We start from the raw sequence: 72089 nt of genomic DNA, 5'->3' as shown, positions 1-72089 counted from the left end.
CAAATTACTGCTGTGCTGAGAGATACTTGTTTGTTTTTTTATCCTGTTATATATTTTTTTCCCAAGATGGCAGTCATCAGAAGCCAAAATGGTCGACCCTCAAATGGAAAAGAGGAACAGGAAGTCTCTCTTTTTTTTTTTTTTCTTTTTTTTTTTCTTTTTTTTTTTTTCTTTTTTTTTTTTTTTTTTCACACAAGCAGCAAACCAGGAAGTTAACCACGTGGCACAGAGGATAGAACTAACTACCACGTGGGTAAAACAACATGTGGACGAACCACGTGGGCGAACTAGCTAGCACAGGAAAGCTAATCAGTGAACCAATAGCACAAAAACCAAAGCTAACAGAAATACAAGATACGTAGCTTGGAGCAGAATTAAAAGAACAAAGGATGAGCACAAGAGTGCCGTAGAAATACCAAAATAACCCCAACACTGAACACAAAATAAACCAGCACAACACCAAACACTGAAATGCACAACCAAACCGTAGCTAACATGTACAGAAGGACAACACCAAATAAAGACCCAGAAAAACAGGATCAGAAACCCAAGACAAGACAAACACAATGAAACAAAACAAGGCCTACTCGACTCACTTAGCAAAAGTAAATCACCCGGGGTTTAAAAGTTCTCGAAGTGTAACAGCCACCTCCGTGTAAGGCTTTTCGAGAGTAATAACGCTGTGTAGTACTCCACTATTCAGTACTGGGAACGCTGTAAAATGCGTCGCAAACAAAAACCTAACCCTGGTTAGATATATAGGGCAGGGAGGGCTTTTTAAGCGGGCACGCGGTCAACAACCGGCTTTAAGAACAAATGCATGTACAGAAATGCATGTACAACAACCGGTGCGAATAAAACTATTGTCTAAGTTTATCACACAGCTGAACAAACAAAGGGACCACTCTTAACTAGGTTCAAAACAACGTTACCAGACTCCAGCAAATTCCAGGCTGACTCGGGTCTCGGGGGAAAACCGCACCAACTAGATGCGTCCCCGAGATTGAATTCCCCCCGTCCTTTGAGAAAAGGACGACACGCGTCCGTGAATGCAGCTCAAAACACACCGAAGTCCAGCAGTCGTTCCCTTTTAGAGCATTACCGTCGCCATATTGTAAAGGATTTTTATCCTTATTTTAGTTAGATTGTCAAAGAACACGCTGAGTGGTCGATCAAGCTGGTTTTTAACAAAGTACAATAGTTTATTCTATGTTACGATTCTGCAGAAGCGGACCCTCGCACCGGAAGTGATTCCAGGCAAGAGTGAGAGTGAGGAGGAGGGGTCGGGGGTTTATACAGGAGAAGAGGAAGTGACAGTTTCAGGGGGAAGGCAGGGAAGTGATGTCACACAGGGAGGGATTTGTAGTTCTAACAGACTGATCAATGAGAACGAACTACAAGGTTTAGAATTACAGTCCAGCGGGGAAAACGGAACACAATGTTGAGACTTGAAATTCATTCACACAGGCCATGGTCAAACCCTACACCCCCTCCCGACCGCTACGCTCTGCTACCTCAGGGTGACTGGTTGCCCCGTCACTCCGAGGCTCCTGCGGTCGATCGACACGGTCACGGCTCTTCTCTGTCCTGGCCCCGCAGTGGAGGAATGAACTGCCCACTGATGTCAGGACAGCAGAGTCGCTGCCCATCTTTCGTCGCAGGCTCAAAACTCATCTCTTCAAGAAGTACTACAACAATCCTCCCGCCTAAGCACTTATTGTATTTTATTGTATTATATTGCACTGTTGCACTTTAGATTGATATTCTTGCACTTTTCCTTCAGCACTAGATTATGCTCTTAGTCACTTGTTTTAGAGAGAAGATGCACTTGTGAGTTCTGGCAAGTACATTGGCTCTTCCTACGTTAAAGGGGACATGAAACACTAGAAGAAGTTAGCCTAATTTACAACTTTGACTCCCACTCTTCTTATCCTTATAGGTTTCACCCTGACAGAGAGACTGGTTTTAAAATAACAAGTTATCCAAAATATATTTATATTTTTGACAATAGTGTAGCGCCATCTTGTCCCGTCTTTGAACGTGACGTCACGGGGTTGGTTGCTAGAAATCATAACTACTGTAACTACTGTAGCTAGCCTACACTTCTGTGTTAAAATGGAGAACAAAAAAAGTGAAACGCGAAGTAAGGGAGGCCACTTTTGTATAGCACCTGGATGCAGCAATGAATTTTACAGAGTGAAAAACAAGACCAAGATTGTCCACTTCCATACTTTGCCTCTTAAGCAGCAAGCGGTTCTGCGACGTTGGCTAGCTGCTCTGAAGCTAATGAATCCTCCAGTTAGCCGTAATGCTAGGGTTTGTAGCGAGCACTTCGTCAACGAAGACTATGTGGAGGAGCGGGTTTTCGAGGGAGACGAACTAGTTGTTCGTCTGACCAACAAGTTGAAGCCCGAGGCCGCTCCCTCAGTATTTGACTTTACGTCTTACAAGATTGGGTGTACAGACCGTCCAACCCAGTCTACAAGCCAAGTAGCTGTGCGCCGTAAGGAGCGGGCTCACCGGCGAGCCAGTGTAGCAGAGCAGAGAGAGGCAAGTCGGATCCGATAGCAAAATAGGCTCTTTTCACAAGCTCCACTACTTCCTGAAATTCTACAGGCATATTTATTTCATGTCCTATGCCATTGGATGGAAGTGATCAGGTGTGCCGCACACCTGATTACTCCATCCAATAGTATGGGACATGAAATAAGGATGCCTGTAGAATTTCATGAAGTAGCCTAGTGGAGCTTGTGCAAAGAGCCTATAGGCCTAACTTTACATAATTTACAAAAGTTTCGATATCTCTGGATTGATATAGGCTATGATAGAAGGCTAGCCTACTCACTGTTTGTTTGCCTTGAAGCTTAACACTTCAGTGTCTTCTCAGTCTTCGTATGAATCCATAACGATATTATACGTCTTTTGTGGTCATTTATCCTTTTTTTATGTTGAAAATCCTTGTCATTAGCCGTCACTCTGGCTTTGGCTATCCGCAAAATTGATTTGATCATATCATAAGCACATTTGTATAGCATGGAGACGTGCGCCCAGGGCGCATGAAATATTCTGTCGCTATCCGTCAACTATCTGCTTCCCACACTCCTACAACAGACCCAACCAATCATGTCAAGAACCATTAGGCAGAACATGACGATTGCAGCACAAATTATAATGAATAACGTAGGCTATATATCTGATAAATAATCTGTAGATTTTCATCTGCATGGCACTAACTTCTCACTTGTAAAAAGTGGGTTGACATTCATGATGTGACCTAAGCGCAGCTTTCATATTCTGATAGCCCAGGTTGTCCTGGAAAAAAAAAAAAGTTTATTTATTGGCCATGCATTATATGATTGAGATTTTTCAAGCATTTCTGCACAAGGAGACCAGACAAGCTAAGAATTATGGAGAAAAACAAACAAACTGGGTTTTAATACACAAGGTGAACTTGACCATAATGTATTAGCACAGGCTAATACCTGAATCTCTAGGTGTAGAGCACCAACTACTGGTTAGGAATAGGCTCCCAACAGAGCAATATACAGTAGTCCACAAACATGCTACTTCTTTCTTGTTAAAGCACAGTCATTTGGTTTATAGCATAATGAATAGATAATATCATAGGCTTATACTCACTGCAACCATAAGAAGCAAGTTCAACCCAGCTTTCTTACCATGGCAGGTTAGTGACAATCAGATCTTGTATCAAGCTCCGATTCGCCAGGATGCTTTGGTCTTCACCCATTTAGAATAAGGTGCACTACACCTCAACTATCTTTCATTACTGTAAACATTTTGTCATCAATAACATGGGCTGGTGAATTCAGTTCAGATTACTTTATTTGTAGATTTGGTTTGTAGTAGAGTCACCATCCATACAGACAGTTTTTCTTTGACAGAACAGTTGAGAAGACAGTCAAGATCCCTTTGTATGAGACATTCTTTGTTTTCACAGATTTCGTTAGGATTCAGGAGTAGTATGCCAGAGAGCGACATCAGTGTTGAGCTGCAGGAAAGTATAGGGGTCAGTGTCAGTGTGAGCACCCAGACAGAGCATTGTCAGCAGGAAGTGGCAACAACATCCAAGCACTACAACGATAAATGCACTCTGACTGATGACATTCAATTCACCCATGACCTTACCCATGACCACTCCTATGGCAGACCATTGAGGAATTCAGACCTTCATCACCATCATCTGTTGCATGTTCCGCTGCTGAAGAATGGGAAGGGTCTGAGGGGGCTAGCTCAATGGAGGAGGGCTCAAATACTGAGTGTGATGAGTTTGAAATGAGTGACCAGGAAAGCACTACTGATGATAATGAGAGTGTAAGTGAAGTGGCAGATGAGGAACTAAATATCTCTCAGGACAGAAAGAGCATCGTGTCCACCCATGAATTGTTAAAGCTGTTCCGTGTGTGCCACTGGGAGGGTTGTGGAAAATGCCTAGTCCAGCCACCAACCTTAAGGAAATGTGGCTTTGGACTACAGATTCATACCGAATGTATTGATGGGCATGACTACACCTGGAACTCACAGCCTTTAATCAGAGGTATGATGGAGTGCAACGTTGCAATACCAGCTGCTAGTTTTGCCACTGGCAATGAGTGCAGTCCATTTCTGGAGATATGTGACACCATTGGTCTGGAAACCCTGTCAAAGAGAGAATGGTTAAACATTCAGAAAGCTTATGTTATCCCTGAGGTAAATGAGGTGTGGACAACACACAATGAAGCTGTGCTGGCAGCAGTGCATGATGAACCACTGGCTGTGTCTGGAGACTGTAGATATGATAGCCCAGGCCACAATGCAACATTTGGAAGTTACTCACTTCTGGATACCAATTCAGACATGGTGGTAGCACAGGAGACTGTCAAAGTCACAGAGGTGAAGAACAGCTACTGGCTGGAGGTTGAAGGTATGGAGAGATGTCTGTCGAAGGTTGCAGAGTATGGTACACACATATCGGTGAATGCCACTGACTGCCACCCCTCTGTGCAGAAGGTCCTAAGAAAAGCACCCAGACATAAAGCATGAATATGACCTGTGGCACATTGTCAAGTCTGTCAGGAAGAGATTACTGAAGACCCACAATGAGGAGCTATATGAGTGGATGAAGATGATAACAAACCATCTCTGGTATTGTGTCAGCACCTGTGGCGGAAGCGCAGCCAAGCTTAAGGAGAAGTGGACCTCCATCCTTCACCACATCACTAATGTGCACCACTGGGCATGTGGTGAGATGATGACAAGGTGTGAGCATGCTCCATACACCCCTGAAGAAGAGAGCATGCGGCCCTGGCTCCAGCCAAACTCTGCTGCCTTTGAACACCTGCAAAAGAAAGTCCTCGACAAGGTGCTCCTGAAAAAACTGGAAAAAACAACAGAAAACATTCATACAGGACAACTGGAGAGTCTTCACTCACTTTACACAAAATATGCCACAAAAAGGAAGAAGTTCCAGAGGGAGAGCTTTGAGGCCCGCTTGCGTGTCGCTGCACTGGACCATAACAGCAATGTTAAAAGAGAAACAGCTAAAACAAAGGAGGGTCAGAAACAGCACAAACACCAGTATTCAAAGGGTGCTCACCAGTTTGTGGTCACACCAAGGAAAGTAGAGAAGGACTACACTTTCCGAAAGGACATTGTGTCTGGTGTGATCCGCAGGTGCAAGTCTGTATCCATCCGTGGGGCACTGGAAGATCAAAAAGCAGAGACAAGAGTCACCCTGGCTCAGCACAAAGGTGTTGAAAAAAAACGACAAGGCTCACTCAGTGGCAAGACATCTGGGCAGATTTGTGTAAAGGGGTAAAGGGTAAATGGTAAAGGTAAAGGTAACAACTAACATGGGGCAAACTAACACTATAAGAAAATACTGAAAAGAAAGGATTAAAGAACCACCAATAAACTGGGGGTCCAAGGAGGTGCAGGGACACGGAACAACGGCAAGGGACGAGGGTCCGAGGAAGACCAGCCAGGGGTGAGGGTCCAGGGAGGTCATCAGCCAGGGTCCTCCTTTGGGGTATGCGCCCACACACTGGACTGAGAGAGAGACCACAGATAAAAACATCAACATACTGTAGTGCATGAGATGAAATATTTGTCTTGAATACTCAACTTGCAAATATCTTCAAAGCTATCAGAGGATAACTTAATAATTCATTCATAAATCACAATATGCATATACTCTTGTTATCTAAATCTACATGTATCAGAAAATTATATAGTTTCTTGGTGTGTTACTGGGCTGTACATTAAATGAATGGTACTTACATTAAATGTCCTCGTAGTATTCAAAGCCATGGTATTCTGGTGATGGGAAGGCAGCTCTGATGGAGGTTACTACACAAGATGGTATAGGGATCCTGTTTCTCCTGTCCAGGTGTCCTCTGGCCCAAAGGGTAAATTGTCTGTAGGCTGTTAACCTAAACAGACTGGAGAAAAAAAGCCATGTTGTCTAGTCTATCCTTTGTTTTCATGCGATTCACATTTTACTAACGTTAGCAAGACTAGCAAAGTGGCGACATAGCTTGCTAACTGTACCGGGTCGAGACGACGCTGCTTATACATTTCACCATATAGAGTACAGACAATGGCGTATTGATATAATTTTTACCAGCTAGCTAAGCTAGTTAGACTAGCAAACTGCCGATATCACTTGCTAGCTGTAATGATAGCTAACGTTTGTATAAGTAGCTAGCTAACGAACACGCATAGTTGCATTCAAACAGTTGAACTAGGTAGCTAACGTTAGCTACTTTTATCAGCCAGAAAGCGACTACTAACATTACTGACTTGGCTAAAGAAAAGTGCTTTATTCATACCAACGTTTAGCTATATAACGTTATATGTATACATGTATATTTAACTAGCTATAGCTACATATAGCTACAGCTAGCTAGTTATTGTTAGCCATTAGCGGCTGTCGATGGGTCGCTCCAGGGTCTCCGCACGGACATCACGTAGGGAGAGCATGGACACTTCCAAGACTTCCCTTTCTAGGCAGAGCATTTTAAAAGTGCGGTCCAGGGTTATGCACTGAAAATGCTCAAGTAGGTGGTCCACATTCGCTTCCTGACAGCAGATCGATTCACTTGCTGTCGGCTTTTCGGTGCAGTGACCACGGGTACACCAGCTGGTGTTGCCTACCCTCTCCACACATCTAGGAACAACAGATGCCTCCGCGTCCTCGACTTCGTGGAAAGTTTCCCTCCTCCTCACTGGCTCGAAGGCGTAAGCCATTGGATTTCTCTGAACCCCAAAACACCTCTCTACTTCGTCGTCTGACATACCGGTTACGTTACTGAAGCTCTTTGCAACCCTACAAGCGTATGGATGACTTCGCACAACCAACCTCATGACGTAGTCAGTGTGACGTAAACAATATGGTGGCAAGCAGCGCAAAAAAATAGCCTAGTACCAAACATAAATCTATTATAATTTAATGTGTAACCATTTTATATACTTTTTTTTTCTCAAAATAAATCCAAATACACTTAGTATCTATAAAACTGGTCAAAGTTATGCCTGTTTCATGTCCCCTTTAAATGCAATTATTGTTAGTCGCTTTGGATAAAAGTGTCTGCTAAATGACTGTAATGTAATGTAATGTAAATTATTTGCTTCCATTGTTAATATAAATGGTCAATGTTATTGGTGGTCTCTATGTTTGATTGTTAAAATGTGAACTAGCTAGCTACCAGTGGAGAACTGGGCAAGTGTCTTGGCGAGTTCCTACATCACTTTCCTACACATTGAATCACTGGGGTCTCTAACCTGCAATATACCCTTTAAGTGGGGTATTCCAGGAGGTAGCCTAATGTAGTAAGTTGTCGGTCTTCATGACGCACTGTTATGCTTGTTTGCTGTGTCGATCCAGTCATAGAAGCGGGCATCTCATCCGGCGATTTGAAACAGCTGGTCAGTTCACCCCAACAAGAATAGCCAAGCGAAGGACAAAAATCCAACCACTAACGTTACTGCTGGTCTTGAAACAACTGTGTTAGCCTAGTTCCATATGAGAACACTCCTCGGTCCAATTCCGTACAGTAGATCAGCCTGTGTCCACGTAGTTGCTAGCTAACTGGTGTGTACATTCCATGAATATCCGAAGCAATTATTCCCTATGTAGTTCACTATATGGGTAACACTACATAGGCAATAGGGAGTGAGTGAACCATTTCAAACACATCTCTGGTCAGCTCCGTTAGCCATCTTACTCGTCCTGATGCCATGTTCCATATGAGAAAACTCAGTTAGCCTACTGTATTAAACCTCTACTTGTCCCGACACATGAGTTAACAGATATAGACCCGGCGACAGTTACAGAGATAGATAATATAGATAGATAGGCTTTGTTCGTAATAATTAAATTAAAGTTCTCTTTAGTTGATTTGTTTCCTCATTTCGCCATGGAGCTTTATGATTGGCTGTGATCATTTCAGTTTAATAGGTGCTACAGTATCCAAGGCTGCCCTTACTCTGGTGTTAAAGGTGGTTGCTAAGTCTTCAGTAGTGCCTGACGGCCCCACTTCTGGAGTTGATCAATTGTTTGTGATCATTATTTCTCTAAAACTATCGGCTACTGCGGAGGTAAGATAACGTTTCTTGATAAGGCGCTCAGTACTACTTTTAACTTTAGGAACCAATGCAGTGAAGAAGATACAGAAATGGTCAGAGAGAGCGAGGCCACTAATAGAGGAAACAGTGATAGTCAGGCCCTTAGTAATCACTAGATCAAGGGTGTGGCCACGGTTGTGGGTTGGCTCAGTGATATGTTGGGTAAAATCCATGGAGTTTAGGAGGTTGATAAAGTCCCTGGCTTTCGAGTCCGCCTCAGTATCCACGTGTATGTTGAAATCTCCAATGATAATAATCTTATCATAATTTGTATGGATGATGGACAGGAGTTCTGAAAATTCTGTAGAGAAGGCCCATTGTTTGGGAGGCCTATATACGGTTACTGCCAGAACTGGGGGCTGGCATTTTAAGACAATAGCGTGGTATTCAAAAGAGGTAAAATCATCAAAGGAGATGGTCCTGCAGCTGAGGGCATCTGTAGCTATGGTGGCTGTTCCTCAACCTTTTTTCCCGCTTCTGATAGATTGAAAAAAACTGTAGTTGGGAGGACAGGCTTCGATGAGGGCTGCTGGTCCATTTATATTTAGCCAGGTTTCAGTTACGAACATACAGTCTAATTTACGTTCACATATAAGATCATTAATGAGAAAGGTTTTGCTTGGTAGGGACCTGACATTCAGGATCGCCATTGAAATAGCTTCCGGAGAAAAGGGCTGGCTCGCCTGTCTAGTAGGCCTGGATAGTATATTCACTGGAAAGGATATCAGGTTTATCATATTAGATCCACCTGACTGTTTCCTTATGGTAATAGGGGTGCGGTGGGAGATAATTCGCTGAATGGCATATTCAGGTGGGCAAAATTTGTTTATAGAAATATAAACGTCGGTGTGCCAGGTCTCAGTGAGGGGCAGGGAGTCCAGGTCTATGGTGATGGAGCGCCGGTGAGATGGAGCTGTTCCAGCGGGAGCGCAGGCACGCTGCCCCCTTCATCAAACCGAGCGACCATCAGTCACGTGCCTCCTCCATGCTTCGAGCCCGACAACACCGCCCGGACAACGCATCAGTGTAAGGTTGACATCCATGCATTCTCTTTGATGTGGGGTGATGCCAAGTGTTGTTTAAGCTTAGAAGATTTAGGATAGGCTGTGCTATTCTCTGACATCATTCTTTTTATTTCTGCTGTGTTTTCATATTGCCACATGTGTTATCTATTATTGAATTGTGTTATAATATTATTTTGATAATTGATTAGTATAATTTCAGTAAATGTTATTAACTTTTGACCACGTCCGAGCGTCATCACATTATCTTAGGTCACTTGATTGAGTCAAGAACTCCACCTGCAGACTGAGATTGATGAATAAATTAGACTATTGATAAAGGTTATCTTGTTTCCCTGTACAAAACAGGGTGGTGCCCCATACTAGTTGATTTAATGCATTAAATCCATTTTCCTTCATATTTGTGATAACCGCGGTATAATCATAAATTATACCGGTCATAGTCACAGCTCTAACCCTAGAACACGCTACATCATCTTGAATGTGTTTTTTTCACATTTAGGTTCCAGCCACACTTGCCAGTCTGAGGAGATTCCAGGAGGCGGAGCTCCACTGCCCGGGACTTGCCTTGCTCGCCTTCCCACTGACCTGGATGACCCAGAGGTGCTTGGGGCCATGAATATCATTCATGAGGAGGACCGCAGCAGAAGGGGACCGGCACATCCAGGAGGGGCGCCCCCGGGAAGAGATGTGGGCCAGATTTGTCCAAGATGTAAATGGATTCCCCTCAGCTCTTACTTAAAGGTACTCAGCTCAATTTTTTTCAGCCACTAGATGGGGCAGTGGTGCAGTGTATCAGATGTAAACAAGTGGGCGTTTTCACTCCATACGTTCAGGGGGTGGGGCTCAGCGCCGGGCCGGCTTCGCTCATAATAAAAATAAATTCTGCATTTTCTCCACAGGCACGACACCGTTGGCTATATTTTCTATACAGATAGTTATGACTCCCTGTACCTATTTATTGCATATATTGGATTTTTTTTTTTTTTTACAAAAAGTGCAGTAAATCAAACAGAGCACCTTCAAGAATTGTAAGTATTTTTTTCTTTTTTTTTGTAAGTATTGAACCGATCATTCCAGGTCCTCAAACCGTACCTCAGCAGCCTGGAGAGGAACCTCAATGCCAGGTTCATACCTCAGCAGCCTGGAGAGGAACCTCAATGCCAGGTTCCAGGACATAGAGGTGTTGAGGGCCTTCAGTGTGCTGAGTCCAAGGGCAGTGACGACAAATGAAGAGACCAACATCTCCAACCTGGAGATTCTCACCCAAAAACTGATCCCAGGGGAGGAAGAGACCATCAAACAAGAGTGGTGCTCTTATCAACCACACCTATCGGGGGCATTTCAGGTTAGTAACTTACCTGATTTTTAGGGCTGGGCGGAGCCTGGCCCTCTACATCTGCGTTTTCGATTTAAGGCGTCCGGTTTGCCATTCAAGTGGTTTACTGCTTATTTAAACATAATTGATTTTTCATCTGTCTTGTATAGTAAATGTTTAAATTACATTGTTTGCTCTTTTGCCAAATCTCTAAAGGATAAGAGTCAAGCTAAGATTATGCAGCTGCTGGCCAGTGAGCAGGACGAGTGGGCCGGAATATACCCAAACCTAAGCCAACTTGCTGCAGCTGGGCTGGTCATCCCTGTCTCCAGTGTTAACTGTCAGAGGGACTTTTTGACCAATAGGGTAAGGAGAATGCACATGCATCCAAATTATTCCACAGGTGCAGCCAGGATATGAAAAGTAAATCAGTTTGAGAGCATGGAAGCAGTGTACAGATTACATGTATTAATATCTTTATTTTAAGGCTTGGTACCTGTTTCTGATGTTTTTCAGGTCAAAACTGACCTGCAAAATCGTCTGCAAGGGGAGCACCTCGCTGCATGCCTGCGGATTTCCATAAACGGACCAGCACCAGAAGAGTTTCCATACCAAGAGGCATTGGAGCTCTTCTTCCAGAAGCCTCGCAAGATTCACTGCCCCAACAGACTGTGCAGTCTGTGCACACACTGACAAGTTCTCTCTTCTTCCCCCTCGCTCTGTCAGTCAGTTAACCAACCAGTGAGTTGTCAGTCACACACACACCCTCCCCAGCCCATCTCCACCTCCCTCCCTCCCCAGCCCACCTCCACCTCCAGCTCCCTCCCCAGCCCACCTCCCTCCCTCCCCAGCCCACCTCCACCTCCCTCCCTCCCTCCCCAGCCCACCTCCCTCCCTCCCTAGCCCACCTCCACCTCCCTCCCTAGCCCACCTCCACCTCCCTCCCTCCCCAGCCCACCTCCAGCTCAGACTGACTGGTTAACTGACTGACTAGTTGTCTGACTGGGCTGGCTGGCTGACTGACTGACTGACTGACTGACTGACTGACTGACTGGTTGGCTGACTGACTGACGGACTGGCTGGCTGGCTGACCGGTTAATTGACTGACAGATTAAACTGGTCTGCAGATTTATACAAATTGTTTTTATACAAATGATTGGCCATATTTTTAAGTTGTAAAAGTTTAACGTGACGAAAATATAAACACATATGCTCTTAATCCTGAGTATGTCTTGTGAATTTTGTGTAGTCCACTAGTAGTGTTCATATTAGTTAACATCAAGTACATGAAGACCAGTTTCAAAGTATACTTTGATAAACTACAAAGTGGACTAGTAGTACCAACAAGTTTACTTATAGTATACTTATCAGTATACTGGTAACCTAAAAAAGTGTACTACTGTTACACTTGAGGTATACTTTAAAGTATACTACAAGTGTACTGCAAGTACATTGGTATTATACATTGACAAAGTATACTTGAAAATATATACTTGAAGTTAACTTAACTCCGTCCTTGAGTGTGATGAGAAACCGTCTAGTGGCTGTTTTGTAATTGTTGTCAACAAGAGCTTAGCTTGATGACGCTGATCTGATGCTCCCAAACCAGCAAAGTTGAACAACTGGATCAAGCCTCGACATGAGGGCCGTAAGCTACTCCCATGGATGTATTAATAGAACTGGATACAGCCACTCCATTCACTGACCGCTATCAACAATGAAGCCCTATTGAACCGCGCCATCTTGGCAAATTTATAGTCATTTGACCATTTCCGGTGACTTTTGTACTTGCGCAGTTGTGCTTTTCTGGCCTTCCGGTGACTTTTGTACTTGTGCTTTTCTGTCCTACGCGCGTCCACGTCCACGGTCAACGTTGGCGTTGACCGCTTCTAGCTATCGAATGGCCGACTGGTGTAAGATGGATAGCCTAACGTTAGAGAGATAAATGTAGTCTATGGTTATGTTAATAAAGCTAACAATGATGTTGTAACATGCATGCAGCACTGCCGATCTGAACGATTGATTCATTATTACCATGGATCGGTCTTGGGATTGATCAAGGGCGAATGTGAAATAGCAGCCACGAACTCAGCGGGTTATCCGAGATGCGGTAGCAGCGGCCAAAGCTCCTGCTGGCGGGGAGTGAAGCTTTTCAACTCGCTTGTCACTGGCTCCCTGGAGGAATTTAGCCTGGCTGCAATAACGTTATCGCGAACGGAATGAATACCATCTACTAGCAAACAAAACATGTTCAGTTATATTTAACCTGTTAAAACTAAGATGCCTGGATGAAAAAATAATTTCTCCAATGGATATATTTTACAAAAACAGGTGTAAGCCGGTTTTCATTGCTAAATCAAAGCGGGGAGAGCCGGGAACGTGCGTGGACACGCGTCGGACAGAAAAGCACAACTGCGCAAGTACAAAAGTCACCGGAAATAGCAAAATGACTACAAATCTAGCCAAGATGGCGCGGTTCAATAGGCCTTCACTTTAGATTTCGAATCCTGGGGGCTTGGGTACTCCGGACATGAACCCGGGCAGCAGGCTGTGTCCTCTCCCGTAATGACGCTAATGTTTGCGCAAAGGGGAATTGGTTGTGGCCCGCATGACTTGTATTTCCGAATTGAAGGCTGGCTTTACCGCAGTCCGGTCCCGGTGTAGCGGCTCGGCTGAGCAGCACTTACAGACACGGCATGAGAGAGTTTGGAGTGCAGAGCGCAGCCTGTACCCGGAGGCTACAGCAGCGGCGCCATCACTCCAAAACACCCCACCTCCTCCACGATGCCATTACCGTCTTCCCATGCAGGCACGATCGGCCAACCTCCTCTGTCAGGGCTGCAATCAGACAGAGTCCTGAGGCAGTCCTGTCTCTCTTCCCTCTAGTCTAAAGTAGCCTATGTCCTTGATCGAGTTTGATTTGGAACCCGCATTTTTCGCCGTTAATGTTCCTCTTCCTCCCCCGGCCGCCTTCTCCTTGACAGTCAGATTAATTGAGCATTCCGTCACGCCAACTGCTGTCCTCTTTACAAGTTGAAAATAGGGAGAAATCTCTCACCCGCAATTGGCTTTGCTGGAGGCATGATGCGAGAGCCTTCGCCAGAGATGGAGTCTGGTCCTCGATGAGGATCTGGCTTTTGCACAGCGGGTCAGAAGACCTGGCAGTCAGTTCAATTCAATTCGGTTTTATTGGCATGACCATACAGAATACAATAGGCATATTGCCAAAGCACACAGCACAATGTAGGGCAATTGTGTAATACAATTAATTAAAATATACTAAAAATACATAATACAATAACAAAAGATAGTAGAACAGGAATCTTAAGGTAACCGATGAATTAAACAATAGCAATAGCCTACAACAACAATCACAATAGGGTGGGGTGTCATTCTCAGGACTGTGTGTACAGTGTATAGGCCTACACACAATTGTGTGTGTGTGTGGGGGGGGGGCACTTTCTCAACATACAAACAATAGATAGCATAACCAATACAACAGTAATAATGAGGAAAATGTTTTTTTTTTTTTTTTTTCTCCTCAAAGTGCAGCAGGTGAAGACAAGCTCTCCATGTGCTCCCCCAACAGAATCAGTATTTTATTAGTGTTGGTTATGTTGTCAAAATCAGGATGTTTGTATTTGAATTTGGCTGAAATATTTTGTCTGGGCTGGCTGGAGTTCAGTGCATTCAGGTGTGAAGTGCAGCTCTGTCTCTCTGCAGTACTGCTGTCTGGCCCGGCTGATTTATACCTCAGATGCACCAGCACCCTCAAGCTCTCACAGACATTCAGGAACTTCACTAAAAGAATATGGTGCAGTGAACTAAAAAATAATGAGAATAAATGTAACTGAAATCTGACCATCTAGACTGGCCATGTAAAATGCCAATGGACCAATAATCAGTAGAAGACAGACAAAGAATCCTATTCCATCTTTATTTTCTCAGACAAAGAATCCTGTTTGATATTTAATTATCCCGTCTGTCGCGTTCATCTATGCATCTCTTTTCCACACATCAATACAGGGAACAAAGAAATCCGTCACTCATAATCTCCACAAACACAAAATAAGTGCTACAGAAAATATTGCGAAAAAAGACAAAGGACAGATTCTGATATACAGTACACAGACCGTAAGAGAGTGGGAGAGGGACTGGAGAAGCAGAGGGCCTGGAGGTGCCAGAAAGGGTAGGAGACAACAAGATGGGTAACCCTGAACAGAATCGTGTTGGAACAGACCGGAGTGGAAATACATATTTGAAATGATTTCAGCTACGTTATCTGTGCTCGATTATTCTTGCCTGGCGTAACGGAACCCACAGGCTTCTAACCCCCCACCCACACCCACACACAGCCTCCAAACCCCACCTATCACTCCAGACAGACTCAAGCAAACACGATTGGAAAGGATTTCATTTCACCCGACCAGTTCAGGTGTAGGACACAGAGACAAAGGGGACACTGGGCAGTATAAGCAGACAGGGATGGACAGAGCAACACGGACAGGGCTGTGTAGCGTTGGACAGAGTGGACCAGGGTCAGAGCAGGACCAGAGTGGACTAGGGTCAGAGCAGGACCAGAGTGGACCAGGGTCAGAGCAGGAGTCAATCACACAGGGCTCCTCCAGCACCAGCACTAAGACTGCAGGCTCACCCTAATATGCTTCATTCTCAAAACGCCAACATTATCAGTACTATGAGCAGAAACACACCGTCCCCAATGCTGCACCCTGTACCTCACTACTCACCGCCACCCGGCCCACTGTGTATCTGCACAGAAGTATCGACATCAACATACTAGTACACATGGTGATATTTGTCATAAGTTAAATGAGGTATCGTCAAAGACGATGGCGTACAAACACATAGGGGGCATAAGCACAGAGTTGGTTTGGGAGCATTAAGTCCAAAAGAAAAACGACCCCGGTCACAGCCAACTCGTCAGAACATGATAAACTTGAGGCGTCAGTGAGTCTCTTCAGAGCACCTCAGAGCTGGTGAGAGTCTCTTCAGAGCACCTCAGAGCTGGTGAGTCTCTTCAGAGCACCTCAGAGCTGGTGAGAGTCTCTTCAGAGCACCTCAGAGCTGGTGAGAGTCTCTTCAGAGCACCTCAGAGCTGGTGAGAGTAGCCGAGAGGACGGCAGGAGGTCAGAGACCACAGATCAGGTGACGGACTGAATTAAAGTGATTTCCTTCTTTCCAACGCTGACATGTTTGCAGCGTGACAGAACCTAGCCTCTCTGCTAGAGAGAGAGAGGGAGAGAGGGAGAGAGAGAGAGAGAGGGCACATTCACACTGGTACACTGCAGTCATTAGTTAAGACCGGTAGAAAAAAAACACAAAAAAAACAAAGTGCGCTGAGCTGGGCGGCGCCTAGCGAGCCGCCCCCCAGCCCAGAGAAGCGTCCTCCACGTGGGGGAGAAAAAACACACGTCAAATAAAGCTTTTGAAATTGCACACGCACTTTCCGCAGCACGTTCCTCGGTTCCCCATTCCCCCCGGTTCTCCGTCGTTCCTCTCTTAGTTTACATTCAGTAGTTACTCTGGGACGGGATGGGGGGGGGGGTGGAGACTTGTCTTGAATGAGGTTCTTGTAAAAAGAGAGCTGAGCATCACTACGGCGACGCCCAAGCAGACGATCGCTGTGACCGATCTTATAGAAAAAAAAACCAGTCCAGGTGTCTGTTCGCAGGTAGCAGTTAGCGACCGAGTCTGTCATGGCTCTCTGCTGCCCCCTGCTGGACAGTCGTGAGTCCTGGACACCTGTTTCCTCAGGTTGTAGTGTGTGTGTGTGTGTGTGTGTGTGTGTGTGTGTGTGTGTGTGTGTGTGAGTGAATGTAAGTTTGTGTGGGTGTGTGTGCTGTTATGCACACGGTCCGGACGCCCTGGACTGGCCCCCCCTCTGTGCGCCTGGGGGGTAGGGGAGGAGGGGAGGGGGAGGGATGCAGTCTGATCACAACCAGGAGGGCGTGGCCTAGGTGGTCCGGGTCTGGGCCGGGGGCCTGGTGGGCGGTGGGAGCCTGGTGGGCGGTGATGGCCTCCGCGGGCTGGGCCTGGCAGGGCGGGGCCTAGCGCAGTTTGAGCCTGAAGGCGGAGATCTCCATGGGGTCCAGGCTGATGGAGGAGTGGTTGGCCAGCGGCACGCCGGGGTACAGCAGAGACAGAGACATGGGCTGGACGAGTTGCAGGTCCAGGTTACGGAACAGAGACCACACAGACAGCTACAGGGGAGAGAGACACAGAGAGATGGAGAGGGGGAGAGAGAGAGAGAGAGAGAGAGAGAGAAGGGGAGGGAGAGAGAGAGGGAGGGAGAAAGAAGGAGGGGGAGAGAGAGAGGGAGGGAGAGAGACAGAGGGGGAGAGAGACGGAGGGGGGAGAGAGAGGGGGAGAGAGAGAGAGAGAGAGAGGAACAGAATGTTTTCCCCAGTGAGTCCACAAGGCAGATAAGGCATGGGCCTAACTCTTTCCAGACTCTTGTAAGTGCAGACGTGTGTGGTGAGACTGACCTGTCCCTGCGTTGTGCTGCAGTTGAAGCCCATGTTCTGGGCCTCCAGGTCACAGTCCAGGCCTTTCCGGTGCAGGATGAGGGCCGTGTACGGAGATGGAGAGTGGGAGTCCTGCTACTCTCACACGCACGCACACACAGACACACGCACGCACACACTCCCGTGAGCACCAATGGAAACCCCATCCCAGCCAGTGCAGTAGTGGCGTGTTTGCGTTCCTACCTCATGTGGTAAACATCTCTGATCCAGTCACAGCGTCTCCTGTCACAGTCTAGCTGTAGTAGGTTTGTTTATTGTGTGAAGTGTAACATTATGTATTTTGTATGTCCAGTGGGTTTATGCAGTGTGTATTGTGATGTGTACTATGATTGTAGTATGTAGTGTGATTGTGTTGCGTCTTTGTACTGTGATGTGTAGTTTGATTGGATATATTGTTTTGTCAGAAGGAAATGTAAATAATGTAGATCCCAGCCAGCCAGCTCACCCACCCAGCCAGCCAGCTCAGCCAGCCAGCTCACCCACCCACCCAGCCAGCCAGCCAGCCCACCCACCCAGCCAGCCAGCCCACCCAGCCCACCTGGCTCTGAATGCTGCGCAGGTTGAGCAGGTGGATGTCGCAGGGCAGCGGGCTCCGCAGGGGGGCGAAGGTCTGCAGGGGTGGCACGCCGCGCTTCTTGGGCAGGACGGGCAGCGCCAGGACCTCGTGGTTCAACACAGCGGAGGTCATGTGACTCAGCAAGGACGGGAAGCTGGTGGTCCCGCTGTCTGCCACCTGCGGGTCAGGAGGGGAGGGGTCAGGAGGTCAGGGGTCAGGACGATAGTCGTGGGCCACGGTCATCTGTGTTGGGATTAGAGCTCACAGTGGGGAGGGGGGTGGAATACACTTCATGCATTCTATCATTTACAGTCCCAGAGGTTAAAACCTCTTGTTAGTTATTCAGTTGAGGTCTTACAGGAGAGCCCACCCTACCCTGTCCCAGCCCCCGCCCTGTCCCAGCCCCGCCACAGCTCCCGTCGTGTCCCAGCCCCCGCCCTGTCCCAGCCCTGCCCCCCGTCCCTCCGTGTGGCTAAGGTTAGGGTTAGCAGAGAGCAGCCAGGGCATCAGGGTAGCCAGGGCATGTTCCAAATCGCATACTTCTACTTTTTACTTCCAGTACATACTTCATCTGCCCCTAGAAAGTACATACTTTTCACGCAGTATGCATACAATCGGGACATAACGCTTTGTCATAACATTGCACCCCGAAATTTGACCACATCTGTTGCAGTCCATGACGCGACTCGCACGTGTGATGTAATTTCCGCTGCGCACAGGATTGATTGTGGGTCAGATTAGGCAGAAAAGTCTGCTGGTTTGCATACTGCAAAATACGACCTGTATTTTTGCCATACCGCATTGGGACATTCTACATTCTTTTTTGGCGTCCTATATAGTATGGAAGTATGCAATTTGGAACGCAGCTCTCGGCTTTGTATCCTTCTCAACCATCACATCCACTTCATGCAGTAGACGGCCATGTGCAGGGCTACCACTGCAGAGACTGGCTTTTAAACGAGGGCTTTGGTCCAGGGAGATCACCTACACAAGGGCGACTCTCTAGAGAGCAGACTAGTACAGACTAGCTACAGCACAGAGCACACGGCCAACTACAGATGTGGGAACATAAGAATGTAACTTGCTGCAGCATTTCACGTCGCGGTATTTGGCAGGGAAATCCCGTTGGAAATCTCGTGGGATTTCAGATGGGTGTTATTTCGTTTTAGTGATGCACTACCGCCAGGTGGCGTCTTTGAGTAGATTTAGCAGGCTGGGCTCTGTTTTTCTCCTATAGTCTACGAATGAAGCATCATTAAATTTCACATTCTTTAATTTAAATGCTCTGTTGTAAAGCACTTTGAGCTGAAGGTATCTGTATGAAAGGGGCTATACAAATAACGTTTAATTGTTATTATTACCTTGTTCTCAAACACATGTTTTATCCACCTCGATGTAATTTAATTATTACGAACACCTATAATATATCTAGGCCTACAGTAGCCTATCTATCTCGGCAACTGACGTCGGGTCAAGACGTGGTGGCTGTTTGGTCAAATGCGCAAAATAACAGTATTGTAAATATATTTGTTAGTAAAGATGTGGTGAACGTGAGGGTTTTGCGTTTTGTTTCTGGAACGCATTCAACTGTTAGGCTACTCGTAAACCCCGGAAGTAAATTTGAAGACGGGGCATAATGTAGCCAAGTCTGAGCGCAGTAGGCTATATGGCTTCAGCACGATACAAAGAAAAAATAAGCTTGATCGACTTGTGGATCCATACAAAATTGAAATAGTCGCCATGAGTAAAGATCACTCATTGCCAATCATATCCGGACATTAACTATCTTGTGCATAGCGGCAGGTTTGACAGTGAGACATCAACCGATAATTGTAATAATGCGATTATTGAAATGGTCTTGTGAACGCCTTTATCTGATTTCCAAAATCGGGGTAAGGTCCATAGGACGATTGTGGGTTTTCATTTGCACATAACTATATTTTAATAAAACATTGAAGTCCGCCTGTCAATGACTTTCCCTAAAATTGTGTTCTGTTGCACCCCCTATTGTTAAATTATAAATGAAAAAACATACACAATATGTTGTTATTTGAATGATCTTGAATATATATATTCAAGATCATTCAAATAACATAATATCGTGTATGTTTTTATTTATTTATAGCCTACCGGCCGCCAGCTGTTCAATGAACGGCTATAGGGAATGCGCAGTTTCGCGCTGGCTACAGCCTATTATATGAACAGTTTTGCGCTATGTAGGCTATTATAAATAGGCCTAAGTATTATTCATTGGGAATAGCTTGGACTCGCTGGGGACTGGTGGAGAGACGCAGAGCCTCCCCAGACGCGACATCTCCAGTTGGCTGTGTATTTGAGCTGCCGCCTCAACCGTGCGTAAGAGCAGAGCGCATCATATAGCTACAACTAGTAGCCCATAGCCATTAAAACGGCTTATTGTTTTATTCATATATCAACTAGATAATTCGATAATAATGAGTAGCCTATAAAATGAATTCAATAGGGCAAGCCTTAAGTTGTAGCCTAGGCTACAGTACAATCACAAGACGTATAGGCCTAGCCTATCGTAAAAAGCGTTGCGTTCTCATAGGCCTATATTAACTTAGATAATTATTAATTATGCTCAGGTCATAATGTCCGTTGAAAATAATTCCCTCTAAGCAGAATTTGAATTGTATTAAAATAGGAAATGATTCCTTCTAGGTCTATATAAAAAAAAACATTTTTCTAATGTGTAGCCTATAGGCGATGAACAAAACCACAATGTAGCCTGCTTAGCGAGCGAGAGGGCAGTCTACCATAAAGTGTATAACCATAATGTAATATATCTAGACTACATGCATTGTGGTATTTCTTTATATAGCCAATTGTTTCTCAATAAACAGTTATGTCATCCTCTGAGTCCGAATGTAGGCTAATAGACCGGCAGCTCTAAATGCCTTCCCAATCAATGAGACATGGTTGTAAAAATGATGTTTTATTGATGAAAAGGGTAAAACTGAAGAGTCATTGCATTGATCGATGCAGTCCGCTACCAGCAAACACTGAAAATACAGGTCCTCCAGCGAACCTGGACTAGACTATTGTAACCCCCCACCCCCCCAAATTCTTTTATATTCAAATAAACTGGAGGAACCGGTTTCCTAGCCCTGGATCGTGGGAGTAGCCTGCGTTAGCGGGTGCTTTGCCATGACCGGCCATTGAATTTATGTGTTGCCATTCATTTAAACCACCATCTCATCTAGACTACTTCTGTTGCTGCATTTTTACATTTATGCTTTCATGATTTTAGAGCGCAATAAACATTTTTGCAGGATTCCAAAAAGTCCATCCATTCATCCAACTTTGTTCTGAGCGCAGCGCAGGCTGGTAGCCTACTGTCAAGGCTCACGACTGATGCACCCCCTTAACACGTCTCTTCCCAGGCCATCAAGATAATTTCAATATGAAAGACCTTGGGATTCCAGGAGTCAAGGCCGTTTCAGACGGGGAGCGACATTCCGCCTGCGTTCTGCTCGGAGCGGGGGACGCACGCGTCCTGCGCGCAGCGGGGCAAGCTGACTACAATTCAGCTCTTGTCGCGGGCGGGCGTGTGCAGCATAGTTCCATATGAGAACACTCCTCGGTCCAATTCCGTATAGTAGATCAGCCTGTGTAGCCTACTTTCAACGAATGTATTATTAGACATAATATCATAATAATATATAAAGCCTTCAACGACCTCCTGCTGCCTGCCTGATGGTCTCAGGGCTAAAGAGACCGCGCGATCATTCCTCTAGCTGCTTTGCTGCTAATGCGAGTTCGTCTCCGTTCCTGCCCGAGAAACAGAAGTTGAACTTATAGCATCAAAATAGCTACAGGAATCAACGTTGTAAAGTTATCTATCTGCTTTTTAGCCACCGACAGCTACCGTTAATATTATGGAAGCTGCTGTCGTGAGCTAACGTGCTATCACGGTCTCATCGTGCAGCTTCACAGCCTGCTATTAGCAGACAGCATTAAGTTGACAAAATCACACTTGCACATCATTAGAATTCCAACCATTTATATGGGATTTATCATTCAACTAAACATGGAACCTGAATAGCCTAGGCTACTACCTGATATTTCAACCTGCTGCCATCAGTGATCGGCGCGTCTGCTTGTTTGAGTCATGAATATCTTACGCAGTTACATTCCATGTGTCCCAAAACTGTTAAATCATTCCCCATGTAGTTCACTATGAGTCGCACTCAATACATCCATGGTAATAGGGAGGGAGTGAGTGAACCATTTCAAACACATCTCTGGTCATCTCCGTTAGCCATCTTACTCGTCCTGATGCCATGTTCCATATGAGAACACTCAGCCTAATGTATTAAACTTCTACTTGTCCCGACAGTTAACAGATATAGACCCGGCGACAGTTACAGAGATAGAAACTATAAATAGATAGGCTTTGTTCGTAATAATTAAATTACAACCAGACAGACAACAAGGAGTTTGAGAACGGTAGGCTAATCTAATGTGCGAGCCAGCAATGGGTCAATGAGTGGTATTACTGCGCCCCTATGGGCAGGCGAGCGGTGGTGCGGAATGACGTAAAGCGCCTGTTAGAATACCGCGGGTCAAGTTACATTCTTATGTTCCCACATCTGTAGCTAGCGTCCTCAATGTTGCCTGGGCAGCGTTACCTCTTCACCTCCGCCTCTCAAGATGAACGACATGAAAGAGTGAAACTTGGAGAAGAGTTTGGCAAAGAAACCAGCATGCTGAGGGTCAGTGAGAAGCCAACAGAGAGGAGGGAAGAGTTGAAGACGAGGATTAACAAAAACAGAAATAAGGGAGGGGAAATGACAAAGAATGGAGAGACAGTGGTTATTGATGAGACAGTTTCCTCTCTACATGCATCAACCAGCCTATATCTCTCCCTTTGGTTCACAACCTAACATGGCGTTTTATCTGCTTCGAGGATCCTACTCCATGAACCACTGGGTCCATGTAGCTCCACGACTCCCGTCTGCTCTGACTGACCTTGTTGCCAAAGGTCCTCCTCTCCAGCAGGAGGCGGAAGCGGTTGGCGGTCCTCTTGTTGTCCTTCAGGCCCTGACCCAGCCCACGGTTATCATCCTGCATCAGCCGGCGGTCCAGGATCACCTCCAACTGGCCTGGAGACACACGAGAGAGAGAGGTTAAGTTGGTAAACATCTATCACATCCATCCTCAGAGTCCGGACTCCGGTCCGGATCCGGACCGAACCACAACTGTCTCCAGACTCTGAGCAAATTATACTTTTCATAGTATTATTTCAGAGACATCGCAGAGTCAAAATTCTCTGCTTTCTCCGCTGCTAGCAGCACTTGGAATGTCCTCTGCTTGGAGGGGTTGGTGTTGGCAGTGTTGCCAGACTCCGATCTGAGGTCATGAGAGTTGACAGCGCAGTTAACATTAGTTTAATCTGCAGTTAGCTGGCTAGTGGCTTGCCTGACAGTTTTATCCTCAGTTATTCCTAGTGTAGCTAAAATGTCATGCTCAGAGGTGAAAGTCGACAGTGAAAATCATCCTCCCTCCAACGAGCACCAAACTGAATACGCCAAGAAAAGCTCTTGTGAAGTGTGAAACTATGAAATAACTATGAAATAATTGAGTCATTTTAAAGAGACGTTTCCTCAGAATTCAGAGCTTAAAAACAAAAAAATAAAAATCAACGGGATGAAATGGGAGAGGCAGAGAGGATATAGGAGGTAAGGAGATAAGATGGGAATCTCTGCCTCCAAACCTCTAGTTTTATTTTTGTATTTTTTTTTATTAGGGGCCAAGCACGCAGTGCGAAGCCCCTATTGTAATTGATGGTATTATTATTATTCTTCTGCCATTGAAGTCAATGGCAGCCTATAGAACGGAGTGGTAACTTTTTACCAAAATTTGCATGATGGTAGAGGATGATGTGCTGAGTCCATGGAGCACGACCCAGATCGATTAGCCAATAGGGGGCGCTATAGCAGCCGACTGAAGTTGCGAACTTTGAACAGGCATATCTCAGGCCCCGTTTGACCTACAGACATGACTCTTTGCAGACATATGTCTCTCCTCATGATGAACAAATTTGCCTCAAGGACCCATAACTTCCGGTTATATAGATTTTCCGCCATCTTGAATTTTTTGAAAAACACTTCAAATGTATCTCCTCCTAGAAATTTTGACCAATCTGCACGAAACTCGGTAGGCACATTCTCTAGACCAATGTCCACATAGGATGTTCAGGGATTTTCAATTTTCGAAAGGGTTCGCCCGCTACAGCCAATCAAATTTGGTGTCCAAGCCGCCAAACAGGAAGTGTGGTCATATCTCAGAAAATTGTTAATGTATTAAAGCCACATTTGGCACACTCATCGGGGACAGTCCCATGACCTCTGGCAGCAAGTGGCATTGCGACAGCTCAAACCCTCTAGCGCCACCACCATGTCAAAGTTGGAAGTGCGTTAATGCACACAACTTTTGACCTGTGTAACCGATTTTGAAAAATGAGGTACCGTTGGAATCCCTCGCTCATGCCGAGTTCATCGCATCCTATGATGTCATTTTCCACCAATTGGATTTCCCGCCATTTTGTATTTTGTGTAAAACACTTAAAATGTATCTTCTCCTAAGGATTTTCACCAATCTGCATGAAACTGGCTGTACACATTCTTTAGACTAATGTCCACAAAACTCCTAGAGGGATTTTCGATTGTCGAAGGTGTTCGCTCGCTACAGCCAATCGAATTTGGCGTCCAAGCCGCCAAACAGGAAGTGTGGTCAAATCTCAGTAAGGTTTTGATGTATCATAACCACATTAGGCACACTCATCGTGGACGGTCCCGAGACCCCTGTCACCAAGTCTATGTCGACACCTCAAAGTCTCTAGCGCCACCAACCTGTCAAAGTTGGAAGTGCGTATATTCTGAACCGTACGCCCGATTTTCAAAACTGCGGTAGCGATTTGAATAGACTCCTATGACGTGTTTCGCTTGTTGTCTTTTATGCGCTGGTCGCATGTCCTGCTTGGCCCCCACATTGCTGCTTGCAGCTATATTATTATCTTTTTATTTGGAAAAAATGAAGAAAGTCAACGGCATATTACAGAATAATTTGGCATCATTATACATCACAGTCATTCCTGATTTACAATCCTCAAGTAACAATAACTTAGTAGATAATATCCTAATACTGCAATATCCTCTTCAGAGATGAGATGGTCCCATTGGACCAATTTAGAATTCCTTCACACTCTAGCAAACAACTCCTCATAACATTGAGGACTGATAATAGAAGAAAAAGAAATAACAATAGTAATAAAAAATAAGAAATCACCCGGTAACCAGGTAAAATAAAATAAAGAGGGAGCCTGTGCTTCGTCATTAATCACATACATTTTCTTACACTAGACAAAGTCTGATCTTATAGGGGAAACATACTCAATCCATTTTTCCCAGATTCTAACAAATTTGTTTGACTCTAGTCTTATATTATAGGTAAGTCTCTCCATTACAAAGATGTCATGTATTACATCCATCCAATCCTCCAAAGTGGGTGTGATGGGTTGCAGCCATTTCCTGGTTAATGTTTTTTTTTACTGGCAGCTGTTAGGATTCTAAATTACTTATTTGGCATGTCCCGCTCAATATGCCCCAGATAAATCACCTCAAATCTGGGTGGGATCTGGACCTTAAGAACAGCCTCCAGACACCTATGAACCTCAAACCAGTATGTTATAAGGGAGGGGCAACTCCAAAATACATGGTGATGGTCTGCTTTACCCTCACCACATTGTCTCCAACACCTTGAGTCCAAATCCTGTCTCTTATTCTGTACAGGAGACACAAAGAAACGGGTCGTGTTTTTCCAACAAAACTCCCTCCATGTATGGGAGCTCGTTGTCTTCCACTGAATTTGACAGATATTGTCCCACTCCTCTATCGAGAGAGTGATGTTACCCTCATTCTCCCATTTCCGCTTTATGTTTAATGTATCTTCCGATTTAGCCTGTTGGAGTCCACTATATAATTTTGAAATAATACTTCTGAGGGCTTTGGAATTATAAGAATCAAAAAATACTTTCAGGACACTTCTCTCCCCGGTCTTCAAGAGGTCCCTTATGTTGTGTTCAAAATAGTGTCGTATTTGGAGATACCTGTAAAAATCTTTACTTTCCAAATTGTGGTTCTCTTTAAGCGCCTGGAAGCTCTTTAGTATCCCATTATGCATCAATGTCACGTATGAAGACATGCCCTGAGGAACCCAACTCTTGAGCCTATTATCTGTTTTTAACTTTTAATCTTTTTAAAATATTCTGCTTTTTCAAAAAAAAAAATGAATGGAAGTCTATGGGGGAGTTTTGAAACCTTCAGCCTTCAACTCCTTCATACTTGTAGAAGCTAGCCCAACTTGTGATATTCCCACTATTTCTTTCTTTCTTTCTTTATTAGGTGGGCTAGCTTGCAGAAGCTAGCCCAACTTGTGATATTCCCACTATTTTTCTCTTTCTTTCTTTTTCTTTCTTTCTTTCTTTCCTTCTTTCTTTCTTTCTTTGGTGGGCTAGCTTGCAGAAGCTAGCCCAACTTGTGATATTCCCACTATTTCTTTCTTTCTTTCTTTCTTTCTTTCTTTCTTATTATTATTCTCCCCGCTTTTTTGGACCTTAACTAGTTCTTCATACTTTGTGCTAGAATTTTCATTCAAACTTGAACTTTAAAATGTTCATGACGTTAAGCTCTTGAACGGATCCATTCATATTTTTTATATTTGTTATAGTTTTTAAGAAATGTAACTTTTAAAACAATTTTTTGTCCCATTGAAACTGCTTGAAACTGCTTTTGGAATGTTCAGAAACTTTATGTTTTTAGAGTGGTGGCAGCAGTTGCTTTGAAAATATTCACACATTTTGTAAACTGCTGGCACTCCTACAGTTTTGAAAGCTCACACACATATTATACATCAAAACGTTCACACAACTGTGCTGATTTGTACAATGTAAGTATCTAAGCCGTGTGACTTATAGTTTTCGCTGTATGACGATTTGTTCGGCAACTGCACTCTCCATTGAAACGTATGGGCCCACACTCTACCTTTTGAGCTGCTAATTTTGCATTTTTACCCTTTTTCTAACTCGTCGCCATGCCATATTATAGCCTAAAATGTTCAGCATTTTCTCAGGATTCCTACGGTGTCAATATCTAGGCTGTGACCTTTATACTTCTTGAGAGAGAGCTGTCTGAAGCCGGCATGCCTTTCCATTGAAGTGAATGAGAGGATGCTCACAGTGTCAGTTGGGATTTGAATTTGAGGACACGCGCAGGCTCTCTGTACAGGCACCCTTTTATGACTACTGTGGTAGCATCCATCCATCCATCCATCTTTCCTTCCTTCCTTCCTTATATTCAAAGAAATATTTAAATATTGACACACAGTCTTCACTGGTGAAGGCAGGTAGGTAGCCTGGCACGGCCTACACTGTTCACTACCGGCTCAGACCCAAGGGGGTGGTCTCGCCACCAGCCAGTACCACGCCACGGACCTCACAACACAGCCTCTGGGGCAGCTAGAGACACACGGTCTTCACTGGTGAACGCAGGTGGGTAGCCCGGCGCGGCCTACACTGTTCACTACCGGCTCTGACCAGACACCACAACTCAGCCCTTGAGTGGGCTAGAGACACACGGTCTTCACCAGTGGGTGCAAAGAGACTGCCCAAAGGTCAATGCAATGCCCCTGACCAGCTCTGACCCAAGGGGGCAGAGTCTTTCCACCACGCCACTATCCACACCATGGACCACAGAACTCAGCCCATGTGGGCTAGAGACAAACGGTCTTCACCGTCTGGTGCATAGAGATTGCCCACAGGTCACTGTACTGTCCCCGACAGGCTTCCAAGCTTTTAAGCAATACATTCCATCATGTATTCCATGTATTCCATCAGCAGTCCCACAATAATGGATTCAACATTATTTTTAACTACGTCTCATAATATGCAATGTACGTCTAATATTATCCTGAGTCTGCCTCTGTCTGATAAAGCCAGTCTGATCAATGTGAATAATCTCTGGCATGATTCCATCTATTCTTCTAGCTAGGATGGATGTGAAGAGTTTATAATCTACATTAAGAACACTAATTGGTGTATAATTCCCACATTCCGTTTTGTCCTTACCTTCCTTTGGTATAACTGAAATAATAGCTTCCCTCCATGGTCAATGGTAAATGGACTGCACTTATATAGCGCTTTTCCACCTTAGCGGCACTCAAAGCGCTTTACAATGGCCTCTCATTCACCCATTCACACACCAATGGCGGCAGCTGCCATGCAAGGCGCTAACCTGCTCATTGGGAGCAATTTGGGGTTAGGTGTCTTGCTCAAGGACACTTTGACATGTGGACAGTCGGAGCTGGGATTCGAACCACTGACCCTTCGATCATTGAACGACCCGCTCTACCAACTGAGCTACAGCCGCCTCCATGATGTAGGGACCTCCCTCTCCATCAGTATCCAATTAAAAGCTGCAAACAATATTGGGGTCAGTGGCTCTTTAAGGGTTTTGTACCATTCAGAGTTGAATCCATCAGTACCTGGAGATTTGTTAGCCTTCAACTTGGCAATTGCTATGTTTAACTCTGACAGTTATTTCTGATATTAATTTCGCATTTTGCTGCTCAGTAATTTGGATTTAAAGAATTAAGAACAAGTTCAAATTGGGAGTCATTGTCTAATTGTTTCTGAGAATACAAGTTCTTATAAAATAACACAAAGCTACTGTGAATGTCTCCTATTCCGTGTTGTATCACTTTAGTTTGGGGATTGCGGATCTTTTAAATAGAGCTATCGGCCTGCTGTTTCCGTAATTTATATGCTAATAATTTTGAAAATTTCTCATGTCTCACCTCTGGGTCTGGGCTATCCTTGTGGTCCCTTTGCAGTTGTTTTAGTTGTGCTTGCAAATTACCCAACTTCTCCTGCCTTATCTTTTTAAGTTGAGAGGTGGCAGCAATAATTTCCCCCCTCATTACAGCCTTGCATGCATCCCAGAGCACTGATGGCGACACCTGACCATTCTCATTTTGTTCTATATAAGTTTCAATCTGTCTTAAATTGTGCTTTATGGCTATCCGGAATGCTCGAGTTCAGTCTCCAAAGGGTAGATCTTGGTTTGTTATTTAAATTGAGGGTCAAATAAACTGGACTGTGATCCGAGAGGTCAATTGTTCCTATTTCACATTTCACAATCCTATGTCTATCCCTACTAAAGGTAAGAAAATAATCCAATCTTGAATAAATCCGATGTGGTGAAGAGAAGTGTGTGTAATCTCGAGTAGTGGGATTAAATTCTCTCCACACATCTTGAACCCTGATTTCCTTCATTAGTGCATTCATTTTCTCATGTATAGGCTTAGATATTGTGGGGCAACTTCCTGACGAGTCCAGCTTTGGGTTTAACCTAATATTTAAATCCCCTCCACAAATTGTAATACTTTTGTGTCTCCATGGCCATCAAATCAAACATTCGCCTATAGAAGGGCCATTCTGTTCCTGGAGGCACATATACATTAATCAGTGTCACCAATGACCCTCTATTTTACCCCTAATCATTACATATCGCCCCTCTTTATCCTAGTTTTCCGACAGATGCTCATAATTAATCTTATTGGATATCAATATGGCCACACCTCTCTGGGGTTGTCTGTAGTTATCTTAATATTGTTTTGCATTTTGACCCAACGTTAGACTACTTAAATTCAATCTCGTGAGCTGACAAAATAACGGCATTCCCTCCGCTGCAATGAACGACAGCTTAGAACCATAAACAAGATAAAATAAAATAAAACTGCATTTCAAAAACTTAGAACATATAGACTTCCAATATTGATAAGCATGTAACGGTATCAAAAACTCACGGTACGGTAATATCATGGTATCAAGGTCCACGGTACGGTATATCACGGTATTAAACACAAAATTTAAAGAGGAAGATTTGTACTTTGGAAAAAACACCATAGCATTTATTAAACACATTTCTGATGTGTACAGTTTTTTTCTTTTAATTTAAAGTGCTTCTGCTTTCCTTACAATCACGGATCAACGATGATCCGTTGCACCACTATTCAGTAGTGATAGAGGTCTGTGGGTATAGACGGCGTGTTGAGCAGTGATAGAGGTCTGTGGGTATAGACGGCGTGTTGAGCAGTGATAGAGGAGGTCTGTGGGTATAGATGGTGTTGAGCAGTGATAGAGGAGGTCTGTGGGTATAGATGGTGTGTTGAGCAGTGATAGAGGTCTGTGGGTATAGATGGTGTGTTGAGCAGTGATAGAGGTCTGTGGGTATAGATGGTGTGTTGAACAGTGAGAAGAGGGAAAGAGGCTGAGCAGAGTGCCCAGGTCTGATCTCTGATGCTGAGTTTCTACGGCAGGAGACTGGATGAAAGAAGTGACAGGTCTTAAAAAAAAAAAAAAAAAACTAGAAAATTGCCTTCAGAAATTTCCTGCAGAAAATGCGTGTGAATGCTGAGCAGCTGAACAGAATAGCAAAAGCATTGCTGAAAATGCATGAATGTGAAAAATCTGAAATGTTAAATGCATCACACCTGGACGGCTGAAAATCCTGGAAGCTGAAAAACCTTGAAGCTTAGCTGAACTGTGAAATGGGCAGAATTGGAAGCTGAACTGCATTGCCTAAAGAAGCTAAGAACTTAAATACATTGCTACAAAATCTGGAAGATACACTTCACTAATACTGTCAAAGCTGAAACATTGAATAAATGATGGAATGCATTGCTAAAAAGCTTGTAAGCTTGAAAACCTGGAAGCTTAGCTGAAATGTGAAACTGGCAGAACTGGAACTGCATTACCTAAAGAAGCCAAGAACTTGAATGCTTTTAAACCTGAGTAGTTTAAGCCTTAGCTTGAAAAATGAGCAATAGAGTAATACTGTCAAAGCTGAAAGATGGAATAAATGATGGAATGTATAGCTTAAAGCTTGGAAGCCTTTGGGGACATTACAGTGACCTCTGGGCAATCTCTATGCACCCAACGGTGAAGACCGTGCGTCTCTAGCCAACATGGGCTGAGTTCTGTGGTCCATGGCGTAGATGGTGGCGTGGTGAAAAGACTCCGCCCCCTTGGGTCAGCGCTGGTCGGTGGCAGTGCATTGACCTTCAGGCCATCTTCTTGCACCCACTGGTGAAGACCGTGTGTCTCTAGCTCACTCAGGGGCTGAGTTGTGTGGTCTGTGGTGTGGATAGTGGCGTGGTGGTGAGACTCCGCCCCCTTCGGTCAGAGCGAGTCGTGGACAGTGTAGGCCGCACCGGGCTACCCACCTGCCTTCACCAGTGAAGACCGCACGTCTCTAGCCGCCTCAGAGGCGGTGTTGTGAGGTACGTGGTGTGGTGGCGAGACTCCGCCCCCTCGGAGCAGGTCGCGGGCAGTGCAGTGAACTCCGGGTAATCTCCCTGCACCCACCAGTGAAAACCGTGTGTCTGTAGCTCAGACAGCTAATTGTCACACAGCTTAGTCTTAGTTGTGGTGTCTGTGGCGTGGATAGTGGCGTGGTGTCGAGACTCCGCCCTCTCGGGTCAGTGCCGGTCGTGGACAGTGTAGGCCGCACCGGGTTACCTACCTGCCTTCACCAGTGAAGACCGTGTCTCTAGCCACCTCAGAGGCTGTGTTGTGAGGTCTGTGGCGTGGTAGTGGCGTGATGGCGAGACTCCACCCCCTCGGGTCAGAGCAGGTCGGGGGCAGTGCAGTGACGTCCGGGCAATCTCCCTGCACCCACCAGTGAAGACCATATGTCTGTAGCTCACTCAGTCTCTTAGTTGTGGTGTCTGTGGCGTGGATAGTGGTGTGGTGGCGAGACTCCGCCCCCTCGGGTCAGAGCCGGTCGTGGACAGTGTAGGCCGCACCGGGTTACCCTCCTGCCTTCACCAGTGAAGACCGTGTGTCTCTAGCCACTTCAGAGGCTGTGTTGTGAGGTCCGTGGCATGGTAGTGGCGTGATGGCGAGACTCCGCCCACTCGGGTCAGAGCAGGTCGCGGGCAGTGCAGTGACATCTGGGCAATCTCCTTGCACCCACTGGTGAAGACCGTGTGTCTGTAGCTCACTCTGGGGCTGAGATGTGTGGACAGTGGCGTGGATAGTGGCGTGGTGACGAGACTCCTCCCCCTCGGGTCAGAGCCGGTCGAGGACAGTGTACTGCTAACCGGGCCACCCACATGCACGCAACCGTGAAAACTGTGTCTTTAGCCAACTCACGGTCAGAGATGTGGGGACCGTGGCGTGGATAGTGGCGAGACTCCACCCCCTCAGGTCAGAGGTTGTGGGGGGCAGGTCAGTGATTGCCAGGCCTTCCCCATGCACCCCTCATTGGAGACCGTGTGTCTACAGCCAACTCTGAGGACTGCTAGTACTACACTCAAAAATAGATTAGACCACTCATCATAACTCAGTTTTATTGTTCAATAGCTGAAAGAGTAGAAAAGGTATTACAGTAGGACCCCACTCATCCGAACTTCAGAGATCCGAACCTCCCGGTCTACCGGGCAGGCTTAAAAAACTTTTTTTGAGCCTGCTATCTGGTTACTGGTGGGATTTTCATTACAGTACTGTAAGCCTACTTGCATTTAAATCTGTCATAATAAACACGTACTGTATTCTACTGTGAATAAAAACAGAACTGTATGTAGACCTACATGTTGCCTGTAGGCTGTAGCCTACTGTCACATTTAATTTCTTTGTTACTTTAATGTCGAGCGCAAAACGCAGTCTGCTGTGCAAGAGCTGCATTCCTTGGTAGCCAGAAAGCGCGTCAGCAACCTGAAGCAGAGGAGTATCGAGTAATTTTTCGTTCTCAGTTAATGGACTTCAGGAACACAGACGTGTTGTAAGCATGTAGATTAGCCTACTAGGCCTACTGTATTTGTTAAATAATAGCCTACAGCCTAGGCCACGGTAGCCTATATCGGTTGTTAGGCTGCAATAGCCTAAGACACGACAACTTGTCTGTCATTTCATTTATTTATTTATTATAATTTGCTCTAATTGTTCTAATGTTGGGTTGTTTTTAGGCTATACCATTTTGTTCTGCGAATACAGTAGCCTATCGATGCAGCGTAGGCCTCATTTGAGAATAAAGTATTTGATCAAAGCATGCACTCAAGTGGAAATTTGTTTATTTTATTCTAGGCTACTGTAGGCCTATTAAAGGCTAGGCTGTATGAGTTTAGTTGTCCATTTGATTGCAATTTTGATGCATTTTCACAAGTAATTAAGGGTATATATCGGTCTATTATGAGTCTATATGAAACAAGTATACCACTTATTGAATTTGGTGCATTTTAACATATGTTTCAGTCATCCGGACATTTCAGAGATACGAACGACCTTCGGTCCTGTTGGGTTCGGATAAGTGGGGTCCTACTGTAATATGAGTTTACAGCCTGAAAAAGTGTAATTCTAAATATTTCTTTGAATATAAGGAAGGTAGGAAGGAAGCTAGGAAGGAATGAAGGTAGGAAGGAAGCTAGGAAGGATGGATGGAAGAAAGGAAGGATGGAAGGAAGGAAGGATGGAAGGAATATGAATGCTACCACAGTAGTCATAAAAGGGTGCCTGTACAGAGAGCCTGCGCGTGTCCCCAAATTAAAATCTCAACTGACACTGAGCATCCTCTCATTCACTTCAATGGAAAGGCATGCCGGCTTCAGACAGCTCTCTCTCAAAAAGTATAAAGGTCACAGCCTAGATATTGACATCGTAGGAATCCTGAGAGAATGCGGAACATTTTAGGCTATGATATGTCCATGTAGCTTAAAAACTTTAGGCATGGCGACGAGTTAGAAAAAGGGTAAAAATGCAAAATTAGAAGCTCAAAAGGTAGAGTGTGGGCCCATACGTTTCAATGGAGAGCGCAGTTGCCGAACAAATCGTCATACAGCGAAAACTATAAGTCACATGGCTTAGATACTTACATTGTCCGAATCAGCACAGTTATGGGTATGTATAATATGTGTATGAGCTGTTAAAACTGGTTGGGCTAGCTTCTGCAAGCTAGCCCACCTAATAAAGAAAGAAAGAAAGAAATAGTGGGAATATCACAAGTTGGGCTAGCTTCTGCAAGCTAGCCCTCCTAATAAGAAAGAAAGAAAGAAAGAAAGAAAGAAAGAAAGAAAGAAAGAAAGAAAGAAAGAAAGAAAGAAAGAAAGAAAGAAAGAAAGAAAGAAAGAAAGAAATAGTGGGAATATCACAAGTTGGGCTAGCTTCTGCAAGCTAGCCCTCCTAATAAGAAAGAAAGAAAGAAAGAAAGAAAGAAAGAAAAAAAGAAAAAAAGAAAGAAAGAAAGAAAGAAAGAAAGAAAGAAAGAAAGAAATAAAGAAATAGTGGGAATATCACAAGTTGGGCTAGCTTCTGCAAGCTAGCCCTCCTAATAAGAAAGAAAGAAAGAAAGAAAGAAATAGTGGGAATATCACAAGTTGGGCTAGCTTCTGCAAGCTAGCCCTCCTAATAAGAAAGAAAGAAAGAAAGAAAGAAAGAAAGAAAGAAAGAAAGAAAGAAAGAAAGAAAGAAAGAAAGAAAGAAAGAAAGAAAGAAAGAAAGAAAGAAAGAAAGAAAGAAAGAAAGAAAGAAAGAAAGAAAGAAAGAAAGAAAGAAAGAAAGAAAGAAAGAAAGAAAGAAAGAAAGAAAGAAAGAAAGAAAGAAAGAAAGAAAGAAAGAAAGAAAGAAAGAAAGAAATAGTGGGAATATCACAAGTTGGGCTAGCTTCTACAAGCTAGCCCACCTAATAAAAAAACTGGATAACAATAGTGTGAATGCTCTAAAGCATTCACACTAATAATAATAAAATAAAAAAACGACAAGAGATGAGGAAGGAGAGAATGGAAAGAAAGGAGGACAAGAGGGGGGGGGGGATGTAGGCGACGTGGTCACGTGGGGCGCATGTTCAATCCACATTAGTTAGGCGCTGCCAGTGTTAGACATGGCTAGCGGAGGAGCTGAAGAGCTTGAAAAACCTCCTGCTCAACAACCGCTCATCACCACAGCATTAGCTAATGCTTAGCTAAAGAATCCAACCGGGCTAAAGATATTACAAAAGGTATTATTGGGGTGTTTATAGCTGCAGATATTCCGTAGTGCAAAATGAGGGGTTTGAACATATGCTGGATGTGCTTGAGCCACGTTACGAGATCCCGTCGTGCACCCACTTTGCTGAGAAGATCATGCCAAATCTTTATGAGCAGGAAAAGGCAAAGGTTGTCAGTGAATTATCCCAGGCATCCTCTGTTGCGCTCACAGATGGGTGGACCTCCAGGGCAACGGAAAGCTACGTAAGGATTGAACATGCACCCTACGTGACCAGTTGCTGGTTAGCTATGAGAGGCAGGATCCTAGCCGGCCGTTGCATCCCGCCCAACCCGCAACGGAGGGTTATCAGCTGGGCTGGGACTCTCATCGCTAAGCAGCAACTGAGCCAATTGAGCTAAAGGTGGTTAGCTAGCTCGATCATAAATTACTCAAACTGAATAAATATGACACCGATAAGCACACCGATGCCAATAGTTAGCTTGATATAACTAAGACATCTGACCAGTCCAGAACAGTGAGTTTAGCCTACGGTTTTACCGAGCTAGTCCCAAGGTTACCGCGTGACCAAAAAATACTGCGGTTACCGTAATACCGCGGTTACCGTTACATGCTTAAATATTGAGGTCTTTTTAGCGACCTCGTATGAGCCCTGGTAGCAGGGCTCTGGAGGAGAGCCTCCACACCTTATGGGTAGAGGGCCCCCTATACTGACAACATTCACAAGTATACTCTCGCGCATGTGTAAGTATGGCAGCTCGGTCCCGACTTGAGTTTCATGTAGGCTAGGCAAAAGTCATTTACAATATTAAGAACCTGGTTCGACCCCTACTAATAGAATCCTTGCATATTGTAGCATATACGTGACAAGGTGACTTCAGTAGCTAAGGGATAATGTTATCAAAAAGAGCCGTTAACTGTGTAACCAACAGAACACGTAAAGGTCCATTATTTACTCTCTAATCTTGTGCAGTTAGTCATTGGGCTATGGACTCAATCCCCAGGATTGGGGTGTTTGTACGCGAGCAGCTTCTCTTCATAGCCGGGTTTCATTCTTGTGCGTTCTCGTCCTCTTGGTCTGTCGACGGTTCGCCAGTTGAGCTTGCGGACTTGTTCCATCAGCGTCTCCGGGGGCTTGATGATTGTAACTGGAATCCCAGTGATGTCTTTTTTGATATCTTTGAGTTGTTCTGTGCTATCCCTCCAAAAATCACATAGCTCTCCAAGAATCATTTTGTTAACATCCTCGTCGAGCCCCTTGCCTTGAACACTCATCATGGCGGATACCACTAGCTAAGGAGTTAGCCCGCTTTCGCCCCTCTTCTCCCTCTGATTTTTTGTGTACCGTAGGTTTCTTCTGCTTGCGCCTAGTATTTTGCTGCCCTGCCCTTAGTCGTTCATATATTATTATTCGAGTTTTAGGGCATAAAACTCTAAAGTCGGGAGAGTGATCTTTTATGCTGCCATCGTGTTGGTGACGTCACCGGAAGCCAACCTCTAGTTTTCTACGTTTAAACAGTCGCTAGAACGCCGGCAAGAACGGCCAGTAACTAGACCACGCCTACTGCTTAGGATTGGTTCAAACCTGAAAAAGAGCTTTAAGACTTTGGATTGGCTCTGCAACGCAGGGATTGTTTCCCTGCACTTTAAGCGAGGAGATGTGAATGAGAGTGCTCTAGCTGAGAGTGGCGGTCTGCAGCCTCTCTCACCGCTGTCCAGGCTGGTGACACCCAGAGCCTGGGCGCTGTGCAGGGTGAGCCGGTGCTGCCCATCCTGGATGAAGGCCTGCGTGGGCATGGGGTAGAAGTTGGCCTGCAGGGGCAGCTTGAGGAAGCGGCGCCGGGGCAGCATCTGGAAGCCGTTGAGGTCGGTGTAGAAGGTGTCCTGGCTCTGGATGTCGGTGACCAGACGCATGGCCAGCTCCTTGTTGGCCTGGTCCCTGATGTCCACCACGGTGGTGATGTCCACAGAGAGGCCGTCCACTCCTGGAGGAGGGAAGGAGAGAATAGAGAGCTTGAGTAGAAAAGCGTGTGTGTGTGTACATACCTTTGAGTGAGTGAATGAGTGTGTGTGTGTACATAGCTTAGTGAGTGTGTGTGTGTATACCTTAGTGAGTGACTGAGTGTGAGTGTGTGTGTGGTGTGTTTGTACATACTCTACCTTAGTGAGTGAGTGAGTGTGCGTGTATTGTGGTGGAAAAATGTATTCTGCACATCCTCGAGACACTTTAGAATAGTAATGATTTATTAAAATATACCTGGTAAAACAAATAGTGCACTAGGACCCCGTGGGACGAGCAGAGTGTCTCTCTCTACCCGTGTGAGAGGGAACGCCCAATATCTCTGGACACAGAGCTCCACCCCCCCAGCACCACCCCTCCCCGTGGGGACAAACAAGGCCATGCAAGATAGACAAACAGTTTTCCACATGATGGCTCTTTTGTGGCCAGGGGTCACACTGACATTAGAAAATCCTCCCACCTGCGAACAATGTGTTGTTTCAGCATTGAGAAGGAGGATAACAGGAAACGCACTGTGAACTTTGTTCTTTCTCACGTCAACAAGAATACTTGATACTGGCGCCCCTCTCCCTCCCCCCCAATACAAGAGAAGGCTTTTAATAACAGCTGATACTGACAGTACAATTAAATAAATGACTGGGATATACATTACACGTACATTTCCCTTACTACACAACCTAGTGAGTGAGGGAGTGAGTGAGTGAGTGAGTGAGTGAGTGAGTGAGTGAGTGAGTGGTGTGTGTGTGTGTGCGCGCGCACGTGTGTGTTGGGTGTGTGTAGAGATGTAACGGTGTGAAAATATCATAGCATGATTATAGTGACCAAAATGATCACGGTATTGTAAAACATGCTGAAAAACCACAAATCAAATTAGCAGCACTTTTTTTGCATAAACATTAAAATAATGCGTCTTTCAGACTGTCGCTAGCTTTGGTTGATGCTGTACAGTATTTGCAGTGAGTTTTTCAAAAGCGAGGCTTTAAAACATGGTTATCATGATAAATGTAATCAAATGTAAATCACGGTTTATCATTATACCGGTTATCGTTACATCCCTAGGTGTGTGTGTCATACCTGGCACGTTGTGTATGCGGACGGTCTGCTCAAAGTGCTGGTAATGAGCCACCACCTCGGAGAACAGGGGGCCCTCCACCACGCGCACCACAGGGGGCTCCTTCTGGTGGTAGGGCTGCGCACACGCACACACACACACACACGCGCACACACACGCGCACACACACGCGCGCACACACGCACGCACACACGCACGCACACACGCACGCACACACGCACACGCACGCACAGAACGACAGAGAAGCAGAGGCAGACAGAGTTGCTAAACCGGACAGGTTTGCTTCATCTCCGTCGGACGCTGTCAGGAAAAGGGGCGGGCACTTTCAAAAACACCTGGCAGGTGATTGGATCAACCATCTGTCTATCATCATCTACCACGCGCTACCTTCAACTGCTCCTGTTTGGATTTCCTCTTAGAACACTGATTGGCTAGATTGTTTTGGGATCTGGTGCAGACGGATCTCTATGGAGAGTGTCCAGACTGATAGAAACAGTGTGACTGGCGAGATCAGGATGGTTCCACCAGGCTACTGTCTTACTGGAACAGCTATAGTCCTACTGACCTCAGGACTCCCCCCACGGGCACGGCCTTTGTTTAAGAGATAATCCACATGCAGGACTTGTTGCTTCAATAGATATTTTCCAAGATGTTCCCCATCTGTCTGACCGGAGGAGGGGGAGGGATCCTGTCTGTCTGTCTGTAGAGGAGGGTGAGAGCCTGTCTGTCTGTCTGTCTGGCTGTAGAAGAGGGGGACAGCCTGTCTGTCTGTCTGTATGGCTGTAGAGGAGGGGGAGAGCCTGTCTGTCTGTCTGGCTGTAGAGGAGGGGGACAGCCTGTCTGTCTGTAGAGGGGGAGAGCCTGTCTGTCTGTCTGTCTGTAGAGGAGGGGGAGAGCCTGTCTGTCTGTCTGTCTGTCTGTAGAGGAGGGGGACAGCCTGTCTGTCTGTAGAGGAGTGCTCACCTTAGCTCTGCCGTCAGGCAGGAAGAGGTAGGCCCCACTCTTGTCCTTGGACGGCCGGGTGCCGTAGGTCACAAACTGGATCTGAACCTTCATCTCCTGAGGATCATCTTTATACCTGATACTCTGGAGAGAGAGAGAGAGAGAGAGAGAGAGAGAGATGAAAGAGAGAGAAAAATAGAATGAGGGGATGGAAGAGGGAGAATAGAAAGGTCAGTGCTGAAGTATCCAGCCCCATCATGTCAGTCAGTTAGTCACTCTCCCGTGTTGTAAACACAGCCTCTCTTCCTTTGGATCGAAGCCGGGCCAGAGCAGTCGGTGGGGGGGGGGGGGGGGGGGGGGTGTTACCTCCAGCAGGCCCGTGGGGAGGGGGGTGTTACCTCCAGCAGGCCCGTGGGGCCGGAGAAGCCCAGGGTGAGGGCCTGGCTGGTGATGTAGAAGGGCTGGTCGTCGGCGGGCAGCGAGCGCAGCGGCAGGGGGTCTGGGGCACGCGGGGGGGTCTGGGCCCGGGCCCCCAGCCTCAGCAGGGTGTCGGAGGGCAGCGTCAGGGGCGAGTCGGCCGCGTCGTAAAGGTGGAACACGGCCAGGCCCAGGGCGGGCACGCGCGCCAGGAAGGACACCTGAGGACGCACACACAGGACAGGGGAGCATGGAGTACTGGATATGCGCGCACACACAGGCACACGCACGCACACGCACACAACACACAGATGCCTGGATACATGGTCAGTCATGTAGTTAGAAGCAGAATCGCAAGTACTGACTGTATGGTTCTTTAATTTTAGTTGTCATGACGCACGCACGCACGCACGCACGCACACACACCTGGAAGACCTCGGCGCTCATCTGCGTGGCGGAGCCCCAGAGGGCGCTGAGCTGGACGGGGAGCGTCTGTCCGTCCTGGCTGAGCAGACGCACGCGCGGCGTGTTGACCAGCGCCGTGACCAGGCACAGCCTCTCCTGCTCCAGCGGGTTGAACAGAACCACGTACCTGCCCAAAGAGAGGGGGCGTCAGCCAGGCTCCGGCCCAAAACCAACCCACACTCAACCACAAGCTTGGGTTTGTCTTGTGTCAATTAGAAGCAGTGCCAGTCAAAGGTTTGGACACATCAACTCACTCAATTGAATGAGGTTTGTCTAAACTTTTGACTGGTACTGTACAGATGTGAGAACATAAGAATGTAACTTGACCTGCGGTATTCTAACAGACGCTTGACGGCATTCCGCACCACCGCTCGCATGCCCATAGAGGGTGCAGTAATACTAGGCTACTCATTGACCCATTGCTGTAGCTCATCTCGCACATTAGATGAGCCTACCTTATTCTCAAACTCCTAGTTCTGGATTGTCTGGTCTGGTTGTAATTTAATTATTACGAACAAAGCCTATCTATCTATAGTATCTATCTCTGTAACTGTCGCCGGGTCTATATCTGTTAACTCATGTGTCGGGACAAGTAGAGGTTTAATACAGTAGGCTAACTGAGTGTTCTCATATGGAACATGGCATCAGGACGAGTAAGATGGCTAACGGAGCTGACCAGAGATGTGTTTGAAATGGTTCACAATTGACTGTAAATCCACTTTAAAGCTGATATTTCAAATAACTGACTGAGGGAAAGTGCCCCCCGGCGCCCATGGGCGGTTCGCCTCTCTTCCTCCTGTCCTCCTCAGTTTTTTGAGTCACCAGCCGCCACTGACGGAGACGAACTCGCATTAGCAGCAAAGCAGCTACAGGAATGATCTTAACATTAGCCAACTGCTTTAGCCACTGATGGCTACCGTCTTCTTCACTTATCCTTCGGTAAAACATGACACTGTTGTATTGTGGTATTGTGGAGTGCTTAGGCAGAAGCAGAAAGACAAAAACGTCATGGGACCTTAAATCAGAAAAAATGTGGAATGGTAGTGAACGGCGTGAGAAGCAATTGTAAGCTAGACTGCAACGTAAACAAACAACACGTGACACAGGGGACAGACGTCAGGGGTCAGCTAGCTAGCTAACTACTGTACCAGTTAGCTAACAACTATGAACTCAAACTCCTTGTTCTCTGTCTGGTTGTAATTTAATTATTACGAACAAAGCCTATCTATATATAGTATCTATCTCTGTAACTGTCGTCGGGTCTATATCTGTTAACTCATATGGAACAAGGTATCGGGACATGTAGAGGTTTAATACAGTAGGCTAACTAGCTAGCTAGCTGGGTAGCAGTGTTCTCATATGGAACATAGCCATCAGGACGAGTAAGCTAGCTAACGGAGCAGACCAGAGATGTGTTTGAAATGGTTCACTCACTCCCTATTCCCTATGTAGTGCTACTCATAGTGAACTACAAAGGGAATGATTTAACAGTTTTGGGACACTACATGGAATGTCATTACATAGGATATTCATGACGCAAACAAGCAGATGCGCCGATCACTGATGGCAGCAGGTTGAAATATCAGGTAGTATTCAGGTTCCATGTTTGGTTGAATGATAAATCCCATATAAATGGTTGGAAATCTCATGATGTGCAAGAGTGATTTTGTCAACTTTAGTGCTGTCTGCTAATAGCAGGCTGTGAAGCTGCCCGATAAGACCGTGATAGCAAGTTAGCTCACGACAGCAGCTTCCATAATATTTGGTAGCTGTCGGTGGCTAAAAAGAAGATAGCTAACTTTACAACGATGATTCCTGTAGCTATTTTGATGCTAAACTTCTATTTCTCGGGCAGGAACGGAGACAAACTCGCATTAGCAGCAAAGCAGCTATAGGAATGATCTTAACATTAGCTAACTGCTTTAGCCACTGATAGCTACCGTCTTCTTCACTTATCCTTCGGTTAAAACATGACACCGTTGTATTGTGGTATTGTGGAGTGCTTAGGCAGAAGCAGGAAGACAAAACCGTCATGGGACCTTAAATCAGAAAAAATGTGGAATGGTAGTCAACGGCGTGAGAAGCTATTGTAAGCTAGACTGCAACGTAAACAAACAACACGTGACACAGGGGACAGACGTCAGGGGTCAGCTAGCTAGCTAACTGTACCAGTTAGCTAACAACTATGAACTCAAACTCCTTGTTCTCTGTCTGGTTGTAATTTTATTTATTACAAACAAAGCCTATCTATCTATCTCTGTATCTATCTCTGTAAATGTCGTCGGGTCTGTATCTGTTAACTCATATGGAACAAGGTATCGGGACAAGTAGAGGTTTAATACAGTCGGCTAACTAGCTAGCTAGCAGAGTGTTCTCATATGGAACATGGCATCAGGACGAGTAAGCTAGCTAACGGGGCTGACTAGAATTGTGTTTGAAATGGTTCACTCACTCCCTATTCCCTAATTCAAATGGAACTAGGCTAACACAGTTCTTTCAAGACCAGCAGTAACGTTTGTGTTTTAATTTGTGTCCTTCGCTTGGCTATTCTTGTTGGGGTGAATTGACCAGCTGTTTCAAATCGCCGGACGAGATGCCCGCTTCTATGACTGGATCTACACAGCAAACAAGCATAACAGTGCGTCATGAAGACCGACGACTTGGTACATTAGGCTACCTCCTGGAATACCCCACTTAAAGTTCTTTCATATTGAAATTCTCTTGATGGTCTGGGGAGTTGCGAGACGTGTTAAGGGAGTGCATCAGTCGTGATCCTTGACAGTAGGCTACCAGCCTGCGCTGCGCTCAGCACAATGTTGGATGAATGGATGGACTTATTGGAATCGTGGAAAATGTTGATTGCGCTCTAAAATCATGAAAGCATAAATGTAAAAATGCAGCAACAGAAGTAGTCTACATGAAATGGTGGTTTAAATGAATGGCAACACGTAGCCTAGAGGAAAGCATCAATTGAGACTGGTGATAATGCTGATAATCTACAGTAGGGCCTACCTCTGGCTGAGTTCATGGTTACAACCATTCATCTCTTACAGATGGGCCTATACAATACTTGCACAATACTTTGGACGTTAAATCCATCCATCTATCAATCAAACTAGCGAATTCAATCCAACACCTGTGGAATGGCCGGTCATGGCAAAGCACCCGCTAACGTAGGCAACCTCCCTCCCCACGATCCGGGGCTAGGAAACCGGTCCATCCAGTTTATTTGAATATAAAAGAATTTGTAGGGGGGGTTACAATAGTCTAGTCCAGGTTCGCTGGCGAGTGGCAAGCTAGTCAGATGGCGCATGCATGTGTGGACATGTAGGCCTATTCTGTAAAACCTAAAGAATAAAAGTAGGCTACGTTCAACATTCATTGGAGTGGTCCAGTTGGATAGGCTAGTCTAATCTAAATAAATTGAGGACCTGTATTTTCAGTGTTTGCTGGTAGCGAATGCCACAGACAGACAGGGAGGAAATCTATTCGTTTCATTGTTTCATTGTTTGTGCTCTGTATGCACAAGATAGTTAATGTCCGGACATAATTGGCAGTAGGGTGGGGAAAAAACCCTATCAAAGGCCAAGATTAGAATGGATTTGAAGATGTAATTGGTCATTTTAAATGGGCCTACTTTATGTTTTGATGCCTATTTGAACGGACTGCATCGATAAATGCAATGACTCTTTATGTTTTTCAGTTTTACCCTCTTCATCAATAAAACAATTTTTACAACCACGTCTCATTGATTGGGAAGGCATTTAGAGCTGCCGGTCTATTAGCCTACTTAGAGGATGACATAACTGTTTATTGAGAAACAATTGATAGGCAGGCTGGGCTATATAAAGAAATACCACAATGCATGTAGTCTAGATATATTACATTATGGTTAGGCTATACACTTTATACTGCCTTCTCGCTCGCTATAAGCAGGCTACATTGTGGCTGTTTTGTTCATCGCAGATTATAGCCTAGGCTTAATTTTTGTAAAAAAATGTTTAGCCTATTTTAATACAATTCAAATTGTGCTTATGAGGGAATTATTTTCAACGGACATTATGACCTGAGCATCTATAGATCATGCCAACACTAGCCTTACTGATGAAGTCGCGGCCTTCAACTTTGCATGATTTGCATTTGCATTGTTTTTAATGTTACTAAGAGCAACATATGATTTGTGTGTCTGTAGGCCTATGACGCCTTTCTCATATTTTTTTGAATAAAGCCTAGGCCGCACTTTAACAAGAATAAAGCCTACACTTCACACAAGGAGAAGAATCGATGAAACAGCTACAAGAACAGTATTTTGGCCAAGGATCCAAATAAAACAGTAGTCCATCTCTTCAGCCAACTGGAGGATGTCGCGTCTGGGGAGGCTCTGCGTCTCTCCACCAGTCCCCAGCGTGTCCAAGCTCCCCCAATGAATAATACTTATTTATAATAGCCTATATAGCGCGAAACTGTGCATATAATAGGCTGTAGCCAGCGCAAAACTGCGCATTCCCTATAGCCGTTCATTGAACGGCTGGCGGCCGGTATAAATAAATAAAAACATACACGATATTTTGTTATTTGAATGATCTTGAATATATATATATATATATATATATATTCAAGATCATTCAAATAACAAAATATTGTGTATGTTTTTTTAATTTATAATTTAACAATAGGCAACAGAACACAATTTTAGGGAAAGTCATTGACAGGCGGACTTCAATGTTTTATTAAAATATAGTTACGTGCAAATGAAAACCCACAATCGTCCAATGGACGTCTTTGGCGGTTCTAGTGTTAAGACCCTACTCCGATTTTGGAAATCAGATAAAGGCGTTCACAAGACCATTTCAATAATCGCATTATTACAATTATCGGTTGATCGCCGTATAGTGTGCATGTGAACGCACTCACTGTCAAACCTGCCGCTATGTAGGCTATGCACAAGATAGTTAATGTCCGGATATGATTGGCAATGAGTGATCTTTACTCATGGCGACTGTCAATTTTGTATGGATCCACACCTCCGATCAAGCTTATTTTTTCTTTGTATCGTGCTGAAGCCATATAGCCTACTGCGCTCAGACTTGGCAGAATTAGCTGGTGCCCCGTCTTCAAATTTACTTCCGGGGTTTACGAGAAGCCTACCAGTTGAATGCGTTCCAGAAACAAAACGCAAAACCCTCACGTTCACCACATCTTTACTAACAAATATATTTACAATACTGTTATTTTACGCATTTGACTTAACAGCCACCACGTCTTGACCCGACGTCAGTTACCGAGATAGATAGGCTACTGTAGGCCTAGATATAGGTGTTCGTAATAATTAAATTACATCCAGATGGAGAAAACATGTGTTTGAGAACAAGGTAATAATAACAATTAAACGTTATTTGTATAGCACCTTTCATACAGATAAATTCAGCTCAAAGTGCTTTACAACAGAGCATTTAAATTAAAGAATGTGAAATTTAATGATGCTTCATTCGTAGACTATAGGAGAAAAACATTGAACCCCCATGTCCTCAAACCCTATCCTGCTGTCGGAGTTGGGAGGCCATTGCCATCAAGGCCTTGTCGGACAACTCTGGGTATTCTGAAGCAGCTTTTAGCCAAAAGGCAGGCAGGCATCTCTGAGAAAAATAATTTTTTAAAGCCCTGTCACAGCACAGTTCAACAAGGCTGTCTTGCTCTCTGGACGTAAGGCTTGCGAGGATGTCATCGTCCAGGGTAGCAAATGGATTTCTGATCCAGTTCGCAGTTGTGTCAGGGATAGGGAAGTACATCCGTAGCTGTGTTTTCGAACTGTACAAGTGCTCCCTGACATAATTTTTCACATTATTTGGAAGCTGCATTTCCACGGTGTCAAAAAATCAGATAGGTTTGCAAATGAGTCATAGTCACACTGCTCCAGGTGCCGGGCCCACATCTCCATCTTCTTGATAGGAGCTTCAACTTTGTCTTGCACAAGAAAAAGTGTCACTGACTTCCATTAAAGACTCCGATTGAGTCCATTCAAATGCTCAAAAATATCTGCCAGGTATGCTAACTTGGCAAGCCACTGGGCATCGCTGAAACGATCTGAAAGTTAAAATTTTCAGTCAAGTAAAAAACCTTCTCACTTCATCGCGCAACTCATAGAGCTGCGCAACCACCTTTCCTCTCGATAGCCACCGGACCTTGGTGTGCAGAAGTAATTGCCGGTGATCACTGCCCATCTCATCGCATAAAACGTCAAACAACCTGGACATTCAGTGGATGGGCCTTGATAAAATTGACTGTTCGTACCGTTTCATCCAGAACAGTTCTGTTCCAGAACAGTGAGATCAGGAGGCATGTTTTTGGCTGCGAGAGCCTCCCTGTGGATGCTGCAATGGATTGATTCAGCTTGTGGAGCCACTGTTTGTACACGTTTAACAAGCCCACTGTGTTGGCCTAACATGGCTGCTGCCCCGTCTGTGCTAATGCCCACACACTTTGACCAATAAATCCCATGTTCCGTTATGAAACTGTTCAACATGTCAAAAAGCGCCTCTGCAGTTGTGCGTGTCGGCAAAGATTTACAAAAGAGAAAGTCCTCCTCTATTAATGGTAATCTCTTTTCTCTTCAGAGAACCTGCTAGCCACCGATCCATGTTTGTGGTTTCAATAAGTGCATGGTGAGAGTCGGTTTAAAACTGACGTCACGCACAAGGGCCAACCGACTCTCTTCACTTGTTGAAACCACAAACATGGATTGTGCACGGACACGAGTAAATGGTGATGAGTGATGAGTAGGCTACAATTTACTTTTGATTGTCTGTAATTAACTCTAAAAAATATCTGCGTTTTAACACTACGTTTATATATGTACTTTAAATATATATTTTTTTTTTTACAGTTTGCACATATGAGGTCCGCGAAAATCCTTGATAATAAAAAGTGGGTTTTATTTAGCTTTTTACACGGACCACCTGCAGTACCTCACAGTTTGAGAAGCGCTGGACTAACACACGAGGGCATGACACTCCCCGACTGAACAGACAGGGGGCAGAACAGAGGAGGAGAACAAGATGGGACGGGACAAGAGGAGAGGAGAGGAGAGGAGAGGAGGAGAGGAAAGAAGGAGAGGAGGGGAGAGGAGGAGAGAGGGGGAGAGGAGGAGGAGTGCAGAGGAGAGGAGAGAAGGAGGGGGAGAAGAAAGAGGGAGGATAGGTGTGTCTGGGAGGAGGCGGGTGGTACAGTACCTGGGCCCGGCTGGGTCCAGTTCGATGAGAGTGCGCTGAGGCAGGGAGTCCTGAGTGGCCCGTCTGTCGTCCTAGAAGCAACAAAAACATGGTCAGCGGGCGCTGACTGCTCGCACCACAGAAGCAGTTCAGGACGTCCACTCAGGGGTCAGGACAGGACCTCTCTCACAGTCTCCTTCCTCCCGTGCTCAAAGAAATCACAGATCTGACATGAGTTGACTGGTAACAGATAGATCAGACTGGTAACAGATGGATCAGATGACCTCAATAAGAGTGCCACAGAAGGAAGGAAGAAGGGTTAGATATCTAGAGAATTAAACCAATGCGCAGTGTTGCCATAATCCCCCCCCCCCCCCTCACCGTCTCCAGGAATGGCTCTGTCTGGTAGAAGCGATAGATGTCCTTATTCTTCATCACCAGGAAATGGGCAGCATTGATGATTACTCTCTTTAGTCCAATCAGAGAGCGCAATAGCCTGCAGAGGAGGGAACAGATCAGCACCTCACTCTAACAGAGCTCTCTAGAGCAGCACCTCGCCCTAACAGAGCTCTCTAGAGCAGCACCTCGCCCTAACAGAGCTCTCTAGAGCAGCACCTCGCCCTAACAGAGCTCGCACGGCCCCTAGCCTCCTCTCTCTTCCCTCAGAACGACAGCAACAACAGATTCCACCTACTACAAGTGCATCCTATACAGCCTAGTTTAATTGAGATCAACAAAATCTACTTGGCACAATATGCCTGTCGAAGATGGCAGCTAATTGTTATGTTCGATCAAGAGTATTTGCTTACCTGGTCCCATAGTCGATGACGACGTTTTCCTTGGCAGTGCCGGTAATGGCGTCGTGGTGCTGGAAGAGGGCGACGGTGCGTCTGGCATCGGCCAGCAGGGCGTAGTCGGAGGTGGGGTAGCGGCCCTCCATGCCCCCGTGCCGCGCGTGGGCCACAGCCAGGCTGAACAGGATCTCCGCCCCCCTGGAGAAGCGCACAGAACAGCTGGCATCACTCAACCACCGCTTCTTTGACTGGAGAGGTTTAAAAGGGGCAGTTCGGAATTTTTGGACAAAGAGCCTTGAATTGAATTGAATGACAAGGTGTGTCCAAACTTTTGATTGGTACTGTATGAAAACACCACACTAATGATACAGAGCCACCACCGCTAGTGAGCACAGCCTTTCATAGGAAATGGGTTAAGACAACGAGGGCTGGGTTTCTATTGGTTAACAATGCGATACGAAGACTCAAATTGATCCTTTTAAGTTAAACTCCTTTTACCAATAGCTACTACTTCTGGGAACCGTTTGTGCTAGCCAGGCAACATTAGCATTTTGCACTTTCTAGAGGGCATGAGACTCCAGGGCTTTCACTGTCACATCTCTTCAGATACACAGCTCTGTCAGGTCTGCCCAGTCTCACCGGAGGTGGGACTCCAGGACCCTGTCCAGGTTCTTGTAGAAGGGCCGCGAGGTGTAGTAGCCGCTCCAGTAGTGGTCCTCGCGGTCAGCGTAGGCGAAGAAGTCTCCGCTCAGTACCGGGTAGTCTGGGGGCCTGGTCCCTGGGGCCACTCCGTTGGCTTTGTAAACCGCATTGAAATAGTCTGTCAGAGTCCCAAACTGGGCCTGCAAACACACAAGCAGAACCAGAGCGAGGCGGTATGTGTTGTCCCAGATGTCCCTCAAACACTGAACAGAGAAATTACAATCATCACTGCTTCTGGCCCTTGGATTTGGCCTCACGTACTATAGACCAGCCTGGTCAGAGAACAGTCCACCGGCAGCGGTGGTTTCTCACCTGCACGCGCATCTCAGGGTGCGAGTTCATGTAGTCGAAGAGTTTCTGGTAGTTGAGGTACTGCTGGTCCCACTCTAAGGCCTTGTCGTAGCGGAAGTCGTCTCCCAGTGGAATCAGAACCACCTTACTACGAAACAACTTGGACTTCTTGCGGTACTGGTCCAGGAGCAGCTGAGCCCTGCGTCAGACAGACAAACGAGAGAAGACAAATAGCTTGGCAACCAAACAGCAGGTGTGTGCTTGCCAGCATTCCTAACCCTAACAGATGACCTTCAAGAACGAACAGAGAATAAAAGGACCCACTAGTTATAAAGCAAAATGCCGATAAATAGCTATTTTTCCATTAGGTTCTGGAATGTGTACTGAAAAGTCCCCTTTGTCTGACTTGTCCCATGCAAACAACTAGAAATATATCACAAGACAGACAGTAAATGTCTCCAAGTCCAGCTTCTTATTTTACTCCACCAACACTCTCTATTGTTGTCACTGAACAGCCTTAATAGTCCGCCTCCCTGGAACCACTTCTGGACGTCCAGTCCCACCCTGACAGACCCAGGGGAGGCTCCCCCTGCTGGGCTCACCTCTCTGCTACGTTGGCCTCCACCACGGCCCGCGGGGGTACCTTCCAGGGACAGTTGACCCTGCCGCCGGGCAGCCTCTTGAAGTCAAACTGGCAGCAGATCTTGGGGTCGGGCCCGCAGGTGTGGGGCACGTCGTAACTGTAGAATGGCATCATGTGGCAGAAGATATCCGTGCTCGACGCCGGGTCTGTCACAATGGCGACACACACCCGAGGAGAGAGAAAAGAGGCGAGATGAGACGAGGGAGTTAATTCATAGTCTCGCGATACCATACAATCAGAGATCTCCACCTACACCGAGCGTCTGGAGGTTTCTACATTCAAGATGGAGGTGTCGAGAACGGCCACTAACAAACCTACACCCTCAAGACTTTGGATTGGTTCTTCAATGCAGGGTTTTTTTCCTCTCAAATTGTTTCCATCCTCTTTAAGCAACGAAATCTGGATGAATGTCTTTAGTTGAGCGAAGTGTTTAGAGACTCGAGTCTAGTTGATTCATAATAGTGCATGTGGTTTATAGTTCAGGCCATTTAATCAAAGACTAACAGTTTTGCGCCTTGGAAATTTTAATTTCCAAAACTCGATTTTGACTTTGAAAGTGACAAGCTATTCAAAACAAGCCTTCATTCAAAACGAGCAGGAGGTTCGAACTGGACCGGGCCGTGTGGGCAGTGGTCCGCTCACCCCAGGCTTGCCTCCACATGAACTCCAGGCTGCGGCTGGAAGCAAAGTGTTTCTTGATGGAGTAGTGGACCCTCTGGATGAGCATGCTGGTCAGGTTGGCCCTCTTCAGCAGATAGGGCATGGTGGCACTGTGCCCGAAGGGATCCACGGCCCACGCGGAGCGCGGGGTCACACCTAAGACACGGCAGAGGATGCTCAGGTTTAACTCGGGGGAGTAGGGGACCGGGCATGACGCGGAACTCAGACGGCTTAGCGGGCCTCAACGAAGGGTGTTAACGTGTGGCAGGATTTCACTTAAGATTTAGTATCAATTTCTCTATGGTAAATAAGCATTTCATAACTCTCATTCTGTGGGACGCTGCCTCGATGTCTGACTAGCCCTGAAAAGCTAATTAACACGCTTCAGTTAGATTTACACCACTGGATCTGGGTGGGAACCTGAAAACAATGAGAATGTATCTGGGTCTATGCATTTGTAATGAGCCGGTTCTACAGTGCAGCTCAAAATAAGCACCACGCCTACAGGATGAGCTACGTGAGAGACACACAAACCAGCCTCTCATTCTGCATGATACTGTGAGGCCAATGGCCTGCTAGGATGAACTAGGTGTGAGGTAAAAACAGAATACATAGGGGTTTGGATCCTCTCATCTTCCTCTTCTCCTTTCTCACGTGTTCAATGTTTGGTTAAGAGAACATTTACATGTTTATATTCATGTTTAGGGGCAGGTCCACTAACAGCCTATAATACAGTGTACGATATTCTCTCTTCACTTTTGGGGATCTTTTCACTGACACTTTCATGCTTGTCCCACCTTTGCAAATGCTGATTAAAATAATACTTTATGCCTTTAAGAAACAAGGTGATTTTTGTCTTTCTTGTTTGAGAAACAAAAGGGTCCAGAGAGCATGGCTACCTGCAGCAAGCGCAAGGGTCCAGAGAGCATGGCTACCTGCAGCAAGTGCAAGCCAGTTGTGGTTTTCCAGCACGTGTCCCTTACCCAAGTTCTTCTCCAGCCACTGGTGGCCTTCGATGAGCTGGTCGATCATGGCGAAGTAGTGCGTGTTGGCTTCGTCCGTCATGACCCAGCCTCCGGTCACAATCTCGAGCTGGCCTCCCAGGATTAGCCTGAGAGACAGAGAGGATTTACCACACCTCCCACTGCGAGGAAAAGCTGCTGCTTAAGAACCCCCATTACAGATAACACTATTCTAGGGACATCCACTCTCTCCTCAAAGGAAAGTGATCACTCGTCATCAGATCAGCCTGTAATTGTGGCCTGGCAGGTAGCTGCGGCGTTTAGGAGTGTATAGTCTCTTAGCGGAGTTAGTGTTAACGTGTTAAACGCATCCAAGTGGAGGCACACTTGTAAACAGACTGCCATGCACTTAGTTAGGACGGTGTAGGCTTTCCTGACCAGATTCTGAGAGAGCGAGCTTAAGATCAGCACAGGAGAACGACCACTGGGTCTGGGGCTGCGTTCCGAATCGCATACTTCTACTTCTTACTACCAGTACCTACTACAGCTGCCCTTAGAAAGTACATACTTTGCAAGCAGTAGGCATCCAATTGGGACATACTACCGTCGTAACATTGCGCCTTGAAATTTGCCCACATCCGTGGCTTTCATTAACGCGACATTCGTCTACAGCTGTCACGACTCGCACATGTGACGCAAATTTCCGCTGTGCACAGGATTGTGGGTCAGAATAGCCAGAGAAGCCTGCTGGCTTGCATACTGCAAAATACGACCGGATGTAGTAGGACATCCTGGTATTTTTGCCATATTGCATGTGGCATACTATGTATTGGGACATACTACATCCTGTTTTGGCATACTATATAGTAGGGTAGTATGCGATTCGGAACGCAGCCTGGGTCTAACCCTAACCCTGCTCTGCCCCCTGCTGGGCAGATTCTCACAAATGCAACCTTCCCTCTGTCCTTCCTTCCTTCCCTCTGCCCTTCCTTCCTTCCCTTTGTCCTTCCTTCCTTCCCTTTGTCCTTCCTTCCTTCCCTCTGTCCTTCCTTCCTTCCCTCTGTCCTTCCTTCCTTCCTTCCTTGGAGTCTGACATAACTTTTGGTAAAAGCTGTGAAGGAATGTGTTTTCAGAGATCTCCTCAAGGACAGGAGGAGGAAGGATTCTGCATTGCTAGAGTCAGAACTGGGCCCAGGATAAGGCTGGTTCCGTGGGCCTGACGGACCATCTCATGGGCCTGCTGTGGCTCTGTGCTCTGGTCAATGACTCACTTGCGCATGGCCTCCTGCTTGTGTGTGTCCACGCTCTCCCACCACTTGGCGAAGAAGGAGATCTCAGCCCAGATGAACTTCCTGCGCGGGTCCTCTGCCAGCTTCACCAGCATGTTGTTGAAGATGTGCTGCGTCTGGTCGGTGTAGTACTTATCGAACGTCTTGATCCAGCCTGCCAGGAGGAAGGGACCATCAGAATGGCTTTGATAAATGTGGCTCTACTATAGACTGGGAAAATAAAGTGGGTTGCTGGCATGCACATGTCACACATGTCCTGAGGCAATATAGTTATTACACACTAAAACCGTATCTACTATACACTGCCTGCTCTATAAAACACTATATTATGGTAGTATAGTACTAATACTACTACTACGACTACCACACAAACACACACACACACACTGTGTACATATACATGTGCACTATATTTCTGCTTCCAGATTCAGTGCTGTAATAACAGGGTTAGGCACAGGTACCTCACCAGCAGTCATGATAACCAGCTGGATAGAACCAGCTCAGCTGGATCCACAATAACCCGCATGCACGTCATATTTAAACACAGCAGGTACTGGACCAGAACTTCACAGGACCAGGACTGCATCTCATGGAGAGCAGATAGGCGTGTAGTCACACGGGTTTGAATCGCTCATGAGATGAAAAGGATTATCTGTGGTTTGCAAGGTACTCACTCCATAGAGAGCAGTAGGAAGATCAAACTCATGTCTTTAAGGCTGTGAGGGGGATACTGCAGGTGAAAGCAGTGTTTCCCCGGTCATTGTGTGACTAGAGTGAGAGCAGCCGAGCGGAGAGGAGGAGGAGAGAGGGGCTGTTCGCTGCAGGGCTGGCTCTGTCACTGGGCCAGTCCTGTTGTCTGACCTATTTATCTTTACATGCAGTCAAATCCAACTCTGCAGGCCATATCCCTGCCGTTAGAGAATGGAGAACAGCTCTTAGATAGATAAATTATTTGGCATTTCAGCAGTGGAAAATTACAGGAAAAGGTTGGAAATGCTGAATACAGAATATACATGGTAGCAAATAAGCATAAAAACGGGAAAGGAATATATACATCCATACATACAGCATGTGTAAAATATAGAATGTGTATATACATCCAGACTATGGCCCTCATTTATCAAACTGGCGCACATTCTATCACACATTCCGCACAAATGATGGTACGACTGCATCCACGTGTGATCTATCAAACAATCGTACGCCACCAATCCCATCGTAAGAATGATCGGGCGTTGCTAAATGTGGCGGCTGGAATCTATCGTAATTAGAATATCACGCCCCTATATATTCTGGGTTCAAAGGCCTCGCCCCTAGAGCTCACAACATGGACAAGCGGAATACGACCAAAAAGAGAAACTTCTCTGAGGCTGACGTAGAGGTTTTAACCTCTCAAGTGCAGTCTAACCAACTGGTGCTATTTGGTAGCCTCAAAAGTGGCATCAAAAGAAGCAGGAAAAATGCGGTATGGAGAGAAATCACTGCTGCGGTGAACAGCGTTTCTGTGGCCAATCGAAACTCCAACAGAACTGTGAAATTTTAATTTATCCTACATCTTTACATGGCCTATATAATATAGTATCATGATGGCTCATTTCCCAATCGTTTTATATGAAGGTGAAGAAAAAATGGTCTGATTTGAAACTCGCCACCAAAAAGCATGTTACAGCGCTCATAAATGAAACCCTGAGAGAGGGCTTGAACGAGATTAACGAAACCCTGAAATTTCAGAAATAAAATGGGCTATTTGAAAGTTGTGCATTGTCTGACTTTCTTGAATGGAATAGCTTGCAGCCAAACATGAGTAATAGCCTACATTTAAAAGCGACTGATGAGGTCCTCCCAGCTGGGGCTCTCTGGGCATGGGCTCGTCTGGCTGCACGGGGACCTGAAGAGGAACTCTGTTGTCCTGCGCAATATTGTGCAGAACCGCACAGGCCAGAATGATGCTGCAGACTGTCACCAGTAGCCTAGCCTAACAAGTAGGCCATCCCAAAATGTAAGTGAACTTGATTTTAGGCCCACAGCAACAAAAGGTGTTGATGGCAAACACTTTGGTAATGTATGTTTATGTTTATTTATGTAACAATATATGCCATATTGTCGAGGCCTTTAGAGTATGTAATATTTTGCCATAGTCTGCATTTTTGGACTGCTGACTACGCAGAGTTTTAGATGCAAGTGAGATTATCATTTCAGTATTCAGGATTTGTGTGATCGAGTCCGGTAGGTTAGGTTTAGAGGCTAGCTCCTCTCTCCTCGGACAGTTGTAGGCTATAGTCTAAGAAGTATACGACCATCTCAAAATGAAAGCGAAATTATTCTTTGACCAAAAACCTGGTTACCCATTCAATTGAAAACAAGAGGAAAATACCAATTTATTTTAGGGATGTGTGACGAGGCCTTAAAGGACAATGCTCGTTTTTGACAACCTAAAAATCTATTTTCTGCCGCGAAACGGTTGTTTTCATCAATCTGTCTTTATGAATCGCTAGTTGTGCTTACATAGAACGTAGGCCTGTGGTGGTTTTTCACATGCCTCTGTAATATGATCTTTAGAAACGTCTTTCGAAACCAAATAGCTTCCTCACTTGCTCCAGCAGGCATGCGCACAGCGCGCAATCGTTGCTCCAGCACGCTGTGCGCATGCGTGCTGGAGCAAGTGAGGAAGCTATTTCATGTCTAAAGACGTTTCTAAAGATCATATTACAGAGGCATGTGAAAAACCACAACAGGCCTATGCTCTATGTAAGCACAACTAGCGATTACAAAGTGATCTCGGTGAGTCAAACGTCTTATAATATGTCGTAAATAAGGTCCAGGTTGTCAAAAACGAGCATTGTCCTTTAAGAAAATATCATAATTTGCCATAGGGTAGCTACTTATTTTAAAGTCAACAGGCCTATGTGGCTAAGAAGCCAGCCAGGATCAGTCTGAAACTTGCGTTCACGGTCTGAGACTGTCAGACACGGTCAGATTGATAAATGCCGAACTTGGCGTGGAAATTATCATGCGGCCAGTTTTCTGTCGTACGATCGCTTAAGTAAATGAGGGCCTATATGTCTAGTAATACTCATATACAGTACTAGTAGTATATGAATATGAGTATTACTAGTGTTCAGTCAAAAATGTGGGCACACCTTCTCATTCAATTGAATGAGAAAGTGTGTCAGAACCTTTGACTGGTACATGCACACTAACCAACACTCAGGAGCGCTCAGGCAGGCTGATGGCCGCTACGCCTGAACCACACTGTTTTGCATCTAGGTGAGATGTGCCTGTGGCTGAAGCTGCTCCCATCTGCCCCAGCCTGTCAGAGAGGGGCGGGAGGGGAGGGGCTGTCCAGGATGGACTCCAGCAGTTTGTCCCTCATCCTCCTATCAGCAGTGTTAACCTTCATTGCCATTTCCTCGATAAGCTAGAGCGAGGCAAACTAGGACTGCACTAGGTCAGCAGCAACTAGGGATGGGCATCAATGATCGAAGATCGATAATTGATTGATAAGGATTTTGGTCGATCACAAAAAAATGTGCTCGATAATCATTAATAAATTCAGTGGAAATTAGTTTGTCTACGTTCTGTGTGAGAAATGTATTTGTTGAATTAGTAGGCTACGCGATGACACGACAGGTTCCCGAAGTAACGGTATAGTTGATGCATATTAATATTTAGCCAGTCCAGCAGCAGCAGAACAGCCTGCCATGTTGAAGACGAAGTGGGAAAAACGAAGTTTGGCGTGGGATCATTTTAATTTAAAAGGCGACACGGCTTACTGCAAACACTGCACAGTTAAATATAAATACAACACGGCGACAACCCTGATGAACGGTACATCCAACCCTGATGAACCCATCGCTACCTTCTCAACCCTCTATCTTGTCTCATCTAATTCCACTCAGGAGGTGTGATGATCAACGAGCAGAAAAAATCACCGTGGCCATCTGTAAACTAATTGAGACAGATATGCTACCTCTGTGTCGTCGAGGGTAAGGGTTTTCGTGAGCTGATGCAAATAGCCGAGCCAAGCTATACAATGAATTCCCTCACGGCGTTCCATCACCAGGCGCATAGAAATGCACCACGGAGAGTCCAAGCAGCACCTGCTTAAGACGCTAGCTAGCGTGTAGGGCTGCACGATTATGACAAAAAATAATAATTGCGATTATTTGCTTCAAAATGGTAATTGTAATTAATAATTGCGATTAATATTTAATATTAATATATAATAACCAAAATGCTCCCAAATCACGGACGTTGATCCCTTTCTTGCTACTAACTCACTGACCTCGTTTTCGCTCTTTTTTTCCACTACTCACGGCTGCAGGTACTCTTGTGACACTTGTCTTGACCTACTGCTATCTGTCTTCTCAGTGAAATTGCTGCGCACAGCGCAATCAGCGGGAACGCATGTGATTGGTCAGACAGCATAAGCGCCTGTGATTCGTCCATGTAGTCCTAGCACCACACTCAATTCAAAGCAAAATTATTAATCCCATTAATTGCGGCCTTTTGCGATTAGTTAATCACGGAGGTCATAATTGCGATTTCGATTAATTCACAATTAATTGTGCAGCCTACTAGCGTGGGTATGGTTGCCCTAACTACCGACTGCTGGACGGCACTCACCACAGAGAGTTATATAACTATAACTGCGCACTTCATTGGGAAAGACTGGCAAATCGCCTCAGCCGTGCTGGTCAACGAAAGCCTGTCTAGTCGCCACACAGCTGACGTCCTAGCCGAGAAGCTAAACGAGTCGGTAGCAGAATGGGGCATTGAAGGCCGCGTTATTGCGTGCGTCCACGACAACGCTGCCAACATAGTAGCTGCCAACGGACCCGAACGAGTCAACTGGATGTCTGTGGCCTGCTTCGCCCACACCCTCCTGTAGTGTATTGAGCTATGCTGTTACCCATACTGGGAGGGACCGGGGGTTAGAGTCAGGTGATACCGGTGTCTGTGGAGCACGACATGCTAATGAAGGAGACAGTAAATTAATGTTCTAAACCTGGTCCTCCTGTCAAGTTATTTGATAACAGAAGACATACATTACACCTCCAGCTAGCAATACATGATGGTTTTCAACTTAACTTGTATCGTGTAATTTCTGCAGCTGCCAAACCTGTGAGCCACTTCAACCACAGCACTGTGGCTACCAAAGCACTGCAGAAGAAACAGGAGCAGATGGGCCTCCCAGCACACCAGCTCATACAATCATGTAAAACCCGGTGGAACAGCGTGTGCGAAATGTTCGACCGGCTCAAGGAGCAGCGATGGGCTGTTGCCGCTGTCCTGTCGGATCGCACGGTGACCAGGCTCCAGGACGCCAGGGTCCTGGAGCTGAAGTACGAGTACTAGCAACTGATGGAGGAAACGCAGCCCGTGGTGACGGCCCTGAAGACTGCAACCACGGTCATGTCTGGCGAGAAGGAGGTCTCCGTGTCCAACACGTATCCAGTCACTTGCAGGTATTAAATAATTATCTTTAGCGTTTTTATCTCCCCTCTTAATTTTGTAACTTGGGCCACTACTGTACTACTATGTTCCTTTCTTTTATCGATTTGTGTAGGTTAAAGCATTTTGTTGCATTAATGCATTAGGCTACCTTATGATGATGTGCTTTAAAAATAAACATGCCTTGCCTAATGTTGCAGCCTCAACACCCATCTCGTGCCAAATGAAAATGACGGGGCCAGATGCGCTGAATTCACGGCCACAGTGCGGTCCTCCCTCAGCCACCGAATGAAGGTAGCCTGTGTGTTAAGCAAAGTTCTTTGACATTATTCCCAATAATAAATAGTCAATTATGACTGAGGGGTGGTGATTGTGATCTATAGCTGTCTGGTAGGCCTACAGCGTTGTCTGTGTATAGGCCCCGTTCACACGAACATGGGTAGGCAATTTTTTAATATATTTATTTTTAATCTCTACGATTTGTTTGTTCCATCCACAAATTAGTCCACCTATTATTCATTTCAATATATTTTTATCAAACGAAATACATTCAATAAATAATTATGAGTGTCGTTTGGATGGGGAGATTTTGGAAAACACTGCTGGTGTGGACCCAGTTTTTGTTTTAATCAGAGAGGGGATATACCCATGTTCGTGTAGACGGGGCCTTGGCTGTCTGGTACAGCATTGCCATTTTTTCTGATTTGCCAATTGATTCTTTTTCATTATTAATTCAGGTTGAATCTGAGGAGTTGGTGTCATCCGCACCCATCATCTCATCAGTGTTGGATCCACGTCATAAACACCTGCGTTTTCTTACGGATGCACAGAGAGAGGCCGCAAATAACAAACTGCTCGAACTTGGACAGGCAGTAAACATGGAAGAGCCTATCCCACCGGCTGGAGGAGATGAGGCCATGCCGCCCGACTGAGGAGGACGAAGCAGCCCCAGCAGCAGCACCTGCTCCGGTCAGCGCCAGGCCTTTTTTTCGTTTTTTTTACGTTACTGCTGGTGAGTAACATTAGCTTATTTTTGCTATATTTTTTATTTATTTAACGTAAAATGTGTTGTTAAACAATACACTACTTACTGCCTTGTTTAAGAGGATTGGACTGAATGTCGTTTTGAGTGCAATCGCGTCAGCATGCGTAGACAGCCTAATGTAGGCCAACGTTATCAGAACACAAGAAATAAAGCTATTTTCAAGGAAACATGCTTTATTTGTTATTTCTGCCTTAGGCATTGTTTTAATGGAAAAAAAGCTTATCAATTAATCGATACAGTAGTTGATTGTTAATTCTTTCAATTATCGAAAAAGAAATGTTGATCGTTTGCCCATCCCTAGCAGCAAGGCATTTCATTTAGCATGGTTTCATCAAAACCATGATTATTGCTGTTCATGGGGCAGAAAAATCTCTATCAATAACTGCTGGCTATCTGGTCTGGCTGACAACTAACCATATCAAAATGTCAAGTCTCACGCGGAACCGCCACACCGACCAATCAAAATTTAGACCGTGGTATTGTGCCACCTCATTGGTCAATCATGCCCAAATTATGATTGGCATAAACAGCTAAATCAACTGCTCCCGTGTCTAGGCTTAGACGGGCCTCATTAGCCTCCATGCTCACACGGGCCTGATCTGAGCTGGATGGAGTCCAGTCCCTTCCCAAAAGGCTATTCAAGCAGTTCTTCTTCAGAACAGAGCAGAATAGAATATAAAGTGCATTCTTGCCATATACAGTAACCAGTACAGGTACATTGGAATTCTTGTCGTCGCTTGTCCTTACAGTGTCTTATCAGCACTAATTAGTTCCTTATTCCAGTCCTAGGTACTCAGCTAGACATTAAAGATTTACTTTAATTTACTATCCGCAGTCTAGCAGTATCATCCTCATCCACTTATCCCATCCAATCATGGAGGACTGTGTCACGGCAGTGCAATTAATAATGTCCAAGTATACAGTTGTACAGAGTCAGTTGTTATTGTCTATTGTATAGGCAAGGTGTTCAGTTGTTGTTCAAGTGTTGTCAGGTGTTAGTTCAAGTGATCGAGTTTACAGTAGCACAGAGTCAGTTGTTGTCCATCATCTCTAGTCCTGGAAGACCACACGTTGTATTGTCGTCACTAGCTAATGTTGTGCTGGGAATGCTGTTCCCTGCTGTTGTAGCTAGCTAACTAACTAAACCAATGTAAGGGTCTGGTAACGTTAGCCAGTTAGCGAGCTAACTAGTTAACATTAGCGTACCCTTACCTTGGCCTTGAGGGGAAACAGCCATCCACAGCAGCATTTCTAGGTTAGCCAGCTAACAGACAAACACAGAGACAGGCTTGTATACTAACCTAGCACTGCAACACATTGTTCTGCTAATGAACTCATCGTGAAGCCCTAGATGATGGTGCCAGACTGAGACTCTCCGAGGCCAGGTTGTGAGGAACACAGAGTTCCAGGTTCCAGCTCACCTGGGTCGTTGTGGGAGTGGGGGACCACGAACACCTGCAGCAGCTCCTCCTCCCACTCCCCGGGCTCGTAGGTGACCTCGAAGCCCTGCTTCCATACACCGCCATCCTGGTTGTCAAACTTCAGCAGGGAGTACACATCCAGCATCTGGGGGGGACACCACCAAAATATGACTCACATCTCAATGCCAGGTATGGCAGAGGCGGGCTCATACCACGTTTGAAATATTCTTATTAACTATTATTGACTATGGGTGTGTTTGGTGAGAAGCTAAGATTGGGGAAAAGTGAGAAGAGGCAAAAACGATGAAACGGTGATCTGTTTATATTAGAATCAGAATCTGTTTATTGCCATTGTAGTTTTTAACATACTAGGAATTTGCTTTCGGACGCGGTGCATAACATTGAGACAACATAGGACGGGGTGCAGGGAGGGCCAGAGGGAGAGAGGGCCAGTAGCAAATTCAAATGTATGTCAAGCCCTGCAATGCATTCTCATATTATACAGTGTGATATTGACTGTTTATGCCGAACACAAGGATTTACTCCCAGCTCCGTAGCACCTCACCTGCAGGTCTGTTTGCCCCCTGCTTCCCACAGCGAACTGGCAGTCCTGGGGCTTGATGGACAGGAAGGCGGGGCGTCCGTCGAAGGGCAGGATCCAGGAGCCGTTGGCGCTGCGGAAGGGCAGCTGGCCACTGGGCGACACAGCACCGGTGTCGGTGAGCTCCAGCACCGAGTCCTTGATGTGGCTGATGATCTGGTGGTTCTCCTCCAAGAGCTGCTCCAACTGCTCGATGCGGTTCTGCAGGACAGAGATCTGGCTCTAGAGGGACAGGAGGGGATGTGTGAGCAATGAGCATTTCATTGCTCGTCTCCTAAACCCAACGGTGTGTGTGACGCATAACTCCTGAAAAATGTGTGGATACACAGCACAGTTCCTGATATACCTAATAAGGTTGGTGCTATTGACAAAAGCATGAGACTATCAAGTGATCAATTAATCAAAAGTTATACAGAAATATCCGAGTAACAAACGGTATTCAGGTGTACATGACAAATTCTGTGAGACAGCCTGATAGTTACGGCTCATAACAACTCACTGTTTGTTAACATGGCGAGAGCCTCAGCTGTCGTTGCAAGCCTTCCTTCCACAATGCGTGTTTACAAAATAATACATTTACTGCCTTTCAGGTGTCTGGTCTAATCTAACCAATTAGACCCACAAAAGGATAATCCCACATTTGTTAATTACTGCTTTGATGTGTGCCTCTATATGAAAGGAGATTTGCTCGTAAGTGTCTAATTGGCTTAAAGGAGAAGCCTCTTTTTCGACAACCTGGATCTTATTTACGGCATATTATAAGACGTTTGACTCAAGATAACTTTGGTGTAATTCGGAGGCCTGTAGAAGAAATTTAAAATCCAGCGCGAGCCAAGTATATCCATGTAATGGCGGCGGACGGGGGAACTGAGAATGCAGCTTCTAAAAAAAATTTTTTCTGCCTTCCAAGTCGTCTTCTATATCCTCAAAATCTGATTAATATTAAGCCATATTGCACACAATATTCCAGGCACCAACAAGCCGATCGTAGCGTAGAGAATGTGAGCCGCGAGTGTAGCCTACAGACTGAGAATAGCCAGTCTGCGCGCTGTGTGTATGCGTGCTGGAGCAAGTGGGGAAGCTGTATTTCGTTTCTAAAGATCATATTACAAAGGCATGTGAAAACCACAACAAACCCTCGCTCTATGGAAGCACAATTAGTGATTCATAAAAATAGATTGATGAAAACTGTTTCGCGGCAGAAAATACATTTTTTAGAAGCTGCATTCTCGGTGCCCCGTCCGCCGCCATTACATGGATATATTTCAGTCCCTCCAGAAAAACGTGATTATGCGATCGCATAATTCATTGCATAATCAGGCAAAAGGCGCAGATTATGCAAGGGTCACATAATTTTAGAAAGAGCGCATTTTCATCGCGATAATCACTGAACTCCATGCAAAAAACGTGGAATATGCGGGGCTCGCTTGATTTCATACTTCCCGCATTTTTCTGCTTCAAGTTTTAATGTTTTTCACCTCGTTTGTAGGGTTGCCACCTTCAATGGGGAAAAATAAGGGACACCTTGCCAGCAGTCCCATGCTCACGGAACACAAATCAAGCAGGGGTCTGGTGGTCCTCCCCCATGAGATTATGAGCATCAGACATCTCATTTCCTGCATTCTAGTGAATTGCACCAATTTATATATCAAGTTCAAAGTCCTCTGCTATTCTCATCATGAATGAAGGAAATAAATAGCCAATAAGAGTAGGCTAAAGCACAGCTGCATCGATTATATTAAGATCAAATCAATAAACATCAGATCATAGACATGGGCAAAATGTTTGGTCTGATAAACTTGGAAATGGCAAATGACCTGGACAACCACAGAAACCAGACATCGGGGGTTGTTTATAAGTTCCAATGCTGCCTTTTAAGGCTGCCTTCAATCATGACGCCGGTCTATACCGTATCTGGTCTAGGCGCACTCGCATAGGCTATGGTTTTGTCATTTCACTTATCATTCCCAGCATGTGAAGATGTAGTGTAGGCTATATGCATTAGAGTGGGGTGTGCACGAAAACACAGGACAGGTTCTTGCATTTTTCGCATATTCTCGCAATATTCGCAAGTTCCTGCAACTTCAGAAAATCCCCGCATTTTCAACGCATAAAATCACATAAAAACCCTGCATATTCCATTGCATAATCAAAGATTTTTGCCTGCATAATCAAGGATTTTTGCCCGCGTTTTTCTGGAGCGACTGATACTTGGCTCGCGCTGGATTTTAAAATTTCCTCTACAGGCCTCCGAATTACACCAAAGTTATCTCGGTGAGTCAAACGTCTTATAATATGCCGTAAATAAGGTCCAGGTTGTTGAAAAAGAGACTTCTCCTTTAAACACAGAGCTGTATCACACCGCAACCAGCCTGCATTGTTTTTCCTGTCCTCTTACCCTTGGAAAGTTGCCGGCGCTCTGTCTCCTGGCGGGGTCGTGCTGGACTCGGTCCAACATCAGGTAGAGCGAGAAGACAGCCACACAGAATATGGCCCCGCCGCACACGGTCACCTGCTTCTTCAGCTTCATCCTTCAGTCTGGACAAAACACTTGTTTTGAGGCGGGGGAGGGGGGGGTGACCTGGACTTGTGGTCTTTTCCTCCAAAGATCAAAGCGAACGGCCTTTAAAACAAGAACACGGCAGAGTGCAGCCCTTGAAAGTACAAAAAGTGCCTGAAAGTGACCAGTCAGATCTGTCAGCGCGGGTTCATCACCTCCCCGACGCTGCCCTAAACCCCCGTTCACCAGAGCAGGGAGGCAGCGGAGGCGGTTGGGGGGCAGGGGACAGAGGGGACGATATCAGCAGTAGCTGGCGAACAGTCTGTGAACTTCGGCCAAACCACTGCCACCGCCTGGCTCCTTCAAAGTGGCCCTTGTGCTCAACCATCCAAACCTTTGAGATCACAGGCTAGGAAAAATCAACAACAACAACACAGCAGGGGCCGAGACAGGGGGCTCTGAAGCATGGTGGCTCTCTGGTCCGGTCCAACTCACAGAGCTGGGTCTAATCCCGCAGCACTGTCCCCTGTCGCTTAGCGGTCCACCAGGGCAGAGCCATGACAACAAGAACAGGGCGCAGCAGCTGAGAGGCCTGAATGACACAACTACTTGGCTAGGGACACCTGCTTTTTTTTTAACCTACCTTTTTTTCTCCAGTGAACTCAAGGAGCCCCAGGACGTTGAATGAAACACATATCACTGGCTCCCAGTAGCCCAGCAGCTAGCATGTCACTATGACAGCAACAGCCAAGCGTGTCATTTTCCTTGGTCGTATTTGCATATATTTAAGTTACATTAGGGAGTCTGCTTCAGATGCTTTAAGGTTATTTCAGCTTAATGAAGCATGGCGGATGGAAAAAATGACATAGCCCGCCTACTGCTTGATGGAACACGAAAATGGCTGACAATAAAAAGCAGTGGTAAGAGTGTGTAGGAGGGCCCGGATACTGGTCATAAGTAAAGGCAAGAAGGAAAACAACCAAGCTGATCCCAATGGCCTGGATTTCAGGTGTCCTACTCCTTCCCCTCTGCAGGCAAATCCAGAATGACCTTAATCCTATCAGTTCACAAGCTGTCAGTAATCCAGCCTTCCCTTAATAAATCCCAAAGGAGGCGGGACACTAAACCCAACACGTGCTATCGCCTTGTATGGCTGAAAAACAACCAGGCCTAAATGGGTCCCAGTTCAGACCTCGGGAATGATTTGGTAGGCCATCTGTGCCTAGTGACTCATACATTTGCAGAGCCAAAATAATATTAGCAGAGAGCTGCTCTTCAAACCAAATTAGATTGTATTGTTATTACCACAGGAAATATCAGTGTTGCCAATTCCGGGTGAGGTCCAAAAGAAATCCAGTCACTGCATGTCTCACCGCAACAACACACTGGATGTATATCCACAGTCAAGCCATGTTCACACTTCCTTGTGAATGGCTTCAGATGATTGATCATTCAATGATCCCATACGGAAATCGCTCCCCTTCATCAAGACCCCCAGTTGAAGGATCAGCAGGCCGACTGATGTTCGCCTAATCGAAATGCAGTCATCTGTGAATGAGGACAAAGGCAATACGTCCAGCGTTAAAAACAAAAACAAAAAACAATTAGACTAGTCTGTTTGCATCTATCGTTACTCAACATTGGCGTCAAATCCAAATGGCGTGCTAAATGTAGAAAGGACATTATTGTCTAACCAACTCAACTAGCATTTGATTTCGGACAAAGTATAACGATATATCAGTGCTAGGCTAACTTGCGAAACGTCACTATGCACCTATCCATCAATCTCTGTGGCTAGCTAACGTGCTAGATGGCTAGCTAGCACACTGCCTCTACAGAGAGCGAGATGGCAGGCTAGCAGTGTTAGGCTAGCAGTGTTAGCTAGCTCGCTCACTGTAGAGGCAATGCCCTAACGATACTGCAGCATTAGAGACATTAACGTTGGTGTCAAAGCATACAGTAGGTCCGCTAGCTAGCGTAGCTGAGCTATTCTGTTAACGTTGCCATAACAACCTTACTAGCCAAACGAGTTATAGCGTTAGCTACGTCCAAGCTAGTTAACGTTAGATAGACCGATGTGCAGCACGGTGTTTAAACCACATTGAACAATGGGTTTACCTGGCCTACCAATGTCGAATAGTCGACAAAGATGTAGCTAGCTAGACTAAGGTTAGCTAGCTAATTTACGTTAACGTTAGTCGGCAGAGTAACGTTAGCTAGCTAGCACTGCGTTCGTTAGCTAGCTAGCTAGCTATGAACACAAACTTGCATCCTAAACGTTACCTTTATATCTGATGACCCTAACGTTGTATGGTGGCTACTTCGTTTTATTCTTCAGAACAGGACACAACACAGGCACAGCGGTCTTGAGATCTCTACAGTTGCTAACCAGCTTAGCGCGACTGATCTTGAGGATGCGCTCCGCGGTGGGAAGGAAGGGTCTGGTCCAGCAAGACGCTTCTGAAGAGCGCATGAGCTAATCTTCTTCTTCTTTAAATTAATGGCGGGTTGCGGACCAACTAAAGGTGCATACCGCCACCTACCTTACCGGAGTGTACTATCTCAGGCAACACACTTCAGGATACAAAAAAACCAGGCCAGGCCCAGCCTGGCTTATGTGCGTGGCTGGCTTGTTTCTGTTCAGGACTGGTAGGACGTAAGCTATAGGCCGGGAGCCAGGTCCACCCCTCAGGATGTTTTTTGCTATCTTTTTTTCACTATTATTTCCTGTTATCTCATACCTTGGGCCATCACAAGTTGATAACCTCCACTCCCAACTCGGGGCCGTTTGGTCTCAGGGGCCAAAAGAAACCCTTTTTGGGAAAAGCTTCTGGCAAAATGATGTAATTGCAAATATTAAGGTACTACAACTGCAAAAATGGTCAAATAAGTCTGACATTTTGCATGGTGTATCCTGACACATAGGGGAAACTAGCAGAATAAGACTCTGGGGCTTGCTGCCTTTCTATTTTCAAGTATCACCATCAACATCCCCCAAAAGACAAAAACATGTCTGTCCGCCTGACAAATTGCCATCAAAAGTGATCATTTTCAAGCATTTTATTAGGGCCCGAGCACTGGCGGTGCGAGGCCCTATTGAATTTCGAAGGATTATTATTATTATTATTAGGGCCCGAGCACTGGCGTTGCGAGGCCCTATTGAATTTCGAAGGATTATTAGGGCCCGAGCACTGGCGGTGCGAGGCCCTATTGAAATTGTAAGGATTATTAGGGCCCGAGCACTGGCGGTGCGAGGCCCTATTGAAACTCGAAGGATTATTAGGGCCCGAGCACTGGCGGTGCGAGGCCCTATTGAATTTCGAAGGATTATTAGGGCCCGAGCACTGGCTGTGCGAGGCCCTATTGAAACTCGAAGGATTATTAGGGCCCGAGCACTGGCGGTGCGAGGCCCTATTGAAATTCGAAAGATTATTAGGGCCCGAGCACTGGCGGTGCGAGGCCCTATTGTATTTCGAAGGATTATTATTATTCTCCTACCTTCTTCTTCCAAAACAAATGCCTTTTTGGCGGCCTAAACCACAATGAAAACGGATGAAACTTTGCAGATACGTCAGTCCCGGTGAAAAATTTGATAATTCATGGGTGACGGAAATAGGCGTGGCAAAACGGCTCAAGAGCGCCCCCTGGAAAAATTAAAATGGCGAGCCCCACCTTTCAGTTTGATGTAGGCGAACGAAAATCGCTGGGCATAAGTAGTTCATCACTAAAATGTCTCTTGGACCTATACCCAACATCGAACAGGAAGTCAGCCATTTTGCTTTTATTGTGCCATTTTGTCCTTGTTTTTACCATTTCCATGCCTCGTACTTCAACGAACTCCTCCTACAGATTTCATCCGATCAACTTCATATTCGGTCAGCTTCATCTTAAGACCCTTGTGATCAAAAGTTATCAAAAAAATTGAGTTTTCACCACACACCCTTGCCGTGGCGCCCCGCCAAAGTTTGACATTTCGCCAAAAAACACGAAGTCCTCATAACTCCTCCATACATTATCCAATTTGTCCGATATATCTCACGCTTCATGACGGTTCTGTCCTGAACACATCTATGTGTCAGTATTGCGTCATACTTATAGCGCCACCTATTGGTGAAACAGGAAGTCCTCATAACTCCTCCATACATTATCCAATTAGTCCGATATATCTCACGCTTCATGACGGTTCTGTCCTGAACACATCTTTGTGTCAGTATTGCATCATACTTCTTGCGCCACCTATTGGTGAAACAGGAAGTCCTCATAACTCCTACATACATTATCCAATTTGTCCGATATATCTCATGCTTCATGACGGTTCGGTCCTGAACACATCTATGTGTCCGTATTGTGTCATACTTATAGCGCCACCTATTGGTGAAACAGGAAGTCCTCATAACTCCTGCATACATCATCCGATTTGCACCAAATTGCTGACGCTTCACGAAGGTGACATTCTGAACACATCTATGTGTCGGTATTGAGTCACACTTACAGCGCCACCTACTGGTGAAACAGGAAGTACTCATAACTCCTACATACGTTATCCGATTTACTCCAAATTGCTCATGCTTGATGATGGTCGCATCTTGAACACTTCTGTAAGTCAGTATTGCGTCATACCTACAGCGCCACCTACTGGTGAAACAGGAAGTCCTCATAACTCCTACATACGTTATCCGATTTACTCAACATTTCTCACGCTTCATCAAGGTACCATCCTGAACACATCTATGCTTCGGTATTGAGTCACGCCTAGAGCGCCACCTACTAGTGACAGGAAGTTTCTCTCAGTACTGCACACCGAAATAGCACACCCTTCAACGGCGCCACACCCCGACACGCGTGGGGTGCGAGGGCCCGCTCACTGCTGCTCGCAGCCCTAGTTAGGGCCCGAGCACTGGCGGTGCGAGGCCCTATTGTATTTCGAAGGATTATTATTCTCCTACCTTCTCCTTCTTCTTCTTCTTCTCCCGAAACAAATGCCTTTTTGGCGGCCTAAACATCGATGAAAACGGATGAAACTTTGCAGATACATCAGTCCCGGTGAAAAATGTGATAATTCATTGGTGACGGAAATAAGCGTGGCAAAACGGCTCGAGAGCGCCCCCTGGTAAATTTAAAATGGCGAGCCCCACCTTTCAGTTTGATGTAGGCGAACGAAATTCGGAGGGCATATGTTTTTCATCGAGACACACTAAAATGTCTCTTGGAGCTATACCCAACATGCAACAGGAAGTCCGCCATTTTGCTCTTAATGTGCCATTTTCCCCTTGTTTTGATCATTTCCATGCCTCGTACTTCAACGAACTCCTCATACAGATTTCATCCGATCAACTTTATACTCGGTCAGCTTCATCTTAAGCCCTTTGTGATCAAAAGTTATCAAGAAAATTGAGTTTTCACCAAACACCCTTGCCGTGGCGCCCCGCCAAAGTTTGACATTTCGCCATAAAACACGATGTCCTCATAACTCCTCCATACATTATCCGATTTGTCCGATATATCTCACGCTTCATGACGGTTCTGTCCTGAACACATCTATGTGTCAGTATTGCGTCATACTTATAGCGCCACCTATTGGTGAAACAGGAAGTCCTCATAACTCCTCCATACATTATCCAATTTGTCCGATATATCTCACGCTTCATGACGGTTCTGTCCTGAACACATCTATGTTTCAGTATTGCGTCATACTTATAGCGCCACCTATTGGTGAAACAGGAAGTCCTCATAACTCCTCCATACATTATCCAATTTGTCCGATATATCTCACGCTTCATGACGGTTCTGTCCTGAACACATCTATGTTTCAGTATTGCGTCATACTTATAGCGCCACCTATTGGTGAAACAGGAAGTCCTCATAACTCCTCCATACATTATCCAATTTGTCCGATATATCTCACGCTTCATGACGGTTCTGTCCTGAACACATCTATGTTTCAGTATTGCGTCATACTTATAGCGCCACCTATTGGTGAAACAGGAAGTCCTCATAACTCCTCCATACATTATCCAATTTGTCCGATATGTCTCACGCTTCATGACGGTTCTGTCCTGCACACATCTATGTTTCAGTATTGCGTCATACTTATAGCGCCACCTATTGGTGAAACAGGAAGTCCTCATAACTCCTCCATACATTATCCAATTTGTCCGATATAGCTCACGCTTCATGACAGTTCTGTCCTGAACACATCTATGTGTCAGTATTGCGTCATACGTATAGCGCCACCTATTGGTGAAATAGGAAGTCCTCATAACTCCTGCATACATCATCCGATTTGCACCAAATTGCTGACGCTTCATGAAGGTGGCCTTCTGAACCCATCTATGTGTCGGTATTGAGTCACACTTACAGCGCCACCTACTGGTGAAACAGGAAGTCCTCATAACTCCTACATACGTTATCCGATTTACTCAACATTTCTCACGCTTCATCAAGGTACCGTCCTGAACACATCTATGCTTCGGTATTGAGTCACGCCTAGAGCGCCACCTACTGGTGACAGGAAGTTTCTCTCAGTACTGCACACCGAAATAGCACAGCCTTTAACGGCGCAGCACCCCGACACGCGTGGGGTGCGAGGGCCCGCTCACTGCTGCTCGCAGCCCTAGTTAGGGCCCGAGCACTGGCGGTGCGAGGCCCTATTGTATTTCGAAGGATTATTATTAGGGCCCGAGCACTGGCGGTGCGAGGCCCTATTGTATTTCGAAGGATTATTATTATTCTCCTTCTCCTTATTAGGGCCCGAGCACTGGCGGTGCGAGGCCCTATTAAATTTCGAAGGATTATTAGGGCCCGAGCACTGGCGGTGCGAGGCCCTATTGAAACTCGAAGGATTATTATTATTCTCCTTCTCCTTCTTCTCCTTCTCCTTTACTCCAAACAAATGCCTTTTAGGCGGCCTGAACATCGATGAAAACGGATGAAACTTTGCAGATACGTCAGTCCCGGTGAAAAATTTGATAATTCATGGGTGACGGAAATGGTCGTGGCAAAACGGCTCAAGAGCGCCCCCTGGAAAGTTTAAAATGGCGAGCCCCACCTTTCAGTTTGATGTAGGCTAACGAAATTCGGTGGGCATATGTATTTCATCGAGCCACACTTAAATGTCTCTTGGAGCTATACCCAACATGCAACAGGAAGTCCGCCATTTTGCTCTTAATGTGCCATTTTGTCCTTGTTTTGACCATTTCCATGCCTCGTACTTCGACGAACACCTCCTACAGATTTCATCCGATCAACTTCATATCGGGTCAGCTTCATCTTAAGACCTTTGTGATCAAAAGTTATCAAAAAAATTGAGTTTTCACCAAACACCCTTGCCGTGGCGCCCTGCCAAAGTTTGACATTTCGCCATAAAACACGAAGTCCTCATAACTCCTCCATACATTATCCAATTTGTCCGATATATCTCACGCTTCATGACGGTTCTGTCCTGAACACATCTATGTGTCAGTATTGCGTCATACTTATAGCGCCACCTATTGGTGAAACAGGAAGTCCTCATAACTCCTCCATACATTATCCAATTTGTCCGATATATCTCACGCTTCATGACGGTTCTGTCCTGAACACATCTATGTGTCAGTATTGCGTCATACTTATAGCGCCACCTATTGGTGAAACAGGAAGTCCTCATAACTCCTCCATACATTATCCAATTTGTCCGATATATCTCACGCTTCATGACGGTTCTGTCCTGAACACATCTATGTGTCAGTATTGCGTCATACTTATAGCGCCACCTATTGGTGAAACAGGAAGTCCTCATAACTCCTACATATGTTATCCGATTTACTCCAAATTGCTCATGCTTGATGAAGGTCGCATCTTGAACACTTCTGTAAGTCAGTATTGCGTCATAACTACAGCGCCACCTGCTGGTGAAACAGGAAGTCCTCATAACTCCTACATACGTTATCTGATTTACTCAACATGTCTCACGCTTTATCAAGGTACCGTCCTGAACACATCTATGCTTCGGTATTGAGTCACGCCTAGAGCGCCACCTACTGGTGACAGGAAGTTTGTCTCAGTACTGCACACCGAAATAGCACACCCTTCAACGGCGCCACACATCGACACGCGTGGGGTGCGAGGGCCCGCTCACTGCTGCTCGCAGCACTAGTTAGGGCCCGAGCACTGGCGGTGCGAGGCCCTATTGAAACTCGAAGGATTATTATTCTCCTACCTTCTCCTTCTTCTTCTCCCCAAACAAATGCCTTTTTGGTGGCCTAAACATCGATGAAAACGGATGAAACTTTGCAGATACGTCAGTCCCGGTGAAAAATTTGATAATTCATGGGTGACGGAAATGGGCGTGGCAAAACGGCTCAAGAGCGCCCCCTGGAAAGTTTAAAATGGCGAGCCCCACCTTTCAGTTTGATGTAGGCGAACGAAATTCGGAGGGCATATGTATTTCATCGAGACACACTAAAATGTCTCTTGAAACTATACCCAACATGCAACAGGAAG

At 45.6% G+C, this 72089-nt stretch overlaps 1 protein-coding gene across 1 annotated transcript; it reads right to left on the bottom strand.

Moving 5' to 3' along the window:
• Positions 1-14943: 14943 nt before the first annotated feature.
• Positions 14944-64026, bottom strand: man2a2 (mannosidase, alpha, class 2A, member 2). The gene is made up of 21 exons (XM_084450834.1): positions 63507-64026; positions 61073-61330; positions 60508-60652; positions 52570-52741; positions 51320-51447; positions 50319-50492; positions 49636-49822; positions 49055-49232; positions 48680-48882; positions 48056-48238; positions 47628-47742; positions 47268-47338; positions 40000-40165; positions 39555-39794; positions 39178-39300; positions 38217-38331; positions 36832-37107; positions 23056-23189; positions 18046-18240; positions 17469-17582; positions 14944-17183 (listed from the first exon to the last, which is right to left on the bottom strand). The coding sequence occupies exons 1-21, from the start codon at positions 63636-63638 to the stop codon at positions 17031-17033; spliced, it is 3462 nt and encodes a 1153-aa protein (XP_084306960.1). The 5' UTR covers positions 63639-64026; the 3' UTR covers positions 14944-17030.
• Between the last annotated feature and the right edge of the window lie 8063 nt (positions 64027-72089).

The sequence above is a fragment of the Borostomias antarcticus genome, assembly GCF_949987555.1.
Source record: "Borostomias antarcticus genome assembly, chromosome: 16".
NCBI lineage: Eukaryota > Metazoa > Chordata > Actinopteri > Stomiiformes > Stomiidae > Borostomias > Borostomias antarcticus.
The sequence above is the reverse complement of the archived record's forward strand: the minus strand, read 5'-3'. Positions and strand labels throughout refer to the sequence as shown.

Bases quoted from the DNA above. Each gene is read 5' to 3' on its own strand.
- man2a2 (XM_084450834.1), bottom strand. From the start codon at position 63,638: ATGAAGCTGAAGAAGCAGGTGACCGTGTGCGGCGGGGCCATATTCTGT. The intron at 38,332-39,177 runs GTGAGCACTCCT...GCGTGTGCGCAG, and splicing joins TGCCTGACGGCAGAGCTAAG to CCCTACCACCAGAAGGAGCC. The intron at 17,583-18,045 runs GTGGGCTGGGTG...GTGTGAGAGTAG, and splicing joins TGCGCAGCATTCAGAGCCAG to CAGGACTCCCACTCTCCATC.